This window comes from Cavia porcellus, unplaced genomic scaffold (assembly GCF_034190915.1).
Source record: "Cavia porcellus strain 051 isolate PalLab524CR breed Dunkin Hartley unplaced genomic scaffold, mCavPor4.1 scaffold_1, whole genome shotgun sequence".
Taxonomy (NCBI): domain Eukaryota; kingdom Metazoa; phylum Chordata; class Mammalia; order Rodentia; family Caviidae; genus Cavia; species Cavia porcellus.
In genome coordinates this window covers 192,372,911-192,444,672 of record NW_026947484.1, presented here as the reverse complement: position 1 = coordinate 192,444,672, position 71,762 = coordinate 192,372,911, and the positions used below count along the sequence as shown (strand labels likewise).

The window sequence follows — 71,762 nt, the reverse complement described above, 5'->3', positions numbered from 1 at the left end:
ACCCCATCCAAATACCACCAGCGTCTCGGTTTATTTGTGTCCACTCCCACTCTCCTGCAGTCTCTCCATGTATTCTTGAATTCTCCTTGTTCCCTCTTCTCTTTTCCCATCACCCCCTGCAGCCAGAAGGGTGTCAGGGCCTCTGTCTGCCTTAGCGCTCCAGCCTCTGCCATTGGCCGTCACGGTGGAGTGGGATGGCCTTCTCCAGTGTGGAGAGCTTCCTGGGCTGAGTCCTCAGCTTAGTTCTTCATCTGACACCCATTAAAGTGGAGGGAAAAAATTTAGAAGATCTTATAAGCTACAAGGCAAAGGGGCTCTTCTGAAGGTCGAGGAGAGCTCCACTTTGCATTCTTTTTGTAGAAACTCAAAATTCTCTCCAGATGGATGCTCTGGATCGGTGATCTTTCAGAGACCAAGCGCCAAACTGCAACCCAAAACCCACTTATTTATTCAAAGTGCCAACACTTCAATGAAACTGAATACGGAGGTTTTCGTTTAGAAAAAACCCTCATATATTAACTTCTTTGTCTTGAAAGAAAAAGAGCATAGGTTTGCCACCACTGCCAACAAAATAGAAACTGTGCAACATATCTGAAAGGCAAAATTTAAAAATCATATAAATCCTTCTCAGAATATTACTTCTATTGCATGAAACAACTCATTCAACAGATGTGTGCAAGATTCACAAGATCGACACTCCCTGGAATGTAGCCTGGGTATGTATTATGGGTCTTTTGTTTTTAAGCTCATGGTGACTCATTTCAATTATTTAGTTCTTCCTTCAAGCCCTCAGTAAAATAGAATCTTTTTTTAATTTGATCTTTCACATTTCTTGATATGTTTATTCTTACAACCTATATGTTTTCATTGTAAATTTCAATTTTTTATGTTTTAAAATTATTACTGTTATGTAAGAAAATGGCTGACTATTGTATTTTTACTTTTAAATTACCTAACTCTTATTGATGTGCCTTTTCTCCTTTTTCCCACTCCTCCCTTGTCCAAATCCTGGTTGTCCACTGTGGGGATTAGGGGGACCCACCAGGCCTTCCTCAGCCAATGCATCCTTTAACCCTGTTCCCAGGCCCATGGCGTATAGAAATTCCTTAACGTTTCTGGGCCAGCAATGTGACTCCTGATTTCCCCCGTGAAAGAGTATTTCCCCTCTTTTAATTCTTTGGACATTTTTGTAATAATTTGGAATGGAGAGAAGTTAAATACAAGGATTTAAACTATGATCAAGATACGAGAACTCTCTATGTGTCAAAATACAAACGTGATTTAGCTACAGCAGCACCACCAGATGGCGCCACTAATTAGTGAATCCTGGCAGTCAGTAGTACAAACACAGGTTTGTGAGCTTGTCTGGAATGTGTGTTCGTGGTGTGCAAACGTACATAGCTGTGTGCACACAATTATTGGTGCACGAGTGCCCTCACAGTGATGCTGGCTTACAAGTATTCACATGCATGCAAATACATACATGAGTGGGGCACTCTGAAAAATATGAGTTGAATGAATGAGCTTCAAATGTTCCCCTCAGCCGTGGGGTCTGGAGCCCCTCCCCACAAGTGGAGAAGGCTGCTTACGGAATGTGGAGAAGACATACTCTACCTTGGATGAGAAATACGACAATAAAGCCTTATAACAGTTTTCTGAAGATGCTGGAGTTTCCTATATGGAGCCACAGTTTCTCCAAACATTGTCAGTCCTGCAAGACTTTCTGTCCACTCAGAACTTCAAGAGTGTCTCAGTCGCTTCAGAAGCCCTGGGGTCTGTAGCTTCCACCCCCAGGTGGCTAATAAAATGGCCATTTCAGGTGGGCAGTGGACCTGCACTGTTGTGTGCATGTGTGTGTGTGTGTGTGTGTGTGTGTGTGTGTATGTGTGTGTATGTATGTGTGTAAACCCCCTATTAACCTCTGCAGGCTGTGTCTGGTGATGTCCAGGTGTCCTGGGCACTGTCTGAAGTCCTCCAAACATGCAGCATGCAAGGCTCTACTCTGCTTGGTGGCTGGTGAGCAATGGGAGTCCCTCTGGAGAGGCACTAAAGAGGGAGGTCTGATGCCCCCAGAGCAGGCAGCTGGCTCCAGGGCCCCAGCAGCCTGCAGGAAGAGTTGTTACTCCAGTATCATTAAAAGTTCAAGTGACTTCTCCTGAGGGCCAGAGCAGCCCCAGGATTCATTAGACCCAGATGTCCCCTGAGCCCAATTTGGCTGAAGGAAATGTTTAGCCTTTCATTTGATGAGAGCTTTCACTGAGCATTTGAGGCCTCCCTGAGAGAACCAGCTCAAACTGAGGGCAAGGGAGGAAGGGTCCCTGGAGATCACCTTATCTTGGGACCTTTGCAGAGGAGGAAACAGCCTTCACCCCATGTCACAGGGTGGAGTTGCTGTGCTAGCTCTGTGCCTTCTGTAAACACTCCTGCAGGTGACAGGGAAATGAGCACTCATGGGAGGACTCTGGGGAATGGATCAGGAATCCTTGAAGGCCTCTGGGGATCCAGATGTAGACCTGGGTCTCTGTGGAGCCCCAAAGCATGTAAGCAAGAGTTTCTGTTAAGATTATATCCAAAAGATGAGAAGTATAAAACAAAAGAGGCCTTTATTCTGAGAACACGGAGAGAGAAAACCAAAACCCCTGAACACTGGAGTCCGGCTTTCTCTCTGGCCGACACATGGCATGGGGGGTATGTAAGTAGCCTCGCTTTGGGGTGGAACTTAAGGGGGCATTAGGGATGCACGGGTAGCCCATTGGTCTTTACTTGGTGCCATAGGTAAATTCCTAGGGGCAGGGAAGATGGAGTCACAGGTAAATTCCTAGGGGTGGGGGAGATAGGAGCTCCTTGGTTCCGCCTCTAAGGCTTTACTGGTTACAGTGTCTTGTCTGGGCCAAAACTCTTTCATATCCCGTATTATGATTATTATTATGAAAAGGGGCAAAGATTTCTCTCTTTAACTGCTTCCTGCTGGCAGAGGGCGCTGTACTGGAGTCTAGGGGAGTCAACAGGATGATGGTTGATGCCCAGGTAGACGCTGGTGCCAGTTTTTTTAGCCAGGACAACTTCACTGGTGAATGCACGTATGTTAGACTGGAAAAACAAAGAGACAAGATGTTATGAGGAGACATGGCATTGTCATATTTAAGGACCCAGGTGAGGTAGAAGGGAAAGGTGCCTTTGATTTAGACATGTCATTATATCAGGACGACATTGAGGTAGGATCATTGTCACGGTGAGGTAGAATTCTGAAAAATAAGTGTGAGGTTAGGAGCAGTGAAGTTATGAGAGATGATTACTCTCCCATCTGAAAGCATAAAAGTTAAGAGGGTACGTGTATAAAACTTGTCTCTGGTCCAGGAGTTGAACTGGAAAAAATAGGGGGAGCAGGGAAGGCGGTGGCTGTACAAGTATAGGGAAGGTAAGGGCTTAGGGTTTCAGGGATGTCACGTTTAACCAGACAGCTGAGGGTAGAAAGAACTACAACAGTCATCACATAGAACATTATGAAGATTATCGTACGCATGATGTGGGAGTCTTTAGGAAAAACTGTCAACAGTCCTGCTGTAAAAATGATGATTAATAGAATATAAGAAATTAGGAACCAAAGTGGATAACAAAACATGACTTAGCCTGTTAACTGTGGCTGCGAGGCCTTCGTGGAACGGAGACGGGTGGGCGACAGAAGATGAGATGACCACTCAGAATGATCAGATTTAGGGCTGGGAGAGCACCTCTTAGCCTGAGTGATGTGAAACCAGGATGGGAGTCCAGCAACCTTGACCACTGTAGGGGTCGTCAAGTAGACCAAATAGGGGCCATTCCACCTTGGTTGTAGTCCTGTGGATTTAGAACATTTGAGATAAATTAGATCTCTTGGGGATATGGGAAGATCTGGTTTGGCCTCTCCAGAGGATTGTGGAAGGCAGAGATCAGCATGTTGTCACAACAATTGTCGGAGGAAGGAGAGGACTGGGATATAGTCAGCAAGGGGAGGGAGATTTTGGGGAGCAGGAAGATTGTGTAGTAAGAATGGCCTGCTGTACATAAGTTCAAAAGGACTTAAGAAAATAGGAGCCTAGGGAAGTGCCCTGAGCTTGGCTAAAGCTAAGGGCAAAAGTTGAGGCCAAGGTTGGTGTAGTTCTAAAGTGAGTTTGTAAGGTGTGTCTTTATGAGGCCATTTGCCTTTTCTCTTTCCCTGAGGATTGTGGATGGTATGGAATGTATAGGTGCCAGCTGATGTGTAAGCTTGAGGATATCTGCTGAGTGATCTGAGAAATAAAGGCGGGACCATTATCTGACTGAATACTCTGAGGTAGATCAACCCTTGGAATGATTTCTTGTAATATGACTTTAGTAACTACATCAGCAGTTTCCCTGGTTGTGGGAAAGGCTTCTATCCATCCTGAAAAGGTACAAAGGTGAGAAGATATTTGAGAGTTTTGTGGCGGGGCATGTGGGTAAAATCTGCCAGTCCTGACCAGGGATGTGTCCTCAAAACTAATGGGTAGGAAAGGAAGGGAGTACCATACGTCCCTGAGGAGAGGTCCTAGCACAGAGATAACTGGTGTGAGTAATCTTAAGAATGATAGCTTTTAGAGAAGGGTGTGTGACTATTGGGGCTAAGAGTTTGTATAGGGCCTGTGATCCCATATGAAAACAGTTGTGTAAGTCAATGATGATGTCTAAGGCCTTTGATGTGGGAGAACAAGTTTAGATCCCTGAAAAATCCATCCTTGAGTGTTTTGTGTGTAACCTGGTTTATGAAGTAGCTGTAACTGCTCTGGTGAATAATTAGGCTGAGGTAGACTGTTTGGGACTAAGGGGAGAAGATGAGAAGGGCAGGGCCCTTGTGCAGCTAACTTGGCTTGTGAATCTGCAAAGACATTGCCTTGAGCAATAGGATCTGTAGAGTTTTGGTGTCCTCTACAATGAATAACTGCTGCCTGCTTTGGAAGTTGGGCTGCATCTAGAAGTTTAAGGATAAGGGAAGCATTAATGATGGGGGTTCCCTGAGTGGTAATAAAACCCCGTTATTGCCAGATAGAGGCATGAGAGTGTAAAATGCTAAATGTATACTTTGAGTTGGTGTATATATTTATAATCTTGTCCTTTGCTAATGTAAGAGCCCTTGTAAGGGCAATAAATTCTGCCCTCTGTGATGAGGTGCCAGGTGGCAGTGGATTTGCCTCTATAACTTTTGACTGGTTAACTATTGTATATCCTGACTTCTTTTGGTTGTCTGTGTTTGTTGAACTGCCATCTATGAACCATGTGTCAAAGGATAAAGAGAGAGGTGTGCTACTGATGTGAGGGAAGGGGATGGGAGTCATCTGTAGGAACTCAATACAGTCATGGTGAGGATGGCCCTCTGAGGTGGGAAGTAAGGTTGCTACATTAAGAGGACCACTAGTTGCAATAGAGATGCAAGGGTCTTGAGAGAGAGAGCTAAGTGTACCTGTTGAAGGCGAGAAGGGGTCAGTAGGGCAGGGAGCACCTTATGTGAGATAAGCTCACATAGGTGATGAGGTGAGTGTACTGTAATAGATTGCCCTAATGTAAACTTCTTAGCTTCCTGTGTCAGGAGGGCTGCAGCTGCAAGAGCTCGGAGACAAGGAGCCCATCCTTTTACTGTGTGATCTAACTGTTTTGACAAGTAAGCTACTGCCTGAAAAGAAGGCCCCTCTTTGTGTCCTAGTACACCTATAGCATTGTGGCCCTGAGAAATAGTGTATAAGATGAAAGTTTGGGTGGGATCAGGAAGGGTAAGAGCTGGAGCTTTTAGGAGAGCCTCTTTTAATTTATGAAAGGAGGCATGTATGGGCCTAGTAGGGTCCAGGGGTTCTGATAAGGGACCCTTAGTGGCCTTGTAGAGGGGTTGAGCTAGGACTGCAAAGTTAGGAATTCAGAGACGAAAGAAATTAGCTAAGCCTAGGAAAGATGTAACCTGTTGTTTTGTTGTGGGCACCTGGAGATCATGAAGAATTGCATTATGATCTGAGGTGATGGAACAAGTGGTGGGGGTGAGAGTGAGACCTAGGTATTTGACTTTTGGGGAGGCTATCTGGGCTTTAGGAGGAGAGACTGTGTATCCACGACTAGCAAGGAAATTAAGAAGACTGGCTGAATGGTGTATGGCTAACATATGGGATGGAGAACATAATAGAAGGTCATCTATATATTGAAGAACACTAGGTTTGAGATCAAGTTCTGTGAGGTCAGTAGCGAGAGCTTGACTAAAGAAGTGGGGACTATCTCTGAACTCTTGGGTGAGCACTGTCCAAGTAAGTTGTTGAGACCTGAGAGTGTCTGGGTCAGTCCATGTAAATGCAAAGAGGTTCTGGGAATCAGGGTGTAGTAAAGAAGGCATCTTTAAGATCTATAACTGTAAAGTGAGTGGTGGAGGGAGGGATATGGAGAGCATGGTATAGGGATTTGGCACAACTGAGTGAGTTGGGGTAACAGCACTGTTAATTACCCTAAGGTGTTGTATCAGGCAATAGGACCCATCAGACTTGAGTACCGGGAGAATGGGAGTATTGTGGGGTGAATGGATAGGTTTAAGAAAACTGTTGTCCAAAAGGCACTTAATTATGGGTTTAAGTCCCCTTAAATGTTGGGGAGCTCTGGGGTATTGGGGAATGCAGGGAAAAATTGAGGGATCCCTGAGATGGATTAAAATAGGCGTGGCATGTGTAGCCAGAATGGGATTGGATGTGTCCCAAACTATGGGGTCAAGCAGAGAAGGAGGAAGGGGAGGGAATGGCTTTGTGATACATTGTGAGGCTCTTTGGAGGATTAGGGCTGTGGGGAGAGAGAAAGTAAAGGAAAAATTAAGCTTCTGAAGAAGGTCTCTACCTAAAAGAAGTGTGGGACATGTTGAGATTGTTAGGAAGCTATGGGTAAAGAAAAGAATCTGGAAACGACATGGGATAGGCCCAGTTTGCAAAGGCTGGGTAGGCTGGCCATCAACGCCCACAACAGAAATCAAAGACTTTCTACAAGGTCCTGAAAATTCAGGAAGTACACTACAAGTCGCCCCTGTATGTACAAGCAGAGATATTATCTTACCTGAGACCTCCAGTGAAACTTGGGGCTCTGACAAGGTTACTGGAGTGGGGGCTGTGAGCCCCGAGCCCCGTCAACCTTCCGCAGCAAGTCCGAGCAGGTCAGTCAGTGACAAATCTGGCATTGGCGGAGTTTCCTGTGAGGGCCAGGGATTAAAGGATGGCTTACCCACTCACTGGCAGCTAGGACAATCACTCTTCCAATGGCCCTTAAGGTTGCAGTATGGACATGGTCCTAGAGGGATGCCAGAGTTGGGGCAATCTTTTGCCCAGTGTCCTTGTTTGTTGCATTTAAAGCACAGTCTGGGCGGGACTTGGGCAGCCACACCTTGTTTCGGATTTCTTGTCCTGGAAGCCCCGAGTGCCACTGCTAAGAGATCAGACTGGTATTTAGCAAACTTTAATTTTTGAGCTTGCTTTTCCTCTTTTTGAATTTTTTCTCTGTTGTTGAAGACATGGAAAGCTAATTTAAGTAAATCCTCTTGCAGAGTTCTAGGGCCATGTTCCACCTTTTGTAATTTTGCACGAATATCAGGAGCAGACTGGGAAATAAAATAAGAGTTAACAACAATTATCCCTTCATGAGAGTCTGGGTTCACACTAGTAAACTTAATTAAGTTTCCCGAAGCTGATTTAGGAACAAAGCTAGGTTTTCATTAGCCTCCTGGACCTGTTCTAAAAGTTTGTTATAGTTAGTGTGTTTCTAAGCAATCTTATTAAGGCCCACAATCAGACACTCAATCATTTTATGTAATTTTGTTGAACCTTCACCATTTTGATAGTTCCAGTTAGGATCTTGTTCTGGCACAGCTGCAGGCCCAGGGTCATTGTCAGCGGTGTTCACCTTATGTCTGCGATCTTATGTCAGCTTATGTCAGCTTCTTCTCAAGCTGCTTGTCACAGCTGATTGTGAGCTGAGAGTGGTATTTAGAATCACATAAATCATAACAATTAGTTATAAATTCAAATTCCCTGATATAATTCTGTGGATCAACAGAGAAGCTACCTAATTTATGGGTAATCTGAGATAAGTCAGAAAGGGAGAAAGGCACATGTATATTAACAAGTCCCTCGGGGCCAGCTTGCTGCTGAAGTAGTAGCAGAGATTGAGGAGAAGATTCTGGAGTAGATGGCCATTGGGCAGCCATCCATCTGGTAGATGCGTGTGAGCAATTATCTGTAAAGCAGCTACAGAGCAGCTGCCGATTAACCTGGGACAAGGAAACACTGGCAGATGGTGTCTCACTGTGTGCCTTGCAGTGATTCAATTGCTGTTTGAGACACAAGGAACTGTCACGTGGTCCGCAACAGAGTGACTGTTGCTGATCACAAGAGGAGCCACAGGGGGGCGCCCATTGACGGTGAGATCCATCCCAAGATGGTGGCGCCCTTTCACGTGGCGGAGGGGCGCAACATGGCGACTGTTCCCGGCGCAAGCTGGAACAGTCATGTGGCTTGCCAGAAGGAAACAGCGACCAAGACCTAGTATGGTGGGCTGGAGGTGAGAATGCTGTAGGGGACAGAGAATTTTCAGGAGAGTAAGAGGTCAGAGACTTCGAGGAAGTGCTAACAGAGGGATTAGAGCTGTTGGGAGAGTTATGGGCTCCAGGAGAGGGAGGGGAAGACGATCGCACAGAGGGAGATAACTGCATCACAGAGGGAGTAGAGCTGCTGGGAGAATTAGGGGTAGAGGGAGGGGAAGACGATTGCATGGTGGAGATGATGACGAGGAACGATTTTGGGGGTAGGGGTGTGGAGGCCAATGAAAAACCGGGGATACTTCATCGAGCAGATCATGAGGGCAGGAAAGGAGAGTTCACAGTGCAGCAGAGTTAGCTAAAAGTATCTGGGCGGGGGTACAAGATTTAATGAGAGATGGGCGTGTTCTCAGAACAAGGAAAGCCTGTACATAGGGATCTCTGTTAACTTGCTGCCAGCCTGACAGAAATCATAGAGATTTTTGAGAATACAGGGATTCAAACGTCCCCTCTCTGGGCCAAGGGCTGTCAATAAGGGCGTAGGTCAGCCAAACCTCCTGGCAGTAAAAAGTTAATTGTTTAGTTTTTATGGTGCTTTTAATCTTAAGAGTACGTAGATTGGAAATTAGGCATTGCAGAAGCATCTTTTGGGAATTAGAAAAAGCATTTCCCATAACTAATTCAGGCAAGAAATGAGCCATGGTCTAGAGGGTGAGCCGTCACTTGTCCCGTGGCACCAAATGGCGGTTAGGGTTCCAAAAACTTGTATTTTCCAGTCGTCACTGAGAGATTTATGAGTGGAGTCTACTTGGGGTCAGTAACAGTTCTGCCCATGAGAGCGTGAAGCTCTGAGGGACGTGAGGGTCTTACAGTGTCGGCGGTTCAGAAAACTCTGCCTTGGGCTATCCGAATCCAAAGGATGTGAGAGATTTTCGAGTGTGGACACAGGTTGCCCAGAAAGACCCTGCCTTGGGCTATCTTAAGGACGTGAGAGTGTCAGGAACCCACTCGAAGGGGGAGAAAACCTGCCTGGGGCCAAGCCCAGCGCCAAGAATTCTCCGGAGTTTGCTCAACTGAGATTAATCGGGGTGGTGTGGTGTGCGAATGGTTGGTGACAAGTTAAGCAGGTCCCAGGAGAGGAAAATTGGAGAATTAATCCAGGATGGAATCCAATTTGTGAGTCAGCTGGGGACTCAACTGGGTGTGTATCCCAGGAGTCAATCGCCTGCCGATTGAGTCACGGCACACAATGATAAGATTATATCCAAAAGATGAGAAGTATAAAACAAAAGAGGCCTTTATTCGGAGAACATGGAGAGAAAAAACCAAAACCCCTGAACACTGGAGTCCGGCTTTCTCTCTGGCCAACACGTGATGTGGGGGGTATGTAAGTAGCCTTGCTTTGGGGTGGAACTTAAGGGGGCATTAGGGATGCACAGGTAGCCCATTGGTCTTTGCTTGGTGCCATAGGTAAATTCCTAGGGGCAGGGAAGATGGAGTCACAGGTAAATTCCTAGGGGTGGAGAAGATAGGAGCTTCTTGGTTCCGCCTCTAAGGCTTTACTGGCTACAGTGTCCTGTCTGGGCCAAAACTCTTTCAGTTTCGAGAACAGTCCTGTAAGCTCACAGCCTGAAGGGCTGCCCAGGGAGACAATGAGCAGGACAGGACCAGGCCTCTCTGTGGTGAGGAGAGGCTTTTGGTTTTAGGAGGAGAAGAGTTGGGTTCTACTCATATCTTGTCTGCTCTCTACATCCTCTACCAGGCAGGAACAGTATTCACAGTGACACGGTGGGGAGGCTGGAATGGAGCAAAGAGCCTGCCAGGTACGGCTTGTTAGGCTGGAACCAGGAGATTGGACTGGACGTGGCCTGGCTGAGCTCAGTGGTCTCTTTCTTGCCTCCCAGTAACCATGGGCTGACACCAATCCTTTTGCCTCCCAGAAGCAGCAGGAAAAATAAGGTCCTCTGGGAATGACAGAGACCTGCCTGCTGGCCTCCCAGATCTCTCAAAGCTCACCAGGCTTGAGATAACTCCTTGAATGAACCCCAGTCTTAACTCTGGAGGACTTTGTGAGCTGTAGGACAGGGAGTCACAGACTCTCAGATGAGAGTCTTACAAGAATTTCATCTGAACTGCATTGCAGTACTATCAATGGTGGATGTGTCAGGTCCTATGTAAGTTTTTTCTTTCTTTCTTTCTTTCTTTCTTTCTTTCTTTCTTTCTTTCTTTCTTTCTTTGTTTCTTTCTTTCTTCCTCTTTCCTTCTTTTTTCTTGTGTGAGAACAATACTGCACATTGTTATCTTCAAAAAAAAGTCACTCAGGTTACCAGATGCAGGAATAAAACAAAACACTGAATTTCAAAAACAAGACAGGAGGAATCCACACAGTTGGCACAGTGCACACTGCTGGCCTCCAGGTGGACACCCAGAGCACCAGCCCAGACCTGCGGGGTCAGCCAAACACAGAAGCGCCAGCCTTTCCTTCCCCTCAGCTGCTATCATCTCAGCCTAAGTCCTCTGAATCAGGGTGCGGTTCCTCTCCTGGCTGAGACTCTCACCAATCAGCATGGTGGAGCCAGCTTCAGGGGAAGGTGTGGTTTCTCCCCTATTTAAATTCTTTATCTGTCTCAACTCCTTTGATCCTCAGAAGACCCTCTGAGGTAGGTGATCCTCTGATTTATTTTACAGATAAGAAACCAAGATGTAGAGAGGTTAAGTAAGGGAGTTGTATGCAGTTCTCAAGTTCATGTTCCTAATTTCTGTGCTAAAAGGAAACCACAGAGAGGAGGGAGGGAGAGAGAGAAAGACACACACACACACACACACACACACACACACACACACACACCCCGAGACAGATAAAGAGACAGACACAGAGACAGAGACAGAGACAGAGACAGAGACAGAGACAGAGAGAAACTGCCCTCTTGGCCGCACTCAGCCATGTGGCAGGAGTGGAGGACCCTGACGTATTACCCTTGTACCCCTGTACCCCTCATCCCCTCAAGGAAGCCCAACACGACAGCTTCTCTGTCTCCCCCCATCTTCCTGCCTGGCCTCCACTGAGTCAGTGGCCCCCAGGCCTCACCCTTGGCTACTCCAATCCAAAGAGTCCTTCTGGCTACTCCAGTCCATAAGAGTTGAGACAACAAAGTTCAGTGACTGCAAGGACTGAGCAGAGGTTGCTGAGGGGGAGGAAGCCATTCGGAGCTGCTGGGTAGTGGTGAAGGACCATCCTGCTCCAGACTCTAGGCTTCCTGGGAGCGCAACTTTGGTGGGCTGGATCACAGGCACTGTGGTGGCTGTCCTGCTGCTGCTGCTGCTGCTGCTGGCCAACTGCCCTTTCCACAGACCACAGGATGATGATGTAGAGAGGAACCATCTGGCTGTAGGGGAAAACCGAGTCCTGCAACTCCAGCTCCAGCCCGGGCTCTTCCGTCACCATTACCTGGCCGTGTGTCTCCTGTGCTCTGTGCAACACCAGCTCCATCACCAGCTACACCTTCGGCACTACCACCAGGTCCTCCAGCAACACTACCAGGACTTCCAGCACCATCACCACCACCCTCACCCTGCTCACAGAGGCCTCCACTGATGCCTGCCCTGCTCTCCCATCCATCACCAAGATGAGTGGATCTGGATGTTTTCATGTAGAGACGTGTGTACTGTAACCTAGTTCTTGCTTGGGCTTTATTTGCATACTATGTCCCTCCATGGTGGAGAGAATTGAGGACCATGTGGAGTGGCCCTGTCGACACTTTAGAGCTTGGTAGCGGACAGCAGGTTTGGTTGGACACCCAAATTTGTGACTTTAACTCCTAGTAGCTCCAGAAGTAACAAGGGCATTTGTTGGAGCCAGTGCCTATCAAATACAAAGTGCTCAAGTGATTTTCATTAGGTGTCTGCAAGCCTCTAGCAAGTGGGCAGCTGAGAGAAGCCCTGAGAATGTCCTTCCTGTGTGGAGAAGGCAGTGTGGGGCCATATAGTCAATTTGCTGTGTCTTACTACAGAAAGTAAAAGCCACCAAGAAGCTTTGTGAAGAGGCTCTTCATGGCAGCACAGTGGGAGGGAGGAGTCGGATGGCTGGAGCTATGTTTCCCTGGGACCTCCCTCTGGGAGGGAGGGAGCTGGGGTCCCAGGGACAGCTGTGGAGTGGGAGAAGCATGCGGGTCCTGCCTGAGCTGATGAGGAGACTTAATGTTTGAATAAAGTCCTGTCCAGAGGGCATTCTGCCTTCACTGTCCCTTGGCTCTGGAGAGCTCTGGAGGGTCAAGGGGCTGGGAGAGGAGGAGGGGTGAGAGCACCCAGGCTGCCCCTGGGTCTCTGCCTGCAACTCCATTTCCAGGCTGTCTCTAGGGCAGACTGAGCTCCGAGGCACTCAGAAACCCCACTCCACAGACTGTGCTTCCTGGTAACATGGTCAGGTTTTCTTATCCAAGCTTTGTGTCTCCAGCCAGCTTGTCTCTTGGTGCCTTTGTGTGGCAGAGGGGCTAACAGGGCGAGAATGGAGCTATTTAAGCTTCTAGGTGCTGGGTGGGCTTTAGGAGGGTGCTTTCCTCCTCTGGGCCTCAGTTTCCTCTTGCGTAAAATGAGAAGAGTAACTGGACACTCTCCTATCAAAGCCGGGATCGTGCTGCAAGCTCTACGAACTCCTGGTGCAGGGCGCAGAGAGGCAGGAAATCTCCGGAGGCCTCAGCCTGAGCCTAGGGTGCCGAGGAGGAAACAGAAGTGAGCAAAGCTGGGGTGGGGTGGGGGGCTGGCAAGGCAAGGGGAGGGGCTGGAACAGGCCGGAAAATCAGGGGCCTGGTGACTCACGGGAATAGCATGTCCTTTTTCCTCTTTTCCCAGCTGGTTCTCTGCTGAGGGCTGGGGGAGGGGTGCGAATGAGGGGAAAGGTGGTAAACTCACAGTGACAGCCATGGGAAAATGGACCACAGGGTCCAAGAACTGCTGATGTTCTTTCTGCAGAGATTCCCCTCTGTACCCTCTGTACCCACGACCATGCTCTGTCTTCAGCCTGCTTCCCCCCATAGCCGCTCTGGTCCACCCACCTCAGCCCCTGCTCCTCTACACCGATTTTACAGAGAAATAAAAGAAGAAAAAGAACTCTTCCCCCAAGTCTCAGAGACAGAGACAGAAGAGGAAATCTAGTCACTGCTGAGCAATTGTCTTTTGTAACAGATTAAAAATGCTGAACTATTCTCAGCCTCCGCCTGTGAACTGCACCTATGTCTACTCACAAAGATCAGGCAAGCAGGAAGTCAAAGAAACCCATAATCAGACTTGGCACGCGGCACCTTGCACTCCCATCACCCAGATAAATGAGACAGTGTTGGGAATCGGTGGGAAACTGCAGCACTGTGGATCAGGGCATCGTGTCCCTTTTCTCTGCTTCTGGTTGCCCCTGTTAGAACAAATAATGTGGGACATCTGGCTTTCTGTGCCCATGTGGAGGAGCAGCCCAGAGCCTGGATCATCCAGTCATCTCAGAAAAAGCACAGTGAGAAGATCGCAGTGTGCTGGTCTCCTGCGCTGCACAGGAAGTTTCCTAACACTGGTGCTTGGGCTTTGGAGAAATTGCAAAGTTTCTAGGCTGTGTGACCTCTGCCCTGTCTATGCCTTGACACCCTGATTAATAAAACCTCACAATCAGGTGATGCTTCTGGGATCGTGTGTTACCTAGAAAGGGCATTAGGCTAAGAGTGGAGGGAGGGAAGCCCCAACTTTGCTGTAGTGGCCGCTGTGAACTAGCAGCTGGCCACGGCAGGACATTCCAGCTCTGTGACTGCGTCATTATCCGTATGTGTAGAATGCAGGCAATACCACTGCACAGGGCTGCTGGAGAGAGACCACATGACATGCTGGGCTGTGTCCAGGAGCTGGAATTATTACTTCTACTTCATTTCAATATGGGAAAAGGGTGTCTAAAGACCCAGATTACCTTCTGGAAGTGATTGGGGTCCCAGGGAGTGTCGAGTGTGAGGGGCCAGGATGGAGCTCCTCTGCCTGACTTACACTGACCCAGTGGGCTTGGTCTGGTTCATTCCCATGGCCCTTCCGTCAGGGACAGGGTGTGTGTGGGGGGCAGGGTAAGTGCTGTCATTGAGCGGGGAGGGTGGCAGCTGTGGGTCACTCACAATTGGAGGAAGGGATTCAGGAAGTACTCACAGCTGCTCAGACATCCTGGAGCCAACTTCCAGGCAGGGCTAACACTATAGCATCCAGAGAGAAGTGTCGTGGACCCCTGGGATGGCCACCAGGCAAGGACGCCCAGCACTAGGTACCACCGAGGCTGGCCCTCAGTCAGTCTCACAGCACCCAGGTTAGTGGCTGGCCAGGGCTAGCACTGAAGAGGGTTTCTTCTGGAGATCAGGGTGAGGGAGCTCCCAGTGCATCCCTAAAGGGCTGAGATTTCCTGGCTTTTGGAGCAAACCCTCCATTCCCCTCAGCGTCTAAACTGCAGTCTCCCAAACTCACTTGGAAAAAAGGCCAAATGCAGTATGTCTTTCTCCCCACAGCCCCTGTGGAGGCCTCTTGGCTGCCTTGGTGACTTGTGGGTGTTCCCACCCCCCACCTTGCTCAGAGCACCACTTGCCCAAGGTCCCTGAGAGGAGGAGCTGACTCCTCCTGCATCCACTGGAGGGGGAGATGAGGGTACAGTTGCTCTTGAAATCTGTAGGCGTCGCCAGAGGGTCAAGGCTGCCTGGCTCTCTCTGCATATTATTGTCTGCCCCCTCCTCCTCACCACTTTCCCCAGGCTGGACGTCACGTGCTGACATCTTCCTGGGCGGTGCTTGTCAGTGAAGTTGACCACAGCCCTTGGAGGCCTGGGGAGGTGTAGAAAGTAGAGATCCTCTGAGGTCCCAGCCGAAGGGCCTCATGGGGGCTCTCAACGGCCTGGGGTGATGCCACCCAGGGCCTCAGCCTTAGAAGACCAAGGAGAGCAGCCTGTGGGACACAGGGCACCTGTGATCACCAAGAGCACCTCTGTTTTGAATGGGGAGCTAACATTTTGAGATCACCCACATTGCTAATTGTGTAATTGGTCCCCTGCGCAGGACATGGAAATAATGGTGATTGGGGTGGTGGCAGTGCTCCTTGTGGTCACTGTGGTCATCACCTGTATTCTCTGCTGCTTCAGTTATGACTCGAAGACCCAGGATCCTCAGGGAGGCCCTGGCCGCAGCTTCACAGTGGCCACGTTTCATCAGGAATCTTCTCTCTTCGCCAGGCCTGAGAGCCAAGCCTCGCCGGTGCTGAGGGCCCAGGACTTCTGGACCATTATGTGAGGCCTAACAGTCCTTCAGGATTTGTTTCTCGATGCATCAGACCCACCAACCCCCTCCTCAAGCCTTCCTTGGGGTTCCCCTCCTCCCAGGCCTGACCCCCCCTGTCCTCCTGTACCTCCTGGATTTGGAGTCTTCTCCCTTCCTGGATTGCTGTGCTCTCAAGCCTGAGGGACCTGAAGGATTGGGAGCAGGTGGGCGTCAGCTCCTGTCTTGCAGAACTTGGTTAAGCCCTAACCACTGGCTGGCTCAGGTCGAGTCTGAGGAGGTGCAAACATTCACCACAGGGGATTTCGTGGAGGGCCAGCTCTGCACAAATATTACTGGAATTTGTTGTCAACACGGTGGTTCTGTTGCCATGGAGAAAGCAGTGGTTTCAAGTGAACATTTTTGGTAACCACTTCTTATGGACTCCAGCTTCCTTACGAGTATTTTTGCACACTGCCCAGGGCCCAACCCTAAGGCCTCCCTGCTCTGCCAGTTGCCTGAAATCAGCTCTGAAATTCTGAAACAAAAGAGCTGCTTCCTGGGAACAAGTGATTTATTTTGTAATGAAGATGCATATCCTTTTATGGGTCTCTCCAAATCTAGTTTGGAAAACTACGAGAGGAAACAAGAAAAAATAAGCCACAGAAAGCACAAGATGTTTTATTAACAGGAAAGCCAGAAAGAAGACTTTTAAATGTATTTTCAATGAGATGTTGCTGCTATAGTCTAACAGGTTACTGCTATTCCTAGAGAATGAGAGTGAATTGTGTTGTTTAGGAATGATAGAAAAATCATGAACTGAAAGCTAATTCCAAAAGATAAAAATGTCATGTTGCATTCACAGCATGTAACAAAGCTTTTCTTTTCATCACAAATAAACTGTTTTCTGTTAGTGGAAAATCTCTTCTCTCTGTGTGCATGGAATAAGCCGTGCCATATTTTTTAAAGAGAATGGTTTAAAGGTACAAAAGTTTGAGCCTGTTGGTTCATACATTTGCAGCCACCTGTGAATGGGTGCTTCTGCCAGCGCGTCCTTGTTGGGCGGGAGGGACTGACCCTGAGGGGGGCTGTGGAGCAGACACACTGTTCTTGCCATGTGGCTGCCACAAGAACTGGAAAGGCTTGAAGCTGGAGAGGGTCACGGGCAGAGGGGAGACGCAGGGAGGAGAGGGTTACAGGCTGATGGAGAGGGGTGGGCTGGGGAAGCGAGCTCCCAGGACCTGTTAAGGTTCTCCAGACACTGCAGCCCCCATGTAGGGCTTTCATAGATGCATATGGAAAGGAGATGGCTGCAGGGAGGCCTGGAGACTGGGTGAATACACTGTCACAGGTGTGTTCTCCACAAACAAGCACTGAGAAAGTCTGGGTGCAAGATGGCCATTAGGGACGAGCACCTGTGTGAAGAAGTAGATGGAAGCAGGCCTGGGCAGAGGAAGAAGTTCAAGGCCTATAAGGAAGGCCCTTAATGCCCCTCCACACCCTTACTCAGGAGCCTGCCTCTCTGCAAGTGTTTGGACTCAGGCAAGACAGAGCTGTGCAGCTGAGGTGGCCCTGACATCCTTCCTTAAAAAGGGATCTGGGCAGAGCACTTCCAAAGGAACTTGTCAGGGTCCTCTTCTCAGAGGTGCTTAGAGGTGCTCAGTCAGAGGTGGATCTGGACACAAGGAAATTCCCAGGCCCAAGAGCCCTTGGTGGGGAGAGATGTGCAAGAGAGGAGACCGCTCTCAGAGGGGAGAAGTGTGTGGGTTTCAGCCCCCCTCCTTGCAAGCAGTTTGCTCTTCTCCAGGTCAGGCTCCTTTTGGCTGTAGCCCAGTCCCAGAATCCTGACCCATAGCCCTGCTGAGGCCTGTGTGGTCACAGCCCTTACTGGGTCAGCACAGTGAAAGTCTCTGGTTGGTAGTAACAGGACTGTGAACACAGAGCAATGGCGGGGAACCCTGAGGAGCCTTCGGTTGTTCACCTGCTCCTTTAGCTACTCATCTGCCTATCTATCTACTTACTTATGCACTCACCCACCCACCCATCTATCCACCTGCTCACTCACCCATCCACTCATCCATCTACTCAGCCACCCATCCATCTACCGAACCACTCACATCAGCTCATCCATCCAGCCATTCCTCCATCTACCCACACCATCCATCCACTGGCTCACCCGTCTATCTAACCACCCAAACAGCTCACTGAATCTTTCTTCCTCACTTCCTCACCTACTTATTCATTCATTTCATCACCTGAGCACCTATTCAGTCCTTTACTTCTCCACTCAGTGCATGCTGACCGGGCACTGACCATGTGCCAGTCCCCATTAGAGAAGGTGCGGGTCAGCAGATGGTTATGGTTGGTTTGGAGAACAGTCCCTGAAGGACTCACTCATGAGGTTGTAGGTGGGGCTTTCAGGAGGTGACTGGATCAAGGGGGCAGTGTACCTGGCTTGCTGTTAGGAAGCTGTCCCTGGTGTGATCTGGAAGGCTATGTCTCCTTCTTGTCCCTCCCTCCTCTTGCCGCTTCCTGGTTGCCAGGAGATGAGCAGCTCTCCTCCCAGGCCCCGCTACCATGCTCTTCTGCCGTGGAGCCTGCTGACCAAATGCAGTAACCATGAGCCCAAGTAAACCTCTCCTTCTTTAAGACTGGCTGTCAGGTATCGTGTCCCAGCAAAAAGAAGGTGGCTGAGACAGACATGGTCCCAGCACCCAGTGAACTCCTGGGTAAGGCATCAGGGGAAGGGGAGCTGAGAGACCCAGGAAAGCTCATAGGAGGAACCCCATAAACTGCACTGGAAAGAGAGAAGAAATTCAACAAGTTGAATCTAGGGGAAAGCGCTGGTTCAGAGCACAGACAAGGGCAGGGAACCAGTGGCTCAGCCCTGCCAGTACACAAAGAGGCTGGGCAACAACCAGTGGTGCCCAAGGGAGGCACTATCTGCTGTATGCAGCCAGCATGTTCGTGGACAGGGGGCTCCGCAGGTGCCACAGAAGTGGCCGTACTTGTTGGGCTGGGAAGGTGCAGCCTCCAGGCACACACACGGGCACTGCTGCTTTGTGTACTGCTGTAGGGTGATCTGGGAACGGCAGCTGGAGGTGAGGTCCCTGGAGGACCCTCTCGAGCACAGGCCCATGCAGGGATGGGCTGAAGGGCAAGAGAAGCAGGCCCAGGAGGGCGGGGGGCTTGAGTGGAAAGGCAGTCAAGGCCAGCACAAGGGCGGGAGGAGAGGAGCAGCCGGAGAGGGAACGGAAGGAAGTAGGGGTGGGGGGAGCAGGTGGGACAGAGCACTGGAGAGGAGGGGCCAGATTCAGCAAATAAAGTATAGGACATCAGTTACACTGGCACCTCAGTCACGATGAGTGACTTTTGGCACAAACGTACCCTGTGTAGTATTTGGGACATACACTGAAACATTATGCAGAGTCTGTCTGGAATCGAAGTTTCACTGGATGTCCTGCATTTTCTCTGGAGACTCCAGAGGGAGAAGGTAGTTCTGAGAAGCTGGGGCAAGTGGCTGATGGCTGCAGGGGAGGCACAGGTGGCCACACAGAAGAGGTCCCTGGATTTTGGCAGTCTGGAGTTGGTAGTGAGCTCAGTGAGTGGGGTGAGGTGAACAGGCACACGAGGCTGTGTGTATGTGAGGCACGTGGCTGTGATGTGTGACGTACTTACTGTGCAGTGTATGTAGCATGTGTGACGCTTCTGTGTGTGTGGAATGGTGTGTGGACTGTGATCAGTGTGGTGCATAATTGTGTGTGGTCTGTGATGTGTATGCATGCTTATGCTGTCTGTGTGGTATGCACTACAAGACTATTGTGTGTGTGGGTGTGATGTGTGTGGCGAGTGTGAGGTGTGTGAGGTACATGTGTGGTGACGAGTGTGCACTGTGCTGTGTGATGTATCTGTGGATGCAGGCTGGTATGAGTGTGTAGTATGTCAGTGTATATGAGGTGGGCAGTGTGTGTTGCATGTTGGTGTGTGATGTCTGTGTGTGTAAGGTGGGTGTGTATGGTGTGTAATGTGTATTGTGATGTCTACTATATGACTGTGTTGTGTATGTGTGATATGTGAGGTGGTGAGTGTGTATGTGAGTGTGTGCAGTGTGAGTGTGAACGGTGTAGAGTGTATTGTGTGTGGATAGCACGGTGTGAGTGTAAGGTGTGTGTGCTGTTTATGTGCTGTGTGATGTGTCTGTGCTCACGGGGCAGCCAGTGTGCTGTGTGTGTGGTGTGAGTCTGTGGTGGACTGTCTCCCCAGCGCAGCTCCCTGCAGAAGAAGAGGGTGGGGCCCAGACGCTGGCCAGCAGGGAGCCTCCTCTGCAGGGGAGGCCTCTACACCAAACCCCAAAGGGGGAGGCGGTGGTGCAAGGCCAAGACAGGCTGGCGCCCAAACACTGGCGAACCGGGAGTGTTTACCCGGAGGGTGGGGAAGCAGCTGCTGAAGGTCACCCTGGAAGTCGGGCTGCGCTCTCAGGAACCCAGGCCTCCCAGTTCCCAGACTCTCATTCTCCCCATTTGTTCTCCGACTCGTACACTGTGGCAGGCACTGTTTTTCTGTGTATCATCTCAGTGCTCACAGCAACCTTGAGATCTCTGTTTACAGGGGAGAGAGCCGATCCATCACAGGAGGAGCCCCTTGGGCCAGTGCGGAATCTGCCGGAGCAAAGCCCAGCTGGCGTCTGAGCCTCCCAAACCCCCAGCACAACTCTCTTCGCATCTGCAGGAGGAAGGGAAGCGGGCCTCTGACTGCCCCCGGTTCACCTGAGCAAACTCCGGCCGACACCTGGCACCCTCAGGTCTCTGACTCTGAAGAAGGGGTCTTCGCGCTGGAGGAAGCCACAGGACCACTTCCTGAGGAGGAAGGTTCTGCTAAGGACCAACAGACCTCAGACCCCAGGCTTCATGTTGAGGTGCACTAAGAATCTCCCCCTTCAGAGGCCAGCTTGTGCCTCTCCCACCACAGACCTTGGTTCCTTCCCCTGGGGCTTCCCCCACACCTCCGCCCTTGGGCCAAGGGCAGAGAGACCCCTCAACTCCATCTCAGCCCCACTGGGTACATGGAGAGGGCTGGTTTCCCTGCCTCAAGCTCTGACTTGCTGCACCTCAGTTTTCTGGTTTTTCAGGGGTCATCCTATATCTTGCCTCGGATGTATGGGAGAGAAGATCCCTGAAACCCAGCTCTCTGGAGGGCTGGCGGAAGAGGCGACCCCCCCCCCCCCCGGGCTGTTTGTCCACACTCCCTGGTTCTGAAACCAGGGTGGTATTTCTCTCTGGGACAGGCTGGATTTTGGAATCAGCAAGTTTTGGAATAACATATTTTCCAGAAAAGCACCTTCCTGAAAGGAAACCACTTGTTCCAAGGAGTATAAAAGGATCATTGTGTTTGCCAGGTCACCGTTCCCGGGGACATGACACTTGAGGCAGGCACAGTCGAGACACAGAGACCTTCAGCCCCACCACATGCTCCCACAAATGCATTCCTCCAGCACATCTGCAGAGCAAGAGGGTAGAAACGGCTGACTGGCACATCCCATCATAGCTATAAAATCCAGTGCTAGCAGGCTTCAAAAGAATGAGGCAAATTAATGCGAAAGGCTATTCATCACACATTGCATCAGAGACCTGTGAATGTGGTCATGTGATAAAATCCCATTTTTTGTTAACTATACTTCTATATGTAGAAAAAGATGTGGAAGCTATGGGTCAACATGTTGATAAGCAGATATCGCTGGATGGGTAAGATTATTTATGTATTCTAAATGTTTCTTAATCTGGGCAAGAAGTGCACTCCTATAATCCCAGCACTGCAGCAGGGTGGCACGTTGGAGCCAGGCTGTGCAACTTAGAATTTATTTTTTGGTAGTAGGGGGATTGAACCCAGGCCTTGTCTCATACAAGCCAAACATACCACTGGGCTATTGTGCAACTTAGAGCCTTAGTGAGAACTTGTCTCCAAATTCAAAAGGGCTCTCTGGGGGTTGAGGGTGATTACTGGTGCATCTGGGCCAGAAGGGGTGTATTTGGGTGGGTTGAGGAAGGTAGAGGCTACTCTGGGACTCATGGGTCTGTGGGAGAGGCCTGGCTGTGTCTGCACTCGCCCTGTCCCTCTAGGGACCAGCATGGATCCTAATCCCAGATTATCGAGGCAGGGCCCAGGAATCTGTCAAAGTAATTCCCCAACTCCAGTGTTAGAGGGAGGTAACAGGGCCCTCAGCTCAGGGTGTAGGGGGATTTTATCTGCATGACTTCTGACTTCCACGCGGAGACCTTTGTCAGCTGCCAACAGAATCCACCCAGGAAGCAGGATTATGGTGGCCCAGAGTTTTTCGTCTTGCTCTTCTGAGATACGGGTACCATGGTAGTCCCCTGTCCCTGTGTAGGACCCTACGCAAGGGGAGGATGCCCCTTCTTCTGGTGTCAGTCAGCCAAACTCCCTGTGCCTGGGCCATTGGTCACTGTCAGTGCACATACTTTGCTGGTATGTCTTTCTGATGTTCTCCCCAGCCTTTCTCCTCGCTGCCTGGCTGGTTAGGTGGTCTTTCTCAGATTCCAACCCAAATTCCTTAAAGGCTGCAGCGAGGGTCTCTATCCATCCTCACCTTCTCACTCTTGACGCATTAGGCAGATTCTCATTGCTGTGATAAAATACATGGCATAAATAATTTGAGGCAGAAAGGTGTATTTTGGTTCATGGTTCCAGAGTTTTCAGTCCATGGTTGGCTGGCTCCAAGGTAGAAATACCTTGGTAGAAGGGTGTGGCAGGGGAGAGCTGCTGCACCATGGCAGACATATAAATGTGAACAGAAGCAAGGAGGGGGAGGGGGAAGGGTGGGGAAGGGGAGGCAGGATGTGGGGCTAGGGACATCTGTTAAAAGGCATGCCCCCAGTCACCTGGGCCCCATCTCTTAATAGCCCATTCAACTCATTAGTGAATTAATCCATTGATAAGGATGGTGCTCTTGTGATCTATCACCTTCCTAAATCCCAGCTCTGAAGACTGCTACATTGGAAATCAAGCCTTTACTATGTGAGTCTTCATTTTTAAGCCACAACACTTTGACAACTGTGGTAGACAAATAGTGCTTTCCCAAGACGTCCTCGTCCTAAACCACAGAAGCTGTGACTATGTTATATTCACATAGGGGAATTAAGGTTTCGGATGGAATGATGGTTGCTCACCAGGTCATCTTGAAATAAGGATATTACCCTGGATAATGTGAGTGAGCTCAATGCAATCAAAAGTTCCTTTAATGTGGAACAGTCAGGTCAGAGGAGGTCAAGAGAGAAAGCTAGAAGAGGCTTCTAGGCAAGGAGGGTGGGCAGTCTCTGGCCATTACACAGGAAGACTGAAGTACACACTTTCCCCCAGAGCCTCCAGCTAGGAATGCATCTTGTCAGCATCTTTATCTTAGCCCAGGGAATTACACATGCATGCTGATCTCCAGAACAATGAGATACACATTTAATGTCATTAGGCTGCTAAATTTGTTGCATCATGAAAGTATCCTTAGTTCACCCATTTGAACCAAGCAAGACCTAGTCTTGAATTGGCAACTCTAGTTAACCCAATCCTGGTTGCCAACAGAGTGGTAAAGTCGTCTCTGAGGATCTCAGGTCTTGGGATGGGAAGACAGAAATTACACTGCTCAGTGAGCAGGGTGAGAGTAATAATGTGATATGCTCAGGCCCAGGGCCAGGTGGGGAGCAATATGCATACCAGCAGCCCCAGTCTCATCCCATGAAAACCCACACGAGAGCAAACATGCTGGGTGTAGTGTACTCAGGGAGGCTGAGGCAGGAAACTTGGAAGTTCAAACACAGCCTTAGCAACTCAGTGAGATCCTGCCTCAAAATTAAAAAATGAAAAATAAAAAAAGAACTGGGGATGTAGCTTCGTACAAAGGCCTTATCCAGTATCAAAAATTAAAAAGTACCAACACATACAGTGGTACCTCAGTTCATGGATGCTTTTGTCTGTGAACAATTTGGTTTGCAAACAGATGCATTGGGCAAAATTTTGTTTTTGTTTGTTAACTCTGTACTGGGGGATGAGCATAACTGTGACCATCTTTCCCACACAAACCTGAATGTGGCCGTCTTTTCTAGAATCGTGGAACAAGTTAAGTTCATGAGTGAAGGTTATGTCCTAGAGGATGTTCAAATAGTATTACTTTTAATAGCAAAAACATTATAAAGATGCAAAAATGAGTCAATAGGAAAACATAAACAAATTACGGTGCATTCGTGAAGTAGAATAAGAGACCATGATGAAAATGTATCGATTTGACAGCTGTTGCTTATAAATAGATAAGTAAGGAGAAAAACAAGCTAGAGAATGTTTTCATTAAGAAAAGCAAATAAACACCCCTCTTCTCCGAGGAAACAGAACAAAACTTCTACACACTTTCTTGCGGGAGCGGCTGAAGCTAAAGATCCATCAAGTGCGAGAGCAAGGCCAATCCCAAGAACATAGCGCCTGAGACAAGCCGCATGGATAAACCCCTGGGCAGAGAGGTTTCACGGGATGCTCAGCCTCTCCAGTGTATAAATAAATGCACCGCGGCTGTTGGGGCACTCTTGCTCCTTCCTCTTGCTCCTTCTCCCTCTCCTCCTTCTTTGTCCTTCTCATCAGGAGAGAGGGCTCCACACGGCCTCAGTTTTCTGTGTTTGGACTCTTGTCCTTTTTCTCCATCCTCTCACCACCCTCACCCTGGGAACGATGTGCTTTCTGATGTGCTAAGAGGAATCATAGTATTGACTTTATATTACATCATGTTCTTTATAGTGTATTATTTCAGTTATGGAAGGTGTGCAGGATGCACTAAAGCAGAGTGTAAGGTCAAACTTTATTTCATCTAGATTTCATTGCACACATACAGATTTATAAAAACATAGAATAAAAGGCCAAAAGGATCTGACAGCCTCCAGAGGACAGATATGGTTGAAGAAGACTTACATTGGACTTTCTAGCCTTCTATACTGTCAAGCCTTACTTGAACAAGCACATGTTGCTTTTTATCTCATGCCATATTTTTAAAAATGGTGGTATAAATGTTAAGAAAAGCAGACTTGACTATGGTCGTTCTGGGATGAGCAGTTGTGGTTTGCACCAGAGGCCTGAGGGGCTGAGGTGTGTGAGGGTCCTCTTAGCAAGGGTACTCAGAACGAGGGAGACAAATTTGGAGCCTTTTCCTTGTGAGCTCATTCAGGACGTGAGGTGTCACTGATCCTCCCAGTGGAAAAGTGGTGTCATCCAAGGCCACCTGATGCTTTACAGAAGCAGTGCTAACGCCATGGCCGGGAACAGGCAGGCTGCTCTGAGTTTTATGGTGCTCTCAGATGCAATGTAACTTTCTGTCCCCCTCTAGCGAACCTTGAACCACTTTGTAATTCGTACTCCCATTTGATAGACATACCTTTCAGCGGAAGGGGGATTTCCTGACCTGCTTCCTGACACAACATATATCACAGAGGGGGGCATGGGAGTGCCAGGGTCTTCAGTGAAGTAATCCACTGATGCGTTTGTAGCTGAATGTGCTGGTGGGGCCTGGCTAGAGGAGGTGGCTCACGGAAGTGACCTAGAAGGCTGCATTATTTGTCTGTTTTAGCTGATCAACCATCCAAAATTAAAATTTCGGTTATAACAGGAAGGCTGTGTTCTGCTCCCTTGCTCCTTCTTTTTTCTCTGTTGCTTCCTGGTCTCTCAACTTCTTGGCTGCCACAGGTGAGCAGCTCCCTCCACCAGGCCTTTCTGCGTGCTTCTGCCTTGGAGCCAGCTGACCACGAGCTGCACTTCACAAACCATCACCCAGTCTGTCTGTCAGTCTGTCTCTCTCTTTCTACCCCTGCCTCTGTTTTTTGAGAGGATCTCACTATGTATTCCAGGCTGGCCTTAACTCACTCTATAGTCCAGGTTGGCCTTGAACTTAAAGCGATCCTCCTGCCTCAGCTGTATGGGTGCTGGGATTACACACACGTGCCACGGCTAGATTTATAGTTTTAAGTCCTTCCCCACCTGGGTTCCTGATATTATGAGAGAACCATATGGGCCCTACAGTGCCCAAAAATAAATTATGTTATTTAAACCACTGCTGAGATGAGGTTACCTTTCATTTATAGCTAAAACAAATTAAACAGCCTACTAACACATTTTATTCTGTTTAAGTATAGGGAGGCCAATGTTTTGGACCAACTTTCTACATTAGGACCCAGGACACATATCAAACCATAACAGACTCACTTGTGCTGAGTGCCATGTAATCAAACCGAGCTTTCAAACATAACCCAGGACATTCCAGTCGACTTAAGTCAGCTTTATGAGTAAGTCCTCCTTGTCTTATTCCCTACATGGACAATAACTTTGAACCACTCATCTACACTTCTTCTCTATTTCTGCCTTCTGCAATCCTCTCTGTCTGTAAAGCCAACCTCGTCTATTCAGCTTTTGAAATGTTCTGTTTTACACAATGAAGTGAGGTATTGCTGGATGTTAGAATCACAAAAGCCAATTTGATCCTTAAAAGAAAATTTGTTGTAATGTTGTCCTTTGCTATTAAAAGCAAAGACCACTAGCAGTAATCTTTCAAAGAACAGTGATGGAGTGTGACCAATGAAACACCTTAGTAACCTCTAGGTCCAGTGATTCCAGAGGGGGAGGAAGAGGTCTGTATCAGGAGATACATCATCCGCGATGGAAGAGGCTGTGGCTCTGTGGGTGCCTGTCTTTCTGTCTGCAAAAAAAGATTGACCAGTGAGTATGTTTTTGTGCTGCTCTGAGTCCGTTAGCCTGGGGAAGGAAGTTCTCAGATTCATCTTTCCAGGGACTTCTCGCAAATGTCGTGACTTACTAGGTAGCAACCATCTCCCTGGAAAGCACAGAATGTACCTTCTAGCTTTGCCAGCCAAAGGTTTAAATCCTGGCTGAAGGAAATGGAGGATTCAGTGTAGAGAAGAAACTATGATACACAGGGTTAGGTCTGAGAGCTGCTTTTATACATGGAAATAAAAAAGCCATAGGCCTCTTCAAGGAAGAGGGTTGTGGGCCCAAATCAGGACCAACAGGTGGAGGCTGCCAGCTTCATCCAAAACTAAGGAGGAATCTCTCACCCATCAGGGCTGTGTGGAAGTAGCGGGTGTAAAATACAGCTACTTTTTGATAGTACCACTCTGTTGTTCAGGGTATTAAACAAAGGATGCTGTCGGAGGGATTTCTCACCCAGGAAGAGTTTCCAGTACCAGTCCACATATTTGTATTCGCCCATAAATATTTCCGTGTCTACTTTTCCAAAGGAGGAGAGCAAAAGCAATGTGATACATTTTTATAAAATGGAATATTTGCAATTTGAAATACATTTCTTTCATTCTGATAAAAGAATGCTCTCTTTTATTAGACAGTAGGTAGTGTTATATTGTTGTGTTTAACTTCCTGACAAAATAAACTCTTGGCCATCTCTAAGTCTAAGATACCAACTGTGAAATCCATAAATAGGGTAACGACTGACAATATGGACAAAATGACACAATCATCTCTCTAAAGTGGCCTCTCCTGGACCTGTAGTGTACTGGAGTGTCCACTAGGTGCCATTCTGGTGTACTGCAGCAGCTAGCTCGGTCGAGAAACTGAAAATGTGGCCCACTTGCTTCCGGTGAGTTAAAGCGTACTGACAAAGACAGCTGCTTCTTGATAACTTCTAGTGTTTGACAACAAAACAAAAATGTTAAGCTGTGCTCTTCCTTTCCTAGCTGTTCCCTTCAGTCAATGAGCCTGCAGTGCTCTCAGAAATTTAGTGCCAGTGCTTTCAACAAACATTGTGCTTGGCTGAAACCTTCCGTGAGCTGTGGCTGTGCTTCCCTGCAAGAGCAGGGCTCCGTCCTGTCCGCACGACCTCATGTTAATAGAAGGATGACTTCCTTTTGCCTAGAGGCTGTGCTTCAGAAGGCCCTTACTGCCTACTTCCCCCATGGCAGTTCATGCTGCAGGGAATGACTTTTCTCTTGTTCTTCTCTGAAATATGCCAAAGAATATTTAAGGGGCACAGTTCTTAGTGATGGCTTTCCACCTCATCCATTCATTCAGAAATATTTGTTGAGCACACGCATGTGCTGGGTATTGTGTTAGCAAAAAACACCACAGATGGAGCCGCTTTCCTAGGGAATGGATATTCTAATGGGAAAGAGTCAATATAAAAAAAAAGCAAGGAGGTTTTTTTTCTGGTGGTAATAAGTGTTCTGGGGGAGAACGAAGCAGTAGGGGAAGGCAAAACCACAGGTGGGGCCACTGCAGGTACAGGAGAAGGTGCTTTTTGTGGAGAGATTCAGGCCATGGGGAAGAGATGAGGGTGGTGATCCAGAGGGAGCACTCTCCAGGTCTTGCAGCAGAAAGGAACTTGGCCATTTGAGAGCCAGGAAGCATGTGTATGTGGCTGGAGGGAAAGGGCTGGGGTGATGGGGTAAGATGAGGCTGAGCAGAGGGACAGGACACAGACCCTCATTTATATTGAAACAATGAAAAAGAAATGGGAATACGGGAAGAATGAGCTTTGGCCTGGGAATGAGGTGGACAGGGGTTTCGATTCGGGGTCCTGGGTGCCTACCCAGGTGCCAACCAAATGGCTGATAGAAGAAGCAACTTGGTTTGGAGGGTGAAGTGCCCTCTCCAAGGCTCCCGGGACCACACCTGCCTTCCACTAAGTGCAGTGCTACTGTGGTATTGGGAGGTGAAGGGGAGCAAAGTTCACCGGCACAGCTCCTGTGGGTGCCTGGTCTGTGACCATGAGGAAACGGGTATTCCAAAGCCTGCTGAGTGAGGGCCCAGCCCTGACTCCTCAGAGCGTGGCCGTTAGATGGAAGAGACCACAGACACCATCTGATAATACTTATTTTATCGTTATATTTAAAATCCACCCTGGGTCAGGATTGATGCCTTTTACTTTTTTTCTCTTCATTTTGCTTATGGGCTCCACCCACTGCACATTTATTCTGCACACACTATGTGTCCTGCCTGTGTAGCTGGTGTCAGTAAATCCATTTTCATGTGGTAGTGTCTCCCCACATCTTACCCTTTTGTAGGACATGAACATACCAGCCTCCCCTTGGGTGGTTCATGCCAAGTCAAGGAAACAGAAATTCACCTTCTGAAAGCAGCTTGAAACACAGAAAGAAATAGACCTTTGCAGCATAATGAGGTCCACGCGAAATCTTACAGACATTTGGTCGGCTGTGTCAAGTTCCAGCGTCTCATGGATGTTGACCTAGCACTGCATTTCATGGGTATTCTCCTTTATCTTCTTTACATCTGCTCATTTGAAATCTGACTCCATATGTGAAATCTGGCTCCATGCAACAGAAAATACAGTGGGCCTGGAGCTCGGCACCCAAGGCGACATAAAAGGAAAAAGTGGAAGGCCTTAGCGGGAGGATGCTGGGGGGCTTGGAGGATCACTCTGGTTAGAGATACACACAGTGTGTGGACACAAAGGCCACCATGCGCATAAAATTTCCCTGGAGTCGAGGCTCCCAGGCAGATCTAGTGAGGGATAGCTGCTCAGGTAGCAGCAGGGCTTAGGAACAAAGGCACATGGTTTTAAGGAACAGGAAGACAGCCTGAATGGGGCAGGGGTCCACGCCTGATCCCTCCCCTGTTGCAGACGCTGTGGAGATTGCACAGGCAATTTCAGCCTAAGGCAATGGACCGCTAGAAATCTTGACCTCTGTGCAGTGATTACCTTGACCTTCAGGCTGCTGTTCTTTTTCCAGGTTTTACTGCCTCACCCTCTGAAATTAAGGGTGCAGGAAGAGGATTACATTCAGATGAAAACATTGAGGTGAACTGAAGCAAACCGCAACACAAAAAGAGGGCCTGATTTAGATCCATTTTCAAAAAAGAAACCATAAAAGAAAAAAGAGAAAAGATTAGGACATTATGCAATAATTTAAAGATTCTATATTTATGAGTACCTTAGTGTTAAAATTTTACACATGGCAATAATACTGTGTAATACTGTGTAGTACAATCAAAGAAGTCATGTTTTTGAGGCACAATTTGTATGAGCATAGTACAATGTTTATAATATTCCAGTGAGATTTGCTTCAAAATAATAATGAGTCAGAGAAATAGAATAAAAACATAAAAGACTGGTCATGAATTAGTTATTGTTGAGGCTGAGCGATGAATTGGACATGGCTATTCTTAAACAATTCCACTTTTGTGTGTTTAGATTGTGATCCTGCCTTTGGATAGCAGCGATGAAGCTGGAATAGGAGCTGAGCACTGCTTGTCCTCAAAGCCTGTGCTCTTTTGTGTCAAATCCTAGACACTGTTTCATTATATTCGTGTGTGTTTTATTATGCCCATAAAAGTTTTCTAAAACATATTTGACTGTGTTGTACTGTACAATACTGTTACTATGTGTAAAATTTTATCAATCAAGTCTTCTGACTCTGCAACTCTAACCCTTTCCAATCTATCTAGGGCAAAGCTTGTGGCCTCCCTCCACCCCCAGCATCTCCAAGCATGCACTGTCCTGCTTTGATAAGCCTGAGTTGGGGTGTTCCACTGGGCAGTTCTTTGCCAAGGTGGGCGGGGGGTCACTAATGGAATCCTTCACCCTTCACCTTAACCCTTGGTGTTCACTTTGATTAGAGACCTACACAGTGGATGGATACATGAGAATATTGCAGGAATTAGGTTATCTCTACGTGGTTTGACATTTTAGAAGTAACTGAGCATTGTCAGTTATCTTTCAAAGCAATAGTAAATGAAAAACAGTGACTGTAAGCAGAAGTTTAATGCTTTTGAACAAATTTGACACTTTGAGATTACATGGGAATTTCTTAGAATTTCTAAAGGGTGGTTGTTTTATTTAGTCTGTTTTCTGAATTTGTTTTCTCTGGGAAAGTGCTTGGAATGGCCCAAAGAGGCTGGAACTGTAGCTGTCCCTTCGGGTACACAGGGGATTGTAGTGATGGTGCACACCTATAATCCAACACTGTGAAGGCTAGGGAAGGAAGATCATGAATTTGAGCCTAGCTGGGGCAACTTAATGACACCCTCTCTCAAAATATAAAAGGGCTGGGGTGTGGCTCAATGTGAATCTCCAGGACTGTAAAAACAAAACGAGAGTCTACAGATGTTTAAGTCCCTTAACATAAAATGGTGTCATTTTTGCATGTAGGCTATATATATATTAATTCATCCATATATTTTGAATCATGCATACATTTATTCTTATGATACCAAACACAATGTAAATGCTGTGCACATATTGCTATATTGTAAGGAAACAGTGACACAAAAGGAATCTGAAGACTCTCAGAACAAGTGCAGTTTTTTCTGAGAGCTTTCTATCTGTTGGGGCTGAGGTGTGGCTGTCCGTGCAGGGCTCCTGGGACATGCACTGGATGCCAGGCGACTATGACAAGCAGCCGGGATGCGCTATGGCACAGGCTCAGTGCCCAGTGCAGGTGTTTCAGCTCCATCTGAGATCACGATTGGTTTGTGTGCTCTGGTTCTTAGGGACAGGAAGACACAAGGGCTCATAGACATTGTCACACTCGAACCACCCGGGTAAGAGTTGTCGGATGGCAGGCTGTTATTTTCTGTGGTGGTGTTTATTTATTGTTATTGTTTCCTTTTTATCTAGTAAATTCAAAGATAAAGCACATTTAAAAGATAGCATATGGTCCAATGTTGACTTTCTGTGGAAATTCGATTCAGTCTTCACCCAGTTCTCCAGAATCGTGGAGAGAATGGAATTTGTGAACCCAAATACCACTGTATTTACCATCAGGGAAAACCAAGAAGATTTTTTTTCTCTTGAAAACATTATGTATGCTTCAATAATAAAGGCTGTTTTCTAACCCCTCTGTTACTCATGTTTTATTGTTATTTTTCATTTTAATTTATGTTGAATGATAGTATATGTAGAAATTTTTACTTATGAAACTAAACATATATATATATATATATATATATATATATATTTTTTTTTTTTTTTTTTTTGTACTGGGGATCGAACCCAACACCTTGCACTTGCCAGGCAGGCGTTTATACTGCTGAGCTAAATTCTTGGCTCCTGAAGTTTGTATCTTTTTATTTGGTAAAAAAATGTAACACAACATTTGCCATTTTAACCATTTTTTAAAAACAGTGCTGGGATCAAGACCAGTGCCTTACAACTGCTAAGTAGGGGCTGCATCTCCTGCCCACAGTTTAACCAAGTAAGTGTACACGTTAGTGGTACTAAGTACAGCCACACTGATGTCCCGATCTTCAGCACAGCCCGTCTCCAGAACGTTTTTATCCTGCCAAACTGAAACTGTCTACCAATTAATTAGTAATTCTCCTGCCTCCTCACAACCACCCTTTCTCTTTCTGTCTCTAGGAATTTGGATACTTCAGGCTCCTCATATAAATGTACCTTGCAGTATTTGTCCTTTTTTGTGGTATTAGAACTGAACCCTGAGCACTCACTTTGAGCTACATCCCTGGCCCGTTTTTTTATTTTTTATTTTGAGATAGGGTCTTGCTAAGTTGCTATATTGCCAAGGCTGGGTTTAAACCTGCAATTCTCAGTGCCTCCCAGAATGCAAGGTTCACCGGTGTGCATCACCATCTGCCGATATTTGGTCTTTTGTGGTTGGCTTATTTCACCTAGCAGAGTATCTTAAAGGCTCAAACATCTTGTAGCAAGTGTCAAAATATCTTCTATTTAAGGCTGAATAATATCCCACTGTATGTATACAATAGTTTGTTTTTAAATTCTTATTATGACAAAATTCAAAGATACTTAAAAACTTATGCCAGGCATGGTGGTGTATGCCTGTAATCCTAGCGCTTGGGAGGCTGAGGCAGTAAGATAACTATGAGTTCAAGGCCAGCCTGGGCTACAAAGTGAGTTCAAGGCCATTGGCAGTTGTTCAGGCTGAGGTGTGGCCATCTCTGCAGGGCTCCTGGGACATGCACTGGATGCCAGGCGACTGTAGCAAGCATCCAGGATGCACTGTGGCACAGGCTCAGTGCCCAGTGCAGCTGAGCTGTACAGTGAAATCCTGTCTCAAAAAGAAGAAGAAAAAGAAGAAGAAGAAGAAGAAGAAGAAGAAGAAGAAGAAGAAGAACAACAACAACAACAACAACAACAACAACAACAGCAACAGAAAACACTTAAAAACTAATAAACAGTAAAGTGCATTCACGGGTACATATAGTGTAATGCATCCGTTATCCATCTCCAAAAAATTTATTTCATCTATACTTCCACTTATTCTATCTCCTACCCTATTAAGCTAATTTCAACTTAATTTGCAAATATTTCAGTACACATCTAAAAGGGCTCATATTAAAAACGTAATCACAGCATCGTTATATTCCAAGACGTTTAATGATTCCTTTGTATGATCACCTATCAAGTAAATGTTTGTATTTCTATATACATTTTAATGTTTGATTTGATTATATGTTTTTATATTTGTAGTAGGCCATTTTAGGCTTTCCAAGAGCTGATCGTGATAGAGAGTCCGGTTCAAAACCAAGATAAATGAGTTTTGAGCTAGTCAGACTCTAGCAGAAACTTCCTGGACTTGGAAAATCTTTTATTTTCCTGGCACTTGTAAGCTGTTTTCTCAAAAGCAAGAAGAGCAAAGCAGTGAATAGCTGTTCCTTTGGAGCTGACAGCTTTCAAGATTTCATGTTATTTGTTTGTCTTCTCTGTTCTGTATTTGGCTCCTTACATGCTTCCCCAGGAAAATTTAGTAGTTCTAATTTTGAGATAGGTAAGAAGAGCACATCATCTGCCTGGAGCTGTTAATTGTAACCCGAAAATGAAAAGGCAAAAGAATGAAAAAGAAAGAAAAAGAACAGAGATCTTGGAGGACATGGCATGCCAAATCTAATGGTAAGGATAAAGGGATTAGCTGGGAATTCATGAGACAGATTAGAAAACTGTCCTGGGTTAGGGATAACATGAAAGAGGTGGCCACGCTGCTCCGGTTGTTCCCGGAATGTCTCTGTGTTATGATAAACAATTCCTTTGTTTCTACAGATCTGTTCAAGACCAGCCTGCCTGTCAATATACTCAATGGATGTAACCAGTTATGTAACATTTTGTCACTTGCTTTGTAACTCCCACTGCTAAATTCCTTATAAACTAAGCTCTTTTGTTAATTCAATGCTGTTGCCTTTGTGGAATTAGCTCTCAACAGTCTGCAGGTGTAAAGATTAAACTCTGCCTTCTTAAAAAAATAAAAATAAATATTGCAACTATCTGAAAAAAAAAACATGAGCAAGGTGATTCATGGCAGGATTTTTAGCAAAAATCTAAGGTAAATTGTTCTTCTTCTGTTATTATTATTATTTTAATATTACATTGAATTAAGATTGCCAGATGACACACATGATGCCAGTATTTTAAGCATTGTTTAGCTGAAATTTGAATTTAATTGAGCACCCATATTCTTGTTTCCTGAATCTATCCATTTTCTATTAACGGCCTGGGGATTTTTGTCCTTTTAGACAAAATGTCCTTTGGATCATTTCTTAAATGAGGTTTCTTTTCATGGCAGACAGTTGGATTCTCGTCAGTTAGCTTATTTCATGTTTACCCAATGTTATAGCATTATACACATGATCAAAATACAGTAAATATTTAAATTAAAATTTTAGTACAGTGACACTTGGCGTCAATCCACCTCAAAATACTTCTTGTCGGGCTAGGGATTTAGCTCAGTGGCATAAGTGCCTGCCTTGCAAGTATGTGCTCCTGAGTTCAATCCCCACTACTGACAAGGAAAAAAAAAGACAAAAGAAAAAACACTCCTTGACACTTTGAACACACTTACTGCAACAGTCTTACCACTTTCTGAAGTCATACTGGAAGTGCTTTTTCATGAGTGTTAATAGTTGCCCTGTTGTGGTTGCCTTGATGTTCTGAATCAATTCAAAATGTTTGCTTTCATGATCATTTTGACTTTGGGGAAGAGCCATAAATCACATGATGCTAGATCTGGTGAATAAGGGGCTGATAAGACACCGTGACAGTTTTATGAATTAAATGGCACACAACAGCTCCACTCACTGTGTTTTTGATCACAGCTTTTAAAGATACACAAGGGGCCTCGCAGAAGTGCTTCAGAACAGTGACAACGGTGGATCAGTATGTTCAAAGTCAGGAGGAGTATTTTGAAGGGGGTTATTGGCAGTGTTTTCTTTACTGTAATATTTAAAGTCAGCGTATATTTTGATCACATCACATATATACACATGCCACACACACACTACGCAGTACCAAATGTAGGAGAATTTATTTCCCTCTGCCTTTGGCAATATCAAATATTTATGTCTTTAGTTTTGCTAATCTTCTGGGCCAAACATTTGAAAACAGCTAGTTTAGATCATATCTTAAATGAAGTCAGCTTTTCCTTTGTAATGCCTAGCTTCAAGATTTTGTTTAATACTAATTTAAGACTTTGTTTATATAACAAACATTTGTACAGTGAAGTGCAATGATTTCTAATGCTTTTAAATTCTCACTATGGATTTTGCAGATGTCACCAACAAAGCTGATCTTTACTGTGCGTGCTCAAGTCAACACTCAAGAATTTGAACTTAGCTGTAGCAAAAGCAAATATTTATATGGAAAAAGAAAACACTTAAATTTGGAACCCATTAAGATAAAAAAGTGAACACACTTATGATGCCTTTTTAGCTTTTGCCTCTTAGAGGCAACATCTACGTCACACAACCTATATTGACTTGAAGCAGCATTTCCGTTAGCCTTCTGTCCTATTTGCAATTATTGCAATAAGGGATTTTTAAAAAGCCTAGTCTTTAATCTACATTTCCACAAAAAGCTGTTGAAAGAGCAAATTTCTGCTCAGTTGTTTTTTCCTTTGCTTTTAAAAAAAAAGTGCCAGGAATCCCACCCTGCTGTTGGGTAAGAGTCAATCATGTATTATTCCTGGATCAAACACAGGCATTCATGCTGAGGAAAATGTTTTGCAATGGGATCTTGGTCTCCACTAAAAACAAAAAAAATGGCTAAAAAGAGCCTTCAATTTATTTTCAAATTCTATGGCTAAATTCCTATAATTCCTAACTGGTGAAAATATAGGCAAGCTGGTAGATTTTACTTAGAGTCAGACTGACTGCTTTGGTGAGTGCCCAGAGTGTACTGAGAGCTATTTGTGACTAGTTTTCAGGTGGTTACCAAACGGAACTCTAATGAAATGAATATTGGCACTGAACTGGAACACACAAGGGGAAGCAGGGGAGAAGTGGGAATACTTTAATTTTTTTTAAGAAAATGAGCAGTTGGGGCTGGGGATTTAGCTCAGGGGCTGAGGACTTAGCTCAGCGGCATAAGAGCCTGCCTTGCAAGCAGGCAATTGTGAGTTCGATCCCTGGTACCGATAAAAATGAAAAAGACAAAAAAAAAAAAAAAAAAAAAAAGAACAGTTATAACCAGTTTCTACTTAAAATTTTGGTATCTAACAAACCAAAAAGTTCACTTCCCAAACTGGCCAAATTTACAGATGAAATCTTTCTATTGTATTTTGATATTAATTATATCTTATCAAAATTAACTTTGCATAATATAACCATTATCAATCCACACTCAACAGCTTTTCTCTTCCTCAAACTTGAACAACCCTAAAACCTAGTTAATGCTCTGGAAATCAATATACCCTCCAAAGTAATCAGTTCCCCTGAAACTAATATTCTCCTTCACCCAACACATTACATTCTCCTGTTACCCACTAGCTATATTCAGCAGTCACCTATGAAGCAATGTCACTGCAGCAAAAACCATTTTTCATGAATAAAAACCGCTAAATTTTAGCTGAACATATAGATTCTCAGCAAAACATAGTATTTCCCATGGTTCTTTGCATTTGGACATTGGCATATGATTATTTTCTGGCCAATGGGATGTTTGGAAACAATGTCTTCCAGGTCAAATCATTCAGGAGAAAACTTTCCACGTAGTCTTTTTCCCTTGTTTCTTTGGGCTAGAAAAAAATTTTTCGGTGTACTGAGGATAGAGCCCAGGGCCTTTACATTGAACTACATCCCCAGTCATTTTTAAAGTGTTTTTTTTTTTAAAAACAGGGTTTCATTAAATCACTATGTAACTCAGACTGGGCTTGAATTTGCAATTTTCCTGCCTAGGCACCCTCCAGAGTACCATGATTACAGGGATGTAGCACCCTCCCAGCTGAGCCACAATATCTGAACTAAAGTGGTGAACCGTCTTTGATCACATGAGTGAGGACAACAGCCTAATCGGAGGGTGAAGCAGAAAGAAAAGACTGAGCTCTTGGTAAGCGCCCTGGTGCGGGCCAGGAAGAGAGCCAGAGCTCCCGAGATCCGGCCATGGAGGGACTTAGGCAGCTTATTCTTCCGCCCTCTTGGTAAGTGACGCAGGAGTGGGCCAGGAGGAGAAACAGTGCCCCCCTGAGCCTACCGGCATGCAGGCTGAGAATCAAACACCCTCACACCCCTGTAGCAACTGGGGACAGATGTCTCAGCATCTCTTGGGAGGATGACCATATGCAATATAGCAAATATGGGGGATTTCCTTCTATCTTCTGTTTGAAGGCAAAGTTGTTTTCACTGTTTTGTTTTGTTGTTTCTTTTGCTCTATTCAGTACTCTCAATTGGTTTGATAATGTTCTGTTTTTGGTTTTATTTTGCTATACCTAATTGACTGGACGACTATTGTGAAGGTAAGGAGATATACCATTGTACCTATGTTATGGGTTAAGAACTGGATTATGAATTAATGCCAGCTGGATTACATCAGCATGGTATTGAGTGAAGATGCTCCACCTGAGGAAAGTTGCCAGGATAGATAGAGAAAAACGGAGGTGTTAAGGGTTGAGGCGTTAAGGAGGCATTGTGGGTTCTCCTACAAGTTGCTGTTTGAGCTGTTGGTTCTCCTGGAGGAGCTTTGGTCCTCACATTGAGCATTGCTTCCTGCTCCGGAGGGGAAGATGTGTGCTGCTTGGTCTCCAGGATGAACTCGTCACACTGCTTCCTGGCATGTACCCAACTGTTCTTGTTGGAGGAGCTCGGGGCCTCCGTGTCGCTGAGGACGGCTGTGGTACCTTTCTGGACAGCCCTGGTCTTTGTTGTGAGTGTGACTTCTTGGCTCCAGCGTAGAACCCTCATCCCACTAGCACAGCTCCTTCACCCTGCTGGCATAGACTTTCTGGCTTCCACCGCTGACCCTTGGGTCTTCCCGGCACAGATCCGTAAAAAAGACTAGTGTGAGTCCTTCTTGTGGGCTCTGGACCTCCAGTTGGACTCGTGGGAGGCATTGTCCTGAGATCTGGGTTTTTATGCGGACTCGTGGGACATTGCTGTGTGATTTAGGCTCTTGATTAATCTATGTCTTTGGTGTTTCGGATAGATTTCCTGCATTTTCCTGTGTTAACTCCCGGTGACCATTATAAAAATTGTATAATAAACTCCATGTCTGGATCCTAATTGTTCTCTGTGTACAACCCCTGACTACAACAACCTATTACTACCATCCCAATATCCTGCCGTGAAGTTCTGTACCAAGTTCACTGCATTGTCTTGATCGGCTTTGTTCTGTCTTGTTCTGTTATATTTTTACTACCTTCAAAATAAAATTAAAAAAAAGATAAGACAAGACTGAGTTCCTGGCTTACCTTTTATGGAAACAGGCCCTCCATGTCCTGGCCTGGTAATTCCATGTAGTAAGAAACTACCGAATTAAAATTCTTTCAGTGAATTTGAAAGTTTATCCAGAAGAAAAGCTAAAAGAAACTTAAGCTGTTGTGAAACAGATTTGCAGGAAGGAAAAGTCTGGGACTCTCAGTGTAAATACAAACAAGAGAACTTGAAGACCTAATAATCTCTCCCTCGGTTTCCAGTGTAACTAACCCACAAATTAAAGGTGCTCCTTTCACTTGTCTGAAAATTTCAGCTGGAAAATAGTATTCTTATTATGTATCTGAAATCCTGGTAGTTATCTTCCAAAAACACACTCAGAAACAGAATAAAGCAAAGCAAAACAAAACAAAAACATGACTTTCTCAGTTTAAAATGAATCCTATCAAACATAAACCTCGTTCCTTAAAGTAACTTAAGCAAAAATAATTGTAGCTACCAAAAAATGCTCTACCACTGAGCCGTACCCCCAGGACTTTTTCATTTTTTATTTTGAGACAGAATCTTGATAACTGACCAGGCTGGCCTCAAACTTGGTATCCTCCAGCCTTAGCCTATTGAGTAGCAAGGATTACAGGCATGTGCTGCCACATACAGCATGGTTCAAACCTTAGACATTCCCTACAAGCTCGTATGCTGCAGGCTTGATTCTCAGTGTAGCAATGCTAAGAGGTGGGGTGATGGATCCCAAGGCCTTCAATCTAATGAGTGGATTAATCCACTTGTAGATTCATGATTTAGTAGGATACTGGCAGGTGGTAGAAACTACAGAAGGTGGGGCCTAAAGGAGGCAGATCCCTGGGAGTGTGCCCTCAAAGAGTAGATTTTGTTCTCGACCCCTTCTTTTCTGTCTTTGCTTCTTGTCTGCCACAAGTGAGCAATTCTCTTCTGTCATGATGATTTGCCTCACTACAGGCCTAAACCGATGGGGTCATGTGGCCATAGACTGAACCCTTTGAAACTGTGAGCCCAAATAAATCTTTCCTCCTTTTAAGATGTTCACTCAGGTGTTTTGTCACTGCACAGGGAGCTGAAACAGACATTACAATCTATGATCGCCCTACGGGAATGAAGATGGATCCCCAAGTATTCCTGTTACAGTGTAGGAAAGTGAATTCACTTGAAACTTTTGTTGAAAAACTTTGTGTTCCTTTCAAAGTCAGAGACCATTAAGGCACTTTAAGATGATGGGCTTTTAAATCTAACTCTCAATTGTAAATCTGGATACAGTAGGAGTAAAGTCTGTGAACAATAACTGTAGACATTCAGTACCTCTGGGATGAGTCAAAATGCTATCTGTCTTCCCTATTTTCAAGTGGATGGTGTCATTTATACCACCATGTATATTGTGTAGGCTGCAGCTCTCTGGTCTGATGGTACAGGACTCCAGATTGATGGAGTGGCACTGCTCACTGTCACAGTGATTAAAACATAGGGCAGTGGTCCCTGCAGCACCTTGCTGTCCAGTTTGGTGGAGTGGAGCTAATTAAAGGCCCAGGTATGTCTTAAAACTTGAACTTTCCTGCCAGAAGATTCAGTTAAGCTAGTTTGTACTTTGGAAGTGCTTTTGAGAATTTGAATATGAGAGAATGCAAGAGTTTCACCATCGGGAAGTCTATTCTACACTGAAGTGGTTTTTATGCTATCATCATCGTAGTATTATTAGAAAGTCGAAGAACAACTCAGAGACTTTTGGAGAATTGTGGAAATTTGTCCCAATTACAGAGAAGATAAATTTTGCACAGACTGGGCAGGATATATGAACAAAACCTGCACATGGTCTTTGTCCTCGGGAATGCTGGTTGGCTGCCAGACATAATCTTGGTGATTTTCTTTCTAGTGTTGGTCCAGTGGTCCCTGGCTGTGACACTGGCATCGGTAGTACCTCTCTCACTGAAATTTCTTACCTGTTAGACATTGGGGAACTGATAATGTGTGAATTCTGCTAGGTCACTTTTGAATCAAACTAAAACATGAACATTTTTATGGATGGCATAGCTGTTGACCTCCAGTCTGCAGAAAGGGATGAAACCAACACGCTGCCTCTGTCACGAGGCATGGACCACCTGGCTAGTGTTGGATGTGGTACAAGGCACAGTGACATCCTAGGAAGCCTCTTCGCTATCGTGGAGAATTGTGATGCTATTAAAATACATCTCAGCTTCAACGGGAGACATAAAAATAAAGATTTGATTGTCATTCTTTTTGGGAGCTTTTCTCAAAGAAAGGAAGACACTTTTCTCATCTAGAGACAAAGAATTCAATTACACAGATCCACATTTTTGAAGAAAATCTCTTTATATGTATACGGTAAAGTGGGATCCACAATCCAAGTTACAACTACATGGCCCACTTCATCAGAATGTCAGGGAGAATTAGGGGCCAACATTGTGCTTCTCCCTTTATCAAGTAATTCAGGATACCATGCTATCTATACTGGATTTTTATGTCCATAATTTAAGGTCTTGTGATGACTATTTTATCACAATCTAGCAGTCGATTGAGAAGACTGTCCCAGTTATTTTGATCTAAGCTAGGAACCAAATGCATATGGATTTAAAGCTCTAAATATTTGTTTACTTTTCATTTTCTTCCAGTGTAGCTGGTGAGTTTCCACAGGCAATGTGGCTTTCCAGAAGTGGCAGTTGTTACATATAGTTCAGGATTACAATTATGGGGACCTTGTAGGAGAAATTACTGATTGTCCCCCAATACCTGGTCTCATCGTCTTCAACAAGGAATCTAATTATCAAGCAGGTCACACTGTGTTATGGGAGCTGAATGTTTATTCTCCTCCTAGATTCATATATTGGGAGCCCTGATTCCCAGTGAGATGTTATTTGGAGACAAGGCCTCTTAAGAACTAACTAGGTTCAGATGAGGTCTTAGATGGGCTTATTGCCTTACAAGAGGAGGAAGTTGAGCCCCACTCCTCTCCTCTCCTGTCAGTCCTCCCATTTTCTCCTCCCCCTTCCCCCTTGCCTCTTCTCTACTCCTTCCCCACAACACATACATGGAGGAAGGGTCATTGTGAATACACAACAGGGGGCCACATCTAAAACCCAGAAAGACAGCCTCACCAGAGGTGGAAAGGGCTGGAGCTTGGATTTGGACTTTTGCATCTGCAGAACAGTCAGAAATGAGTATCTGTCATTTAAGCCTATGATATTTTGTCACAGCAGCTCACACTGTGAGAGACATGGACTCCCAGAATCAAGGGTGTATTTCTTAGCATTGCTTTGAAATTCTAAGCTAGAAGCAGTGACATTAAGGATTTTGAGAAACAGAGCTCCTATGACAGCTCTGAATTGTCTACGCTTCAGATCTTTAGATAAGGGAGAGAAATAAGTTGACATCTTGTTTATTATTGTGAAACTTTGTCATTTTCCGTTAAACCCAATTCTTGTTACTGTTTCTTTTATGTTTTCTTGACTTTCAGTGTTCTTTAGTGGGTCTCTAGGTCATTTACTCTTCATGATGAGAGGCCAAATCTTGATCTCTTAGATTGCAAATATAATGAACATCTTGAGAATTCTGGCTTCCTGTCTGCAGCAAGGAACAGGAGTAGGTTGAATGAATTCTGAGGGCTTAAAGTCTTTGCTTCAGATAGTTCCCAAAGAATTGTCCTGAGCTCCACAGGGATCCTGAGACTTAATTTTATTCTGCAGGGAGCAATACTAATCCAAATAATATACCTATCGTTTGTGTAAAGATGTTCATTCTTTCCTGAAAACCTTGCTATGGTGTTTGTATACATGCAGTCAGGAATTGTTGAGAAAAAATTCCATTTATTTTAATGAGAAAACAGTGTATTCATTCTGATCTATAATACCCTAAAATACTAACATATAGAGAAAAATATATTGACTTCACTATAAAAGGTTTATGTAAGAAACAACAGTTAGTAATCAGAGTTGTGTTAAGAAAGACATCTGATGAAGTTTATTCTACTTATCAAAGGAGGAGAACAGACCTCATAGTGAATGGACTGGGGGAAAAGGGTTTGAAGGGCTCATCCTTTGGAATCAGGAGCCCATTGAGTGTTCCAGCACAGACTTCTAATCTTCTCATCTCTGGCTTGGCATGTGTTTTGTATTCTTCCCTAAGTGGTAAACAACTCATATTTGTTCCATATGATATTCTCTGAGTAGAAATTGCTGTGCCAAAAATAAGCTCATGAATATGTTTTTGCCTGGGTCTTTGGTCAGTTGCTATCCAGAGAGCAGGGCAGGCACTGGGGTTTGAAGCATGAGTCCCTGGCCAATTGGGAATCTTTTAATGAGCTCCAAGTTGCAAAGGCTGGTGAAACCCAGGGCATCCCCTGCATGGGGCAGCAAGACCTCCCACCCCTGATGGAAGCCCTTGAAGCTGGAAATTGATTAGGGCATGACCCAGACAAGACCCTACAAGAAAAAGAAGATGCCTGGGTCAGTCACATGAAGAAATTGCTACAACCCATAAAAACACCAGGCTCTGAGAAAATCCAAACAATAGGTTGCTAGGCAGAGGGGCTGAAATTGACATCATCCTTCCCAGTATATAAATAAACATGCTGCTTGGTTGAGCAGTTCCTATCCTCCCATCAGGAAAGTAAGGGCTCCCCCTGACCCCAGTTTTGGCTCTTCTTTATTTTTCTCATTCTCTTGTGGTCCTTCACCCCAAGAACCTCAGGAGCCACATGGGTCAGAGCACACCCCTACACTTCAGCCTTCCCCTTGGCAGCAGAATTGTTTAACCTGACTCCAGGACACTGTTATATTCCTTTTTCTTGCCTTAGTCTCTTTGGTGCTTATGTCCTTTGGAAGGGGGAGAAAAATTCCTTCACCACTTGTTGTGCAGGCCCCTGGTGAAGCCAGGCATTGCCCACACTGTTTGAGCTGCTGCAGCTGTTGGACTTCAAACAGCTGAGTGGCTGGATTGGAGTTGGGTGGTGAAGCATTGTGGATATTACAGAATGAATGGCCATTTTCATGCCTCCCTGTCATCTAGAGCCCCTGATATGTTAATTTCATGGCTGTTAATCTTTGAGCTCTCTGGTATTTAAATTGATGCTTAAGGAAAGGTGCTTGGGAACTGAGATCCAGAGCAATGAGCTTACTTCTGAAACTGTGGGACCATTGCAACCAACCGAGGCAGTGGGGATGTGGGGCCAATGGTGTGCTGCTTGGGCAGGCCTCACAGGAACTGGGTGCTAGCTGGAAGGAGCACGAGCCCTTCTCCCCTTCAGGCTTCCACGTGCCCCATAGTGCCACAGCAGTTAATGTGTTTATAGGAAGACAGCTGGCAAAATAGAAAGGTGGGTCCAGAGACCCTGAGTGGCTGGGGAGCCACTTGTGCTCCGTGGTACAAGCTGAAGGCCTGCACAGCGAACCCCATCCAGCCATGCAACCTCAGCATCTCACTTGGAACTCGGTAGGGCCCCTCTGAGCACCCTAATCAGCCAGGGACCTTTGGGTAGGCCTCTCGAGGCCTGGTTGAGCCTTGCTCAGCCACTCCAAGTGGCTGGGGAACCACCTGCACTCAGTCTTGTGAGCCGAATATCTGCACAGTGAACCCCATCCAGCAGTGTAACTGGGGCACCTCATTTGGAACTCGGTAGGGTCCCAACCAGCAACCCCAAGCAGCTGCAGAGCTCTGGTGCACCACGTGGCATGAGCTGATGGCCTGCACAGTGTACTCCATCTAGCTGTTCAGCCTTGGTACACCACTCGGAACCTGCTAGAGTCCCGCCCAGCAAACTCATGCAGCTGGGGAGCTTCAGAGGACCATGTGGGGTGTGCTGAAGGCCTGCCCAGTGTACTCCCCACATTTGAGGAGTCCTTGAGTGCTACTAGGGACCTAGTAAGGCCTGACTAATAACCTCCACTCTATTGGGGAAACTCCCTGCAGTACTGACAGACATCTTCAACCCAGGAAGCAACTGAGACCTTGCATTCAGCTTCTCTAGCAGAACAAAGGAAAATGACAAAGCAAAAGAGCAAAATGCAGTCTCAAACTTCAAGCCCATCCCAAACAAGCCTAGGAGACGTGGACATAGAAGAAAATGTAAACCATACATATGAAACATCTGAAATGATAGCAACTGAAGTAAAGAAGCAACTCCATGAAGCTATAAAAGAACTCAGATCAGAAATAATCTCCCAGGTAAAACAAGAAATGATAAACATAACAAAAGAAATGCTGAACACATCTAAAGAAGACATAGTTAAAAAAATTGAGGAGCACTGCAAAAAATGGAAACCTTGAATGAACAATAGAAGAAAGAAACAGAATGCATGAAACAGGTTCAAAGAATATCCAGGAGGGCCAGGGGTTTAGCTCAGCAGCATGAGTGCCTGCCTCGTTGAGGTCATGAGTTCAATTCCTGGTACAAAAAAGGAGAGATATCCAGGAAATCAAGAATTCCATCAAAAGCTGGAAAAACTGCTTCAGTGAAAGTGAAGGTAGACTTTCCCCTCAAAAACAAGATTGCAGCTAGTGAACAGGAAAGATCTTTTAAAAATAAGAAGGAATCAGAAAATAACAATTCAACAGTTGCAAGATGATGCAAAGAAAAACAACATAAGATTGATAGGTGTAAATGAAAAAGAAGGTGACAACACAAATGATATCAAGAGGCTATTTACAGAAGTAATAGCTGAAAATTGCCCAAACATGAGAATGGAAACTGACACACAGTGAAACATATTGAACTCCAAAATAAAACTACACCCAGACATATAATAATCAACATCCCAGGAATTCAACATAAGAATAGAATATTAAAAGAGAGAAGAGACAGATCACTTATAAAGGAAAACCTATCAGAATCACAGCAGACTTCTCAATGCAAACAATAAAGTCAAGAAGAGCATGGAGTGAATTATTTCAAATCATAAAAGAAAACAATTTTCAACACAGACTGATGTATGCTGCAAAACTGTCCTTCAAAATGGGTAGAGAAATAAGATACTTTCATGACAAAGAACAGCTGAAGAACTTCATGACCAACAAACCAACCTTGCAAGAATACTGAAAAAATTCTAGATAGACATAAAAATAACTATAACTTCAAGAACACCAACAGAAAAAAAACCCATATGCTGTATACAAGAAACTCATCTAACCCAAAAGAAAATTCAGACTGAAAGTCAAAGGATGGAAAACAATACTTCATGCAACAGGAACCCCCCAAAAAAGCAGGAGTAGCTATTCTTTTTGCAAACAATGTGAACTTCAAGCCAAGAATGATCAGAAGAGATAAAGAAGATCACTATCTACTACTTAGGGGAAAACTTCAAAAGGAAATATATATGCACCAAATTTGAGAGCACCCTGCTATACAAAACAAATATTAACAGAAATGAAAACTCAAATAAGCAATAACACAATTATAATGGGAGACCTTAACACCCCATTGACACAAAGAGACAGATCAACCAGACAGAAAATAAGCAAAGAAATAACAGAACTGAATCAAACGTGTGAATAAATGGATTTAGTAGACGTGTTCAGTGTTCCCATCTAACAACATCAGAATATACATTCTTCTCAATAGCACATGGGACATTCTTTAAAATAGACCATACACTAGCCCACAGAACATGCTTAAGTAAATGCAAAAGAATTGAAATTAGGGGCTGGGGATTTAGCTCAGCAGCATAAGCACCTGCCCTGCAAGCAGGTGGTCGTGAGTTCAATCCCCGGTACCAGGAAAAAAAAAAGAATTGAAATTATCCCATGGATATTATTTGATCACAGTGCCATGAAACTAGAAATTAATGACAAAAGAAACTGCAAAAACTTCATGAACATACAGAAATTAAACAATACACTCCTGAACAATCAGTGGGTCACAGAGGAAATTAAAGAAGAAATTAAACAATATCTACAGGCAAATGAAAATACAAATACAACTTACTGGAACCTGTGGGATGCAATGAAAGCTGTCCTCAGAGAGAAACATTGCAGTGAATTCCCACATCAGGAAAACAGAATGAATACAAGAAACAACCTGATGCTACACCTCAAGCATTTAGAAAAAGAAGAGCAAGTCAAGCCCAAAACCAGAAGAAGGGAGGAAATTGTAAATATCAGGACAGAAATTAATGCAATAAAGACTGGGAAAACAATACAAATCATTAACGAATCAAAGAGTTGGTTCTTTGAAAGAATAAATAAAATTGATAAGCCCCTAGCCAAAGGGGAAAAATAACTCAGGGAAAAGGAGAAAAGAAAGAAGGTAAAAGAAAAAAGATACAAATTTGTAAATATACACAAGATAGCTAAGATGATTGTGCTACTAATTCTATTAGTTGTTGGAACAAAACAGTTAACATTCATAGGATTAGATCAATTTTGTATGTTTATATGTAGTAATCTGAGTAACTCTTTTGAAGATAACTATGCAAAATAACAACCTTAGTTATGTTCCTACCACCTTGTTTGGAAAGCCTATCTTGGAGTTGTTTTGGGTTCTTTGTTATTGTTAGTTATTTGTTTCTTGCTTTTGTCGTAATTTGTTTTGTTTCGATTTTGATTTTCTCTCATACAGGTTCATACATACTTAGAGCTTCCCTAAAGAGTTTACAAGAATTGATTTTATTACATGTGATGGTATGAACAGCTACTTTGAAGAAAACGAGACATTATGGTAGCCATTGCTGATTTCCTATCATCTTGTTGTGAAGTCCAGTAATGCTTTTATTCTTTGTTTTGATTGGTTTTAGTGTGTTTTGTATTATTTATTTTCAGTATGTGTGAACATATGGACAGCTATTTTGAAGAAAACAAGAGACATTATAGTAGCCACTGTTGATTTCCTGTTGCCTTGTTTTGAAATCAGTGTTGCTTGCATTGTTTTGTTCTGATCTGCTTTGTTCTGTTCTGTTTTGTTCCATTCTCTTTAAAAAAACAATTAAAAAAATAGGAAGTAGTTTCCAGATCCCAGCGCAGCATCACAGGCCACAGGTGGAAGTTCTGATGCTGAGAGAACACAGCTCCGTGCTTGGCTCACTGCCTCTATCTGTATGCAGGGCTGTGTGGGTCTACTTCAGGACTTTCTTGTGCTCCAGTGATTTATTTCTCTATTTTGCCACTGGTACCAAATTTTTATTATCATTCCTTTTGTACATTTCAGCATCTAGTTGGATTAGTTTCCTCTTCTTAGTCTTTTCATACACACAAAAATTCCTGGTTGTTTTGATAAGTTTATAATATAAATTACACTTTATATATAGTTATATCTCTTTCTTTGATGGGAGGGGTAGTGGGAACTTTGTGCTGAATCCCCCCCCAATAGTTTTTGCTTTTTGTTTTGAGACATGGTTTGGCCAAGTCACTAAGCTGGCAAGGCTGGGCTCCAACATTCGATCTTCCTGCCTCAGCCTCCCAGAGGTACCATTGATCCCTGTTGGGAGCCACTGAGGCTGGACATTGACCACAGGTGCAGTGCTGGGGCATGGCTGTCCCAAGAACAAAGAGCACCCTGGGCAAGCTACATGAAGAAGCTCTTTCAGCCCAGAAAAACACCAGGCCTCTACACAATCCAAGCAAGAGGTTACTGGGCAAAAGGGGTGCCATGCGACATTGTGTTGCTAACCGTGTAAACAAACGTCCCTACAGTGAGTGAGACGCAGCTCCTCTCCTCCCATTGTTCTCCCAGGAGAACAATGCTCCACCTGACCCAGTTTTGTCCTCATTTTCACCCCCTCATGGTCCTTCACCCCAAGAACCTCCAGAGCCGTGTAGGCCGTGGCAGCTCCCCACATCCCTACCACCTCAGTTGGTTCCAGGGACCCTACAATTTCAGGGGTAGCCTCGCTGTTCTGGATCTTAGTTCCAAGGCACTTTTTCTTAAGCGCCAATTTAAATGCCAGAGAACTTGAAGATGACAAGCTAAGAAAGTGAGAGGTGTGCCACCCTTCTATAGTTATATTTCTATGTTACAGAATCATCTTATCAGTGACTGGATGGCATTTTTTATATTATTGTAAAGTTCTAGAGATAAACATAATACAAGTTTTAGCTTTCAATTTGTTAAAGTATTCTGCTGGGTTCTCTCAATAAATTATTATTGTCTTATTTTTGAGGGTGGCATTTTTGAGACAGGGTCTCACACTACATAGTTCAGGCTGGCCTTAAATTCACTAGGTAACCCAAGCTGGCCTTGAACTCACAGCAATCCTTCTGCCTCAGCCTCCTGAGTATAGGGATTATAAGCATGTGCCACCATGCCTGGCTATAGTCTTATTCTTTGGGTACTGTGGAGTTTTAGTTTTATTCTTAGGTATCTTATCCATTTTTTTTTGGTGGGGGTCGCAGGAATCATACTCAGAACTTTGCAGCTGCCAGGCAGGTGCTTGTGCTGCTGAGTCCTGTTTTAACTGGATAAAAAATACTAGCATGTCAAATGCCACTAAAATTATTCCTTTCTTTTATTTTCGTCTTTCATTCAACTAAGAAGCTAATTATAAAATTAATATACAGGGTGCATTTCAACTAGAGGCATAAAACCGGATTAAAACGGGAATTTAGAAGCTACCACAGAGTGTACGTCAGCACAGATTCAAGAGTTCACTAGAAAGCCTGAATGAGCAGTGGAATCTAGAGTATTGAACTTTCCGTCACTAGAGGGGTTCACGCAAGGGCTGGATGAGTGGGGTCAGGGATGTTGGAGAATCCTGTGCGTTAAGTCGTCGCATTGCACAAGGAGCCCTCTGGATCCCCTTCTGAACACATTGCACCGGTTTGTAAATATCTGAAGTTGATGCGAATGGCCACTAGATGTCACCCTTGTAATAAGCATTTACAGAAGCAAGCTAGTTTCCTTAGGGCAACATGAAAGTAAAATTTTATTTAAAAAACAAACATCTTTGTTGTGTGCAATTCATTATTAATGCATATAAGAAAACAACATTCGAAGTGCAATTCTCCAGGGCCTATTCTCAAAATCAGATTAAATTCTAAATTTTCTTTTTAAATGTCTTCTGCTAATCTCAAAATTCAACATAGTTTAACTTCTGTCCCCCCACAGCCATCTGGCTCTCTCATCCATCTTCTCTGCCTCTGCAAAAGACAGGAGCTCTATCTCTTTTTTTGCACTATACAGCCTTCATAATAATACCACTATAACATCTTACACTTCTGTTGTTCTTATCATTTATGAAGCACTTATTTATAGTATAATTATTCTCTTTCTAGCAATACCTTTAACTTTTTTTTAACACTGCATGCAGGCAAATATTTTAAAGTGGTTTTGGACTTAAAATTTGTTTTAAGTGTTGTCTTCTCTATTTTTCTATTGATGGCTTTTGACTTTCATGAATAATATTGATGAATAATATTTTCTATTTCCAAAAGATGTTTGTCTTCCATTCATATTTTCTTCTAGGCTCTTCTCATGGACTGCCCTGGACTCAGAGGCCTCTCAATTCTACTGAAAATAGAGAATTAAAACCAAAACAAACAAAACAAGCAAGCAAAATTTTCTTCTTTTGTGTGCATTAGTTCCTTTTCATTAAAGACCAATTTGCTTGATTTGTTCTTTTGGGTTGATATCAGTGGTTTTCTGATTATCTCTGTTTCCACACTACTCTGCTGTCTCAAGGGAAACCACTGCTTTCTAGGATGAACAAAATCTTCAAAAACAGAAAAGACTGGAACCTTTGATCTTTGCATCAATTTTGCCACATCTTCCGCGTTTCACTGTCTTCATCTAGAGAATGAGTGATTTTCTGTAAAGGACCTTGATTGAGGAGAGAAAGAGACTAATTATAGAAACATAGGGAGGGAAAAATTCAAATACATTTATTAAGAATTTGTGCTACAGAGCCAGGTGTGGTGGTACATGCCGGGAATCCCAGCACTTGGAAGGCTGAGGCAGGAGAATCACTGTGAGTCTGAGGCCAGCCTGAACTGCATAGACAGTCGCACAGACAAAACCAACCAACCAACCAACCAACCAACCAAAGAAACAAAGAATTTATGCCGCAGGAAATAGATCAGGAGGAAGATAAGTATTACCAAATGTTGTTATTTACTCTCAAATTATAACTTAATATAGGGTACATGGTACTATAAAAGTAGGGATCTACTCAAATATATTCAAAGAAAGAAGCCAATGAGCAGTGGAACAGAAGACCTGAAGACAATGGATTTTTATTTGCTAAACAATAGAAATTGGAAGTCACATTTCTGTGTCCTCAGCTTGGTTAGTGTTTATGACAAAGAGCGAGAACAAGGAGGCTGGAAAATGGCTACATGCATTGTGGAATGAGGAGAGAGAAAGCCTACGGAAAAACACGGAGCCCTCAGTGTAATGGGATTTACCTTACAGTCTTGGATGAAGTTGGCCAGTGTAGTGATTTCATTCTCTGGGGACCCTCAGGTAGAGGTCACAGAGCCAGAGTCATTGGGAATCCCTGTCTTTGACTTACCAGGTTCCTCACGGCAGCCTTCACGTCCTTGTTTCTCAGGCTGTAGATGATGGGGTTCAGCATGGGGGTGACCACCCCATAGAAGAGGGAGATGAGCTTGTCTGCAAGGTCCTGCTTGTCTGCCCCCAGGGGGTCCTTGGACTTGGGCTTTCCGTACATGAAGAGGATGGTCCCGTAGAAGATGACCACCACAGTGAGGTGTGCAGAGCAAGTGGAGAAGGCCTTTTTCCTGCCCTCGGCGGAGGGAATCCTCAGGATGGTGGTGAGGATGAAGACATAGGAGACAAAGATGAACAGGACAGGCACCCCTAGGAAGATCACATTGGCCACCCCCATGCTGATCACATTGACAGAGATGTCAGCACAGGCCAATTTCAAGACAGCCAGGATCTCACAGGTGAAGTGGTTGATGACATTGTCCCCACAGAAGGGAAGTTGCATTGCTAGAGATGTCTGTACAGTGGCAGTAATACTCCCGGCCGCCCAGGAGCTGATGGCCATGGGCATGTAGGCAGCCTTGCTCATGACCACAGGGTACCTGAGTGGGGTGCAGATGGCCACATAGCGATCAAACGCCATCATGCCCAGGAGCACACACTCTGTGGCTCCCATGGCAAAGGACAGAAACATCTGCACAGCACAGCCTGAGAAGGAGATGGTTTTCCTGGGAGTGAGGAAGCTGTCAAGAATGAGGGGGACAGAGGAGGTCGTGTAGCAGACGTCCAGGAAGGAGAGGTTCCCCAGGAAGAAGTACATGGGTGTGTGCAGGTGGGAGTCAAGGATGGTCACCAGGATGAGGACCCCGTTGCCTAGCAGGATCACCAGGTACATGGCCAGGATGAGCACGAAGAATGTTTTCTCCAGTTTTGGGTGGGCTGAGAGGCCCAAAAGAATGAATCCTTGTACAGGGGAGGTCTCATTGGTCCCAACCATTGTGTTTCCTCTGTTACTTACAGAAACTCAGATGGTCAATTTCATGATTCTCTGATGTCTGAAGTACCCAGAGAGTCAGAGAAAACCTCTTCTTGCCAAGCAGTTGGAGAACAACTCTGACAATCTGCAGAAGGGTGTTCTCTGTGTTTTTCTAAATAAAATGCAGGGGATTTGATCAACATTGATTTGATGGTGTCTGGTCACCCATGAGATCTGAATTAATACGTGACTGCATTTAATTACCCCGAGCACACTCAGGACAGACATCACACATTTAGTGCACTTTATACTGTGTGTTGGTGATTCATTTTATCCAACTTTGGTAAGAAATATTAAACTTGGTTTTGAAATTTTCCTGCCTTGGCACTTAAAACATCCTAGTGTTCTTTGTCTTCAACTTCTAACTGCTTCTCTCTGCAAGTACCATTAGAGACTGTCTCTCTCCTGCTTTCTGGTTCTTTCTCACAATTTACAGACCCTTGGTCCATCTACTCATCCATTCATTCACTTGCCGACCTATGTGGAACCTGTTATTAAAGAAATGGCAATAGGGACTGGGGATTTAGCTCAGCGGCATAAGTGCCTGCCTTGCAAGCAGGCAGTCATGAGTTCGATCCCTGGTACTGATAAAAAGGAAAAAGATAAAAAAAAAACCAAAAAAACAAAACAAAACAGAAGTAAAGAAATGGCATTCACCATCACTGGGGTCTCCATACTTAGGGATCACTGTGTCCACTTTCCTCATTGGGCCTCTTCTCTCTAATGCTCATTTGGGCAGTCTGTTACTGGAGATAGTCCCCCTCAAGGACTGAAGTGTCTCATGAATGTCTCTTTCTTGGCCTTTCTCTTTTACACTGCCATGTTCTCTCCTCTCACTCTAAGGATCCCCCACCCCAATGCCCTTACTCACCAGGTATGAAGCCAGGGATGGAATGGGCCCACAAGAATTTTTACATTCTTTTAAAAGTGCTGCTCTAAGAGGGCCAGGGATTTAGCTCAGTGGCACAAGCACTTGTGTGGCAAGCACGAGGTTGTGAGTTTGATCTCTGGTACAAAAAAAGGATTGGGGATTTAGCTCAGTGGCATTAGTGCCTTCTGGCAAGTGTGAAGTCATGAGTTCAAATCCCAGTACAAAAAAATTCATTCTGTAAATATATTTCAGAATGTAATAAATTGCTGTCTTACATTTCCATAAATATGACGATAAAGAAAATCACTTCTCTGAATCTGGAATAACCCCAAGCCCAAAATAGCCAATCTAGTCCAAGAGTAGCTGGCAAAGGAGTCAGTACCTGAAAGGAGTGGAAGGTAAGTAATCTTGTCTTTGTTCTGCGTTTGGGCAAAATCCATGAAGGATCACTTGCTACACATAGTCATTTAAATCCCACTTTGCTGTTGGGATTCTCCATTCCCCGAAGTGATTTAAAGTTTTGAAACCTAAGTGATAAAGTTGAACTTTCTATACATCAGGGGTTAAGTCCCCAAGAGCCAATTATTTTGAAGTTTTTCTAGAAATACATTTTCTTCTCTCTTTCCCTCTCTTCGTAGTCATTCGGCTGAACTGTTGGAAACATTAGAGAATAAAGATCATTACGTTCCTATTAGAATAAGCCTTCAGTCAATGAGAACTCCCACTAGAGCACATAAGAAACCTGCATGTTATACTAAGATGCTGAAAAATTAAAATAGTTAATTAAAAGATAGTTATTAACAAAAATAGTTAATTAAAAGGATAGTTATTAGCAGTATTGTCATTCTGTGCTGAGCTCCTTACCCTACTAACCAAGCACCAACCACACAGTTATAGATTAACTGACCGCGTCATCATGCTGTTCTGTATGCATCGTTTCCCCCCAAACCCAGTAACCTCTTTGCTGTGTCAACCTTTGTTCCCTTTGTAAGAGACAAATGATGCTGTGTCAACCATTGTTCCCTTTATGAGAGACAAATGTTCCTGGAATTGGCAGACCGAGGGCTATGAATTGGCTAACCACTCACTGTGAAATGCCTCTGACTTCAAGAACATGGCAGAGAGATAACAGCAGCTACAGAGGCTCTCTGAGATACCCAGCTTAGAATCCAGGAAAGGTGTGGTGTGAGGAGACCTAAGCAAGAGGAGATATACCCTGCCAACCCAGGAATGAACTAAGCTGAGAGAAACCAACTGGAAATGCAATTCCCATCCCAATTGGCACAGCACGGAGAAAGATGTGAAAGTTCTGAGAGCGGGAATCTGCAAATGGAGTTCAGAGCGGGACTGGTAGGGAGCCCTGCATCGACCTGTGGTGAGTGAGAGGAATGGGGACCTTTCCATAGACTAGGAGTCTTCAAAAGAGGACATTCTGGGATGGGGCAGACTAGCCGGAATAGGACACTGCAGTGACTTTAGTCACATATTCCCCTCTCAAGTGGGATTGGTGTGGAGGGCTTGGCCTGGGTGATGCTGCTGATTAAGATCCAGTAGGCTAGCCCAAACCAGGTCCCAGCACCTGGTGGTGCACCCTAGTAGTGGAGCCTTCACTAGGTTGACCTGGAGGGGTGGGCCTAACATACACTGCCCCGGTCTGTGTCTCCCTAATACACTGCAGTGGGCGGGAACACCTAGCCGGCACAATTCAAACAAACTGTAACAGACAAAGAAAGAAATTGGGCCCCCTATATATGCTGGTATGGAAGAAACAAAAAGTATGGGAAAAGGGAGCAATAAAAAAATGTCCTCAGCCCCCAATCCTGAGAACACTGATCCAGGAAAGGTGAATGTGAAGAATGAGGACAGAAAACATATCATACACGGTACCAATAGACATAAAGCGATATCTCCAGAGCCTCATAGATGAGTTCAAAAGTGAAGTATTTACCGAAGTAAAGCAAGATATAAGTAGAATAGTTAGAGAAATGCTAAGCATTGCTCAAGAAAAAACAGATGGTGAAATGGAAGAACAGAAAAAAAGGGGAGAATTGCTTGGTGTAGAAAATAGAGAAAACATAGAATACGTGAAGCAGGTTCAAAGAGATTACCAGGAAACTAAAAACTCTACTGAAAGCTGGCATAACAGCTTGAAAGAAACTAAGGATAGATTATCTGAACTGGAGGGCAGATTTATAATGTGGGAGCATGAAATGAAAAACTTCTTAAAAATAACAAGAAAACAAACAGCAATAATACAAAGGTTAGAAGATGATAAGAGGATCTATAACTTAAGAATTAAGAACATAAAAGAAGAAGTAGGGGACACAAACAAATGAACTACAAAAGCTATTCACAGAAATAATCCAGGAGAATTTCCCTAATTTAGCAAAAGATAAAGATACTCAGATGTATGAGGCATATAGGACCCCAGCCACCTACAACCCAAACAGAGCTACACCCAGGCATATAATAATCAAAATTACAGAAATCCAATATAAGAACAGAATATTAAAAGCCATCAGAGACAAGAAACAGATCACTTACCAGGAAACACCCATCAGAATTACAGCAGACTTCTCAGCACAAACCATCAAATCACGAAGAACATGGGGGGAAATAATTCAAGCTTTGAAAGATAATAACCTCCAGCCAAGATTGAAATATCCTGCACAACTGTCCCTAGAAATTGATGGAAAAACAAGGTGCTTCCAGGATAAAGAGGAACTAGGGGAATTTGCAACCACCAATTCAACTCTACAGAGAATACTGCAGGATATTCTAAAAAAAAGAAAAATACCAAGATTCCAAAAACAGTGGCAGAGAGGCCACAATGAATGGAGCAGAAAGTGAAATGAAGAAGACAAACTTACAACAAACAACAGAAAAAGAGCTCAACAGAAATGAGGCAGAGAAGGCTGGATGGTAGGAACAGCTATTTTGGAGAAAACAAGACATCATAATAGCTAGTGCTGACTTAATATCATTTTGTTTTGAAGTCCCATCAAGCTTTTGTTCTTTTGTCTCCAAAGGTCTTAACATGTATCTTTTTGGATTTTATTATATGTGATAATATAAACAAAAACTTTTATAGACAAGGAGATTATACAGAAACCATTGTTCATTTTCTGTTAATTGATTCTAAATACTCTGTAATACTGTCATTCTCTTGAATGGTTTTACATTGTCTCGATATGTTTGATGCTAGAGTATACGAAGTTATACTCAAAGATTTCAAGGAAAGAGACTCTATGGTAACTACTTTTATGTCAGGATATCTTGTGGTGAAACACTATTTTGCTTAAATGGTTATGTTTTGACCTGCGTTGTTTTGTTGTTATGCCCTCTTTTATCTCAAATCTCCTTTTTTATTATTTACTTTTTTATCTTTTTAATTAAGAGAAAAATAAATAAAAAATAGCAGGGTATATTATAGTAACCCACTTTGATTTCCTATTAACTTGATTTGAAACCCTGTATTGCTCTCACCATCTTGTTTTGACTGATTTTCCTCTATTCTATTTTGCTTGATGCTACCAAATTCAAAAATATAGGCAACAACTGTGAAGACAATAAGATTCATTATGAGGCCCATTCTGGTTGACTATTATCTTCTTATGAAGTCCTGTAATGTCTCCAGTGTTTTGGTTTTATTGGTTTTGTTCTTTATTTTACATTTTATTCAATTTTGTTATAACTGATGATATAGGCAATTCTTTTTAAGATGGCAAAAGGCAGTATGGTGACCATTGTTGATCACCTTGTATTTTGTTTTACATTATGTATTATGTCCATCCTTTTGATTTGACTGACTCTGTTCTGCTATATCACATTTGGTTTTACTCTCTTCAAAAAAAAGTAATAAGAACTGTGAGAGTAATAAAACCCAAAATGTGTAATTGTCATGGTGAAAAATAGAGGAAAAGAAAGTGCTCTAAAGGATATAACTGCATATATATTTAAGATAGATAACCATATTACTGAGTTTTGTTGGATCATTGAACAGAACTGTTTGCAATCTCACTGTTTGAAAGTCCACTTTATATGCTTTAATTTTGTAACTTGAACAATGATTTCTAAGATGACAATATGTAATCCATTAACTAGTGATTTCCTATTGTTCATTTTTTTTGAAATTCTGTATTTTCTGTTTTTTTTTCTTTTTCTCCTTAAAAAAAGAAATGCCTCTGACCTCAAGAAAAGGGGAACAAAGGCCCATCTTTTTTCTGTTTCTCATCACTATGTACTTAATGATCAATGAACTAATCATAAATGAACTATACAAATCAGTCAAAATTCTAACTCAGTTGCATAGCTTTGCAAATTCCATCTGCACTGTGTCACTGGGTCAGCTAAAATAAAAGCATTTCTTTTAAAACGATGTCGTCTTGCCCCATTTTTCATTTCAGGGCATTTTTTGGGAGGTTACAACACTGGGACAATGTAGAAGCAGGACAAATCCTTGTAGCTCAGTATCCTGGGACATTTCTAAATTCAGCACCGCAGGGCCAGATAGAAGCAAGCCACTTCAAAGGTTTCATCTTCGTTTGTCTCCACCAAATAGATTGGAAGCTTTCCCCTCAACCCAGACCTTTAAAGGGTCTTAGAAAGTCATAAATGAAAGTGGCCATGGCTTTCCCTGACAGTTTCACATGAATGGCAGCCAGGCGCTTAAAAAGCTGATCACAGATGTGGCATCCTGTTGTTTGAAATCTTCACTTCTCTCTCTATCTCTGTCTCTTTCTCTCTCCTTGAGTATCTTGCATTTATCCTTTGGTTAGAGGGTGGCTAGTTTACTCCTAAAATCTGGAAACTTTGATTCTAAGATCCAAAGCTGAGAAGAGTGACCACCCAGGCATCAGCCAGAAGCATCTTCAACTTGGACCATTGTTTTCTAGTTTCTTAAACACACTCTAGTTTTCTCCTTTTATTTAATTCTAATATTAGGGTGATGGGTGGCTTCTGTATTGAGCTCTAAATCCACAGATGCCCTTAGTACACAGGAGAAGTTTGTCTACCATCAGGAAAAAACAAAAGACCCTACCTCATCCAATGAATTCCATCCTCTCCTGATCAAATACTACCTAGGTCTAAGTACGCTTTGAAGGGATTTTGTCAGTGTAATTAAAGTTTCAAGTCAATTGACCATATAGATTAGAAGGTTATCCAGGTGGGTTTGAGCCTAGCAAGTGAGAAGTCAGATTGCAAGCTTGGGAAAGACTCCACATGCCATTTATGAATTTAAAGCTGGATACTACAAGTCCAAACCAAAGAGCTGCCACAAGGAGAACCCTCTGGAAAAGGCACCAGGGACACTGGGAACACTGTCCACCAACCACCAGGAACTGAAATCTACTGATGACCTGAATAGCCATGAAAGATAATTTTTTTCTCAGCATCCAACCTAGCTCACTCAGACTTTTCATTTACAAAACTGTAAGATGATAATTGGGTGTTGCTTTAAACTGCTAGTTTTGGGTCATTTTTATGTAACAGTAGGAAACTAATATGAATTTTTAAATTTCTTTTATAATTTTACCTTATAAACATATCAATGTACAATGAATTGTTCCATTTCAAAAATGAAATAACAATTGCAAACATAGTTTTTTAAGGAAAGAGAAATTGCAGTTGGGGATATAACTCAGCAGCACAGTGCCTGCCTGGCAAGCAGAAGGTCATGAGTTTGATTCCCAGTACAAAAAGCAAGCAAGCAAGCAAGCAAGCAAGCAAGCAAACAAACAAGAAAGAAAGAGTGAGATTTTATTTTAGGGAAAACTCACATGAAAATAAAAGCACATGGTTTTAATTGTCCCTTCTATGTAATCAGTTAGGACTGTAGTGTGGCCAAGAACCAGATATTTGGTATCAAATATCATCAGAGTGAGCGGGTCATTTGATGTTTTATCCTTCTAAGCTCTTTTTTTGTGTGTGTCTTCTTCTTATTAGGAACAAGTCAAAAGAGGCTGGTGTGTTGGATGGAATGAGTGTCCTTAACTAACCCCAACAAGTCAAGCAGAGAGAGGAGGGAATTTTATTCATTCGTGGTCAAGCTAAGGAAAGTACGGGAAAGAATTTGAGCCTGGCTGTCTGAGGCTTTGTGTCCTCAAGATAATCACCACAGGCACAAGTGTCTACTAAGGAGAGCCCACAATAGGCCTTAATCTGGACTTCCAGGAGTCCCTCTGAGGGCTGCCTTCTCTGTTGGGAGGACAGCTGTCCTGCTGGGGTCTCCTTTCACCATCCTGGGGACTCCACACAACTCTGCTATAGGTTGGAGCTTTTGTTTTCTTTTCTTGGTTTACTTTCTCATTTTGTTGAAGCATTTTCTTGATAGTTTCTTGAGAAGAGTGTTTAATGTATGCATTTTTGAGACTTTATGCATTTGAACATATTTTTAGTCAGTTCACAAATGACCTATACTTTGTTAGGGTCCTGAAGAACAGAATTCATGAAACTCCCCCCCCCCCCCACACACACACGCAAAGGGATTTATTTTTTTTTCTCTTTTTTTTATTTAAAGAGAAAGAAACAAAAAAAATGGAGAAAAAAGAGGGTAGAAATAATACAGAATTACAGAAAAATAAACAGTAAAAAATCACCAGTTGATACGTTACATATTGTCATCTTAGAAATAGTTGTTCAGGTTACAAAATTAAAGTATGTAAAGTGACATTCAAATAGTGACACTGCCAACAGTTCTGCTCAATGATCCAACAAAAACTTAGTAATATGGTTATCAGTCCTACACACTTGTTTTTTATCTTAAAGAGGGTAAGATTAAACATATCAAAACAGAACAAAACTGTTTAAAAAGAAACAGTTTAAAGAAATACAGATTTCAAAGCAAGTCCACTGGAGATCTTCACAGTCTATCTTATTGTCTCTAGTTTTCTTCCAAATAGTTGTCCCCATATTTGCACACATTGAATACTTACTGCATATTATAGAACTAATCAAATCATTATAGGATGATGAAAGCTTTTTAAGTCTTCAGAATCTGATATTGGGGAAGACAGTAATGACTACCATAGTGTCCCTCATTCTCTTCGTAGTAGCTGTCCTTATCTTTATGTATGCTGAAATTGAACTTAAGAGACGAGACTAATATCACTCTGAACAGTGAATAATGGTATTGCTAGATTTTATATCATAATGCTACAGAATTAACATTGGGTTTCTTGGGTCTCTTCAGAGTATCTGTTCATTACATCTTGCATTATATAATCTGTTCCCATAAATAGTTTAAAAAATTCTCCCTATGTGTGAATTTCTACATGCATATCTATCCTCTATGTATTATAGGGAAAAAAATCATAACAAGACAGCAAAACAAATTCCTAGAAAAACATGCAATGAAAAAGACACATAAGACCACAATATTAGGTGATCTACCGTAGGGTACCGGGGACCGAACTCACGACCACACACATACAAGACAGGCGCTTATGCTGCTAAGCTAAATCCCAGCCCCTCTCTTGTTACTTTCAATAGACTTGTTCATATCATCAGGCTTAATATAGTTAAGCATAGTATTACATATCTATTTTTATAAAAACACAACTTTGAAAACATTGTAGGACTTGAGAGCAGTTAATAATCAAAACCAGTATGGATATCTTTTATATCTTGTCATCTTCAGAGTAGTTGCCTCTACTTTTAGACTTGATACTATCAAGCATACCAAATTCAAATAAAATCAGCCAAGGCAAAACTGTGGTCTAACAAACCAGATTCAAATAAGATCAGTCATAGTAAGACAATGTAAGTAATACAAGGCTTCAGGTTAAGTTAATAGGAAATTAAGGATAGTTACCATGGTAGGTTACCATAGCAGGTTACTGCTACTTTTGGGTTAGATATCTGTGTCCTCAAATCTGATATGAGTGGACAGACTGGAACAAAATAAAATCAAACTAAACAAAGCAATAAGACTACTGTGACTTTTAAATCCTGATACATCATTCACAATGACCTCTGCCTTCCCTTTTTAGGCTATTTTTCACCTTTTCCCTTCTCAGGATGCTTTGTATGTTTTGGGTCTCACTAGCCCCTTTAGTTTTTAGATTAGGGGGCCTGCCCCATTGTCTGAGTGTTGCTGAACCTTTCTACCCCTGAGCTTGATCTTGAACTGTACTCCTTTACTCACTAAAGTCATAGAGTTTTCCTTCCTTCCAGCTGTGTAGTTCTGCAGTGCCCAAAAGTGTCAACGCTTTCCAATCTATCTGCAGCTGCTGGATGAGTTGTCCCTATTTCTCTCTAGTTTCCTGTCACATATAGCTTTGCTTTCTCATCTTTGACTTTCAGTTTATTAACCCTCCTTTGGGTTGAGTGTATTTCTCATTCAGAGCATCTTGATGGAGCCTGCCAATCTACTCTGCCTGTTTTTTTTTTATTTTGGTGTATCAAGGCTATCTATATTAAAGATTATAGCTTACTGTCTCTGCCTCATGTTTGCTACTCCACTTTACTGCTTTAATTTGTCCACCTTAATCCCTCATTCCACTGTCTGCCCCATTCATTGAGGCCTCTCTGCCACTGTTGCTGAAATCCTGGTATCCCTTCCTCTCTCTCTCTCTGGAATGTCCTTCAGCACTCTCTGTAGGGTTGGGTTGATGGCCATAAACTCCCACAGTTCCTCCTTATCTTGGAAACATCTTATTTCTCCATTAATTTTGAGAGAGAGTTTTTTTGGGTATATCAATCTTGGTTACAAATTATTTTCTTTCAGGGCTTGGATAATTTTCCCCCAGGCTCTTCTCAATTTGAGAGTTTGTGTTGATAAGTCTGTTGTTATTTTGATAATTTTCCCATTATAGGTAATCTGCTTCTTTTTCCTGGCTGTTTTTAGTATTCTGTTCTTTTGGTGGATTTCCTGGAATCTTGATTACTATATGTCTGGGTGTAGATCTGTTTTGGTTGTAGGTGGCTGGAGTTCTGTATGCCTCACTTATCTGGATACCATTTCTTTTTCCTATGCTTGGGAAGTTTTCCTTTAATATATCTGTGAATATTCTTTGCAGTTCATTTTTGGTTACTCCTGCTTCCTTACTCACATGCTTTATTCTTAAGTTATATATCCTTTTGTCGTCTTCTAGCCTTTGAATTGCTTCTTTCTGGTTCCTCATTATTTTTAAGAGGTCTTTTCTTTTGCAATCATATATCATAAATCTCTCTTCAAGTTTTGAAAGGCTAACTTTAGTTTCTGTCAAGGCATTTTGCCAGTTTTCAATGGAGTTTTTAGTTTCCTGGTAATCTCGTTGGATCTGTTTCATGTATTCTAGGTTATGTTTAAATTCTTCATCAGAGGTTTCTCTTTCTTTTCTGATTTCCTCCATTCTTCCATCTGTGTTCTCTTGGGAGGGGCTTAGCATTTCTTTAATTAATCTTTTTATATCTTGCCTCACTTGGATCAGAAGTACAGTTTTAAATTCGTCTATGCGGTCATGAAGGTATTTCTTATATCCACTGATGTGTCTAGTATTGGATGGTTACTGTGCTGGTTCTCTTCTGTATTTACTTCTCCTGGGCTCATTTTCCTAGGTTTGGCAGCTGGAAATTTTTTTAAATTTCTATATCTTGTCATGCTTCTGGTTTCTTTCAGACCGGTGTGTCCTTGGGGTCTCTGGCCCTCTCTGTATTGCTTAAGGTCTTTTTGAAGTGTGCTGACTAGGGTTTTTGCAGCCCTCCCCAATTTGCTGTTATCTGAGGTACAGGCAGGGATGCAGGGAAGGTGCAGGCTAGACTCCAGCCTCTGTGCCAGTCAATCCACAAGTTAGGCTGTACCTTGTGGACATCACAGAGTCACGTCCCAACCAGAGGTGTAGTTCAGCCCCAGCAGACCCTGCCCATTCTCTCTGCACCAGGGGTGGCTGACTGATGTCACTGCAGCGCAAGTCTCTGCCCAAATCCAAGCTGTCCTCCACTAGACCTCTCTGCAGATTACTATCTGATGTCAGAGCGGTGCTGGGTTCTGCCCAACTCCAAGATGTCCTCCACCAGTCCTCTCTGTGTCACTGATACCGCCACGGTGCCAGGCTCTGCCCAATTCCAAGATGTCCTCCAGCCAGTGACAGCAGCCACAAGACCCAGTCCCTAGCACTCACTGGGAATCAATGCAGATCTTCCTCTTGGGTCCACTGCACACTGTGCTGCATGTCTTCACTACGTTCCCAGCACAGCTTGGATTGGTCAGAAAACTGAGTGGTGTCTGGCTTCAGAGCCCAGGAGCTTCTCACAGTCTCCTCTGGCACAGCCAGGCAGCTTCAGCTGCTTCGAGGGGCCCCAGGTCTCAATTTCCAGCAGTTGCCAAGAGCCAATATAGCTTTTCCCCTTGGATCCACTGCTCACTGCGCCGCGTCCTCCTGTTAAGGGTCTGGGATTCATCGACTCCCGTTATCCACAGCCATGGTCTCAGCGTGACCTTGGATGTCTGGGTGCACCTAGTACAGCACCTGCACTTTTCCTTCCTCTCCCTAGCTTTATTTTTCTCTTTGGTTACCACCTTGGTTAATAAGAATTGTTATCCATTCATCTGGCCCTCTCCATGTTGTCATTTTCTAGCATCTGATCTGATTTCTCTGCAAACTCTGTACCCAGCCCCCTAGCAAGCTGCCATTTTTTTCAATCTCATGCAAAGGGATTTAGTAGGTAGGCTTACAAGACCAAAGGCAGGAGAGTCCACAGTGGCTGTTTTAAGGAACCAGAAGTGAGAGTCCATGATGGCCACCTGTGTGCTGGGAAAACTGATGATCCAGTAGTTTCTCAGCCCCTGAAATGGAAGGTGCAGAATAAGAAGAATCAAGGAGGCAGTCAGAGGTTGAAGGCCTGGAAGCTCACTGCAGAGTCGCTGATGTGATGAGAAGTGATGAGAAGATTAAGGAAACTGAAGATGAATGTCCAAAAGCATGGGAAAGCTGAAATGCTTCCAAAAGGGAACATTTCTGCCTCATTTTCCCTCTTATCTCATCCCAGCTGTAAGCCTGTTGGTTGTGCCATTCGAATCAGGGGCAGGTCTACTTCCCTCAGTTTACTGGCCTGAATGGCAGTCAGCCATATGCACAACCAGAACTGTTTTCCATTAGTCTAGTAGGTATTTCTTAATCCATTCAAACCGACATACTGTGATTAGTGGTCATGTCAGAGTTTTCCATAAAACAGAACCAGATAGGGCGTGTGTGTGTGTGTGTGTGTGTGTGTGTGTGTGTAACTGGTTTATGCAACTGTGTAGGCCGAAAGTCCCTGAAAATTTAGCCAGCAGAGTGGAAATCCAGAAGAGACAATGAGGTAGTTCCAGTATGGATCCTGAAGAAAAAACTAATGTCCCAACTCAGAGGTAGGCTGATTTCCCTCTTTTTCAATCTTTTTGTTCTTTTCAAACCTCCAGATGTGACTTGCCCAGATTGTGAATGGCAGCTTGCTTTGCTTGTTCCTCTGACTCATGTTTACATCACCCAGGGATACCTTTCTGGACAGATTCAGAATACTGTTTGCTCAATATTCAGGCACCACATGGCTTAGCTGAACTGACATATCAAATTAATCCTCATAGATTTGTGAACTTCAGGGAGAGAGAATAAAGCCACATCAGGAAGCAAGCCCCATCTGGGAACCAGTGGTATGTGTGGGCTGCTGTTAGTCTGGCGACAGTCACACTCCAGTCCCTTCCAGGGTGTGGGCTGGCAAACAAGAAGTACCCGCTTCCTTGTAAGCAAGCAGTTGATCTGGAGAAACACAGGCTGTGATGGCAGCTATCCGGGTGAAATGGGATTGGATGCCTGTGGTGCTTTAGGGTTTCACTGACCTTGTAGGTCTAGGGCCAGTGGTCTGATCTTAGGTTCAGAGGATAGCAGTACATAGCGTGACATCTAGGGGTGTCTCCTGAAGGTTGCAGTCATTGTTGATTCCTTATTGTGTTATTTTGAAGTCCTATCACATTTTAATTGCTTTGTTGGGTTGGGTTTTATTCTCTTTTGTTTTGTTTGATTATGTTAAACCCGATGGCAGGAGCAGCTATTTCAAAGATACCAAGACACATTTTGGATTTATTATTGACTTGTTTTGATGTCCTTTATTGCATTCAATTTTTTGTTTTTATTGCTTCTGTTATATTCTGTTCTGTTTGGTTTTTTACTATGTCTGAAGTTATCTGCAGCTATTTTGAAGATAACAAAAGGCATTATGGTAACTATTTTGATTTCATAATGTTCTATATCACTGGTTTGTTTTGATTTGTTTTATTATCTTTGGTTTTATTCTCTTTGACATAAAAAACAAACAAAACAAAGCAAATTAATCCTTATAATGGGATACAGACTTCTAGAAGTTTATTGGAAATCACCTCCCACCTGAATTAGAAGATTTTTTTTTTGTCTTTTTCCTTTTTATCGGTACCAGGGATCGAACTCACGACTGCCTGCTTGCAAGGCAGGCACTTATGCCACTGAGCTAAATCCCCAGCCCCGAATTAGAAGATTTTGCTGGTACAAAGTGAGAAGCCAGTTGTTCTGATTCTTGATTATTTGCTTTACTGTTCTAAAGAGCATAGCATTTATGATGCCATCTATGCTTGTTGCCACTCTTTCTAGACAGCCACGGTTTCCCTCTCCAGAGAATAAGCCTTATACTGGGATGAAGAAGATATAGTAGACTAATGTCATGGAAGAGGCCCTGGTGGTGTAGGGACCCTGACTTGGGTGTTTTCCACCAGTCCTCCTAACTTTAGTAGCGCCGTCTTTTCTGCTGGTCCTGGATGTATCTGCTGCATGAGCTCCTCTGTGCTATCTAATTGTTGCCCTGGGAGTTAGCTGTGTCAGACTTGCTGTGGCAATTGCCACTATCTGTCTTCTTTCCAACTGTGCAAGTGTTATGACTGTTGCCATCCTCCTTCCCCTTAACATGTACTATAACTTCACTGAGCACATACGGGTATGGATTTTATTAGGAGAGAAGGGGGAAGAAAACTTTACTATAGTTTACATGGGTTTCAGAAGGGAGCAAAATTAGATATGTATGTTTAGTTGTCCTTTACAGTCAGTCTTAATTCCATGAATTTTCTAACACGTTGTATTATATTCTTATGCATTTTAGTCATTCTGTGCTGCCTGTTCCCATTCTGTTAGACTATTAGTTTCAGAGAGATAGTATTTTTTCTGAATCATTCACAAGTGTATCCTTAATATAAAAACAGGTCCTGGCTCATAGTAAGCACACTACTCATAGCTGCTGAATGAATTATGGATGAGTTTGTGATTTACCTTTGTTTCCTTTAATTTTGTCCAGTGTCAGTTTGATTTTACATCCCAGTTCATCTTTATCTCCTTTCTGATTTAAAAAAAGTTGTACATGTGCATAACATATTCGTACAGTAGAATATATACATACAGTATATATATAAAACACTGCATATATATGTGTATATATATTAAACAAACTAAAACAGTTTAGGTTATAAGGAAGCCTGTCAAGATGAAGAAGCAAAACGCAGTCTCTGGCCTCCAGCCACACAGAGCAAATCCAGGAGATGTAAACATGGAAGAGACTGGGACCTGCATACCTGAAGTTTCTGAAGTGATGGCAACTGAAGTAAAGAAACAACTTCATGAGGCTGTAAAAGAAATCGGATCAGAAATATTATCTCTGGTAAAAGAAGGAATGGTAACCATAATGAGAGAATTTCTGAGCGTATCCAAAAAGGACCATAGATTAAAAATATAACATAGGAAAATGATGGAAATCTTGAATGAACAACACAGGAGAGAATCAGAATGCATAAGCAGATTCAATGAGATATACAGGAAATTAAGAGCTCCATGGAAACCTAGCAAAATCACTTGAGTGAAACTGAAGATAGACTTTTAGACCTTGAAGACAAGATTATGGCTAGTAATTATGAAAGGAAAGCTCTCTTAAAAATAACTATGAATTCCTGGTATTGAAAAAACCAAAAAACAAAACAAACAAAAAATAACAATGAACCAGGAAATAATTAAACAGCTGCAAGATGACACAAAGAAAAATAATTTAAGAGTTATAGGTGTCATTAAAAAGCAGGAGTCAACACAAAAGTAAAAGACTATTTACAGAAGTAATAACAGAAAAGGATGTGACATACAGGTAGGTGAGGCATATGGAACCCCAACTAGTCATAACCAAAATAAATCTACACCCAGACATAATAATCAAGATCCCAGAAGTTCAGCACAAGAGCAGAATGTTAAAATCTGTTATAGAAAAGAAACAGATCACCTATAAAGGAAAACCCATCAGGATCATGGCAAATTTCTCAACACAAACCATCAAGTCAAGAACAGATTGAAGTATTTCAAGTTCTGAAAGAAAACAACTTCCAACCCAGATTTATGTATCCTGAAAAACTATCTTTAAAAATTAATGAAGTAAGATACTTCCATGACAAAGAACATCTGAAGGAATTCATGACCACCAAATCAGCCCTACAGGGAGTACTGAAAGCTATTCTAGAGAGAGATAAAGTGGCAGAAACAGTGGCAGAAAGGGATTGCTTATCAGGGCAGGCAATTGAATGGAGGGTAAAAGTAGGGAGCCAATGGCAGAAAATAGCGTGCAGAGACAAACCAATGCATGCTGGTCATAACCATTAATGTAGCTGGCCTCTGTTCACCAACAAAAAGAAACATAGGCAGAGTGGATCAAGAAACAAGATTCATCAATATGCTGTATATAAGAAACATATTTAGCTCAAAAGAAAATTCATAAGTTGAATGTCAAAGGAGAAAATGTTCCATGCAACAGGAAACCAGAAAAAAGCAGGGGTAGCTTGCCCATCAACCACAGAACGGTAAGAAAGATATGGTATTTTTACACAATGGAAAGTTACTCAGCTATAAAGAGGGATAACCTTGAGGCCCTTGTAGGTAAATGGATGCAATCTGAGATCAAGCTTATGGATAAATCAGTTCAGACTTGCATGAGTGAACAGTGTGTTGTCTCCTTAGTATAAAGAACTGATGGAGTTAGAGGGATCTAAAATGTACAATAAATATTATGAAATTGATAGGGGAGGAAACATCTAAAAACGAAAGGTGGTAGCCATTGTTAATTCCCTATTAGCTTGTTTTGAGGTCCTGCACAGTTTTCATTGCTTTGTTTGGTTTGGTTTTATTCTGTTTATTTTGTTTGATTTTATTCTGTCTGATGGTGTGGGCAGCTATTTTGAAGCTAATAAGACATATTATATTATGGTAGCCATTGTAGATTTCCTATTATTTTGTCTTGAAATCCTGCATTGCTTCCATTGTTTTGTTTTGATTAGCTCTGTTCTGTTTTATTTTGTTTGGTTTTATTCTCTTTAAAAAAAATCTTGGAGCCATGGGCCCCAGATAAGTAAATGCTGGCTGTAGCTGTGCTCCTTCAAATACTCAACAAATCCTCTCTTTTCTAAGTATAAATACTGGAAACACCTATTTTTGAATAGGGCAGGGATGCAGAATTTAGACCTCTGACAGTGTGCAGAGGAGATCTGCCAGCTGATTTTAGTCTGTATCACATGAGCTTTTCTGTCAAAAGCTGCTCTTTGGTAAGCAAAGCCCATGGCAACCCTCACCAAGATTTAGGAAAATCACTGCTAAGCTGTGTGATGCCCCAAAATTTCATCTTGGAGTCCTTCTCTCCTTGCTTTGTTCTCTCTTGAAATTCTTCCCCAACCCTCTGCTCCCCAGTACCTCATTTCTGAACTCATCCGATGTGGGGGGCTCAAGACTGAGTAGAGAAGGGCACACACCATGACTCAGGCCCTGGGACTCATGGTACCCTTGATGGGCCACTGGCCTCCAGAGAGTGTGACCCACTCAGATTGCCCATGTCAACTCAGTGTGTTTATGTAACTTTAAACTGTCTGAACTTTTCTAGAATAAGAGGTAGGACACAGAAGAAGGAGATACAGGTATGAAATCAACAACGTTAGTTCAAAAGTCTATTGCTTTTAATTTGAATCTTATGGATGTATGTATGATGCATTTGATCTAAATCTAAATATATTTTACTTAAACGTAAATACATGTGCAGTCCTGTTTTGCTTAACAAAATGGAGACTATCTGAGAAATGCATTGGAGATGGTTTGTGCTTGCATGAATATTATAGGGAGAACTTGCACAAGCCTAAACGACACAGCCACTGCACATCTGGCCTACATGGTAGAATCTATTATTTTGCAAATTACCCTGACTTCCTGCTATTGCTCTTGTGCTAGCAGGTTATTTTCTCCCATAATTAGCTTTGGTAGAATTTCAAAATAATTCTTTAGTTGCCTTCACATCAGCACTCACAGATTCTCAACCCACTTTCACATCATGTAATAAGTAACAATTCTTGAAAGGTTGAAACCACCCACAACTAGCAGTAAATTCAGCATCATACTCAGGTCTCACCTTTTCTCTCAGCATCACAGACAATTTTCTGCTTTGGCCATGCTTGTCACATTGTTGACAGGAATGTACTTCTGTGTCTGGTATCCAATCCAGGGAACTAAGAGTTTCTCTATGTGTACTAAGTCCTTTTGTAGTTTTGTTAGTTTATGAAGGAGATCCTGTAACTGTTTCTGTAAACTTGTTCTTGTTTTTCAAGACCACAGCCATGATGGAATGATACATATTCTATTGATAAGCAATAATCATCACTGATTTTTCATCCTTCTGGTCCTTTTTACTTTTAGTTTTGTTTCTGGGACAATCATTTGGCACGACCTCTTACTGGGAGCCCTTAACAGGATTTTGTATGATGAAGGGCCATGTATGATGATGAACAAAATAATACGAAATTAAATGAAGCACAAGAACAAATGATGCGGCTGGTCATGGTGGTAAACACCTGTAATCCTAGCACTTGGGAGACTAAGGCAGGAGGATCATCATAAGTTCAAGGCCAGGCCGGGCTACATAATGAGTTTAAGGCCAGACTGGACTGCGTGGTGAGATTCTGTCTACCCGCCCTGCAAAAAGGAACAAATAATACCTTAAGAACATGGTAAATGCATGATGTCTGAGACTGGTATTTCTGTAATATGGCATACTGCTGTAAACATCTCATAAGGAGAATGAGTATACCGTAAAGTACCACTAAACAGTAGTAAATACATAAACCAGTAACATAGTCATTCATTATCATAATCAAGATGTGGGGCTGCAGATTTAGCTCAGTGGCATAAGCACCTGCCTGGTGAGTGCGAGGTTGTGAGTTTGATCCCTGGTACCAAAAAAAATTATCATAATCAATTTGTATGCAATTGTATGTGCTATACTTTTACATGGATGACAGTGTAGTGGGTTTATTTACACCATCATCACACAAATACATGAATAATGTGTTACATTATGATGTTTCAACCACTATAATGTCGTTAGGCAATAGGAATTGCTCAGCTCCGTTATAGCCCTATGGGGCCACCATCATATATGCGATGTGGCATATCATTGATTGAAGTGTGAGGCAGAACATGGCCAAGGATAGGTGGATAGATGATAGATAATACATACATGCATACATATTTAGATCAAATACAGAATGTATATGTTATATTCCCTACCTGTTTTCCCATTGAAAGGGTCTAAAAACCATTACAAACTCAATAGACCCTCTAGAAACTAGGTTTTAGTTTTTAAATAGTATTTGTCTCTAAAGGAAATGAGAACTTCTTAGATAAAATGATTGTTTCCAGGTCTACAGAGGAATCGTGGATGTTGAACCTGGGGCATCTTGACCTTCCAAAATGCAGGGAAGTCGTCACAGATGCGGATGCTCTAGGAGCCATGGATTTGTAACTGCATTAATAGGAAAACTCCCAAGGCTTTAGATGTGATAATCGATTCATAGGAAATTCAGAAAGATATCGCTGAATGGCAGTCAGTTAAATGCAGACATGGTGAGCTTTATAGTGTCCCATGATGAAAACTGCCCTTTAGAAAAATTAAGAGAGAGCAGTGGTAGGAGGAGCAAAGGGAAGGGGAAAGAACAAAAAGGAGGAGAGAGAGAAATATAGATTAATGGAGGTAGGTAGTACAGTTTTATATGAACCCTGGTTCAATAAAATGAAATAAAGCATTTGTTAGAATTTTGGGGGCATATAAATTCTGGATAATTGATGATATCAAGGAATTGGTTGTAGATGTAGTAATGATAATTTATTTCCATTTTTACAAGTATAACAGTAACTTTTATAGATAAATACGGAAGTATTTAAATATAGAATGTAGGGTTATCTGGAACTTGTTTCAGAATAACCCAGGAAAGGGAAAAATAACCCAAAGGATGTTTGGATGAAAAAGATTGTCAGTGAGAAGATTCTTGTTGGGTCTGGGAGATAAATACATGAGGATTATGCCCTCTACTTTTCTGTAGGATTAAGTATTACCATAAAATAAAAGTGAAAAGACCTCCTCAAGATTTAGGTCTTGCATTGCAACCTTTGCTTCTGTTTTCATGTGGGTATGTTTCTCTTTACTACGTCATCCATCTCTGTAGACCAGCTTTCCCTTCCTCAAAAGGCACATGATGTCATTATCCTGGCTTTACATGGTCTCTTAGTCTAAGAACGCTATGCCAACCAAGAGATATCTCTGTATTCAAATTCAAAATTCTTTGGGAAGAAAAACACAGTTAAATCAAGCCTGAAGTTACCTGTGGTCAGAGGGCAGGACTGTCCTGCCAGCAGGTTCTAAGGGAAGAGACATTTTGCTATAGGCAGAATTTTTTAGGTAGTTACTGCAGGATACAAGTGAGCCGGTCTCAGATCCTCTTGGGTTTACCAAGCCTGACCTATAGTGATGTAAGCCCGCAGGTGAATTGCCTTCAGCCAGGAATAAATTTATGCACTTATTTCAGGATGCTATGCCTATCCAGTTATTCTCTGTGTTTCATGGCAAGAAAGAGATGGAACAAGAGGTGGGTCAGGTGTTAATAGCAAGTGTATTTCAGAGACATTATCTACAATATAAAATAAATTTCAAGATTACAAATAAGGTGCATCCCAAAGTTTCTG

At 43.4% G+C, this 71,762-nt stretch overlaps 2 protein-coding genes and 2 long non-coding RNA genes across 4 annotated transcripts; 3 read left to right on the top strand and 1 right to left on the bottom strand.

Annotated features, from left to right (window-relative positions):
• The first annotated feature begins 13,308 nt into the window (after positions 1-13,308).
• Spaar (small regulatory polypeptide of amino acid response) lies at positions 13,309-16,716 on the top strand. Its single transcript, XM_023565518.2, has 2 exons — positions 13,309-14,864; positions 15,601-16,716. The coding sequence occupies exon 2, from the start codon at positions 15,604-15,606 to the stop codon at positions 15,829-15,831; it is 228 nt and encodes a 75-aa protein (XP_023421286.1). The 5' UTR covers positions 13,309-14,864; positions 15,601-15,603; the 3' UTR covers positions 15,832-16,716.
• Positions 16,717-19,135: 2,419 nt separating this feature from the next.
• On the top strand, positions 19,136-31,670 carry LOC106027916 (uncharacterized). Its single transcript, XR_001201502.2, has 2 exons — positions 19,136-19,288; positions 20,404-31,670. It is a non-coding gene; the product is annotated as an uncharacterized LOC106027916 (long non-coding RNA).
• A 116-nt stretch (positions 31,671-31,786) lies between these two features.
• On the top strand, positions 31,787-38,452 carry LOC134470609 (uncharacterized). The gene is made up of 2 exons (XR_010039602.1): positions 31,787-33,691; positions 36,964-38,452. It is a non-coding gene; the product is annotated as an uncharacterized LOC134470609 (long non-coding RNA).
• A 12,415-nt stretch (positions 38,453-50,867) lies between these two features.
• Positions 50,868-51,842, bottom strand: LOC100730000 (olfactory receptor 13C7-like). The gene has a single exon (XM_003470703.3). The coding sequence runs from the start codon at positions 51,840-51,842 to the stop codon at positions 50,868-50,870; it is 975 nt and encodes a 324-aa protein (XP_003470751.1).
• Positions 51,843-71,762: the final 19,920 nt, after the last annotated feature.

What these genes read in the sequence shown, in the direction of transcription:
- Spaar (XM_023565518.2), top strand. Translation starts at nt 15,604, where the DNA reads ATGGAAATAATGGTGATTGGGGTGGTGGCAGTGCTCCTTGTGGTCACT.
- LOC100730000 (XM_003470703.3), bottom strand. Translation starts at nt 51,842, where the DNA reads ATGGTTGGGACCAATGAGACCTCCCCTGTACAAGGATTCATTCTTTTG.